Here is a 72,089-nt window from a genome sequence, read left to right as displayed (position 1 = left end):
TATATATATAGTTATAGCCCTTGCGTTTCTACTGGCAACAGCATGTTTGGAGGAGGATGCCAGAGGCTGGCAAATTTCATTTCTGTTGCAAATGAAGTCCTGATACAAATTCTCAGGCAGCAAGAATTATGACTGTTGGATTCAGAGGGCATAGACCAACAGTTGAGAAACTGTGTATTAATGTTGCAGAGCATAAATACAGTGAGGGGCACAACAAAACCTTGATACAGTATTGATGGTATCTATAGCACATAATTAGTTGGGAAAAGAGTAAGGCCTGTGAGATACAGGTAGAGTGGAATACTACAGGGGGGAAACCTTCCTATACAAGCCCAAATAACAGAAATGGAGCATTACATGCTATCCCTATCTGGAGGGAAGGCACCCCATCTGATCACTGAAGGAGACCTAGATGTCAATGCTAGGTTGTCCAGTCCTCTGTGTTTCTATGGGTGGTGTAGCACATTTGTATTATGTTCCATATCTTTGGTTATATTGTTTTTAGGAATATTGTGTATAGGGTACTCTGGTTGACACAATGCACATTTATCTTCATAAGCATCTGAGATACAACAACATGCAGCAGAAACTAAATGCAACCTCTAGCAAGGCCTCTATGTAGCATAAATACTCTTGGTCTGTACTCCATCAAGGCGTCCTATGATACAGTATTGAGTTCAACATTGTGTCATGTATCATCTGCACCCACAAGTGGTATTACTGAGTGCATTGCCTTTAGGTGCTGGAAGCAGGTCACAAGGCTGGTGTTGGCACCAGGGGGTGTCCAACAAGGATACCAACAAAGATTGTAATTACAATCTTGGGACAGAGTGCCACTGCCTGTATCAATCTTGGGTGGTGATGCCCCTCTGCATGGGGTGGGGATAAGGGCAGCACTATAGAGGATACATGTGCCAAATAGTGAGAGCACATGGCATCCCAGAGGGTGACTGACCTCATGTGGATGAGACCCATGTGTTGAGTCCTCCTAATTTTTGAAGAAGTATTTTTCTTCAAGTGTGTGTACTGCCTTTCATGTGGGTATATCCATACAGTCCAGACACACAAGGCTGCACAAATGTATGCCATCTCCAATGTGGACCCTGAGCTGCAGGCAGTACTGGAGATTAACCAACAAATATACAGGAATGTCATACAGGCAGTCTGCTGCCTCACAATCCATGCTGGAGTTTGCAAGTATGGTGTGTTATTTTAGAGGATGCCACGTGGTACTATCATGAACTCTGCACAGACATGGAGTACAGGCATCAGGAGATGACTTAGCTGAGCTGTCTGATGGCACAGCCCATTGCAATAAGCTGTTCTCTGTGAAGGATTGTACCTGCTGTTAAGGCTGACTATACCAACAGTCACCATACCAAGTGTTATGCACATACACAAGGTAAACAGCTATGAATCCCTACAATAATAGTAAAAGAAAATTCTCATATGTAAATGCTACTTTTATTCAGTTGGTATATAGTGCTAAGAATATAAATATGTTTCAGACTTTTATTGTGTTAAACGTTTGGCTGTTTAAGCAAGCAAGTTATTGCTGTCAAAAAGTCCAAGAATTATGATTAGCACTTTCATCCTTGATTGTCAAGATTTCTTCAGATTAATTTATCTACCAAAAATGTTATCCATTACTAATTTATAACTGACATTTGCAACAAGATCAAGTAAATCATCCCTCAAATGGAAGTTTTGCATTGAGTTGTTGAGCAATTCCGTGCAACGTCAGTCATAAAACCAGTGCATTAACAGAAAGTCAATGGGAACAGGTGAAAATGTTACCTAATTAGCACACAGCTTGACAAGTCATATGATCATCTGATTGGTTGAAATCAGTGCAGAATCTGATTGGTTAGGGTGGCTTGGGTTCCCAGCTAATAGTAGAGAATGTTTTGAGAGATCAATGTGATGCCAAGGAGATGCACCTAATTTGCACATCTCTCTCCCTCTCCAGCAGTCCTGGCTGGAATGGGGGGGGGGGTTGTGGAGTGAGTCAAACCATGGTGCTGTGAAGTCTGTTGTAGGCCCCAAAACTCATTTTCATGACAACAAAGTGGATAGGTGCACTGGGGACATCTCTGTCCTGAAAAAAAAAACTATGTTGGTTTTCCTTTTGGGATACCATTATTTAGGGTAGTTAAATACCAGAAGAAACAAGCACAGCAAAACAATATTAAAAAACACATTCATCCTCCTTTAGGGGCTTCATCAGAAGAATCCTTAATTCTGCTCCAGGAAGTCCAAAGCTCTGTGACTGTCTTCTCATTACTAGGGTGACAATCTCAGTTCAAGCCTTCCCATTTCTATCTGTATACCTGGGATATGCCATACATGGGTGTCTTTCTATATTGCTAATTCCCCTGCTTGCACAGATGTTCTATTAGTGTGGATTCTTATGAGATATTCCTGATGTGCCATTTCAAATGCGGGCATGTAACCCTGTAAAAAACTTACAGAATGGAGCAGTGCACTATTACTCTAAAATGGAATTGATTGTCATATAATCGTTAGTAAAGCGATGTAGCTAAAAACTTACACACATATATACCTGCAAAAGCCTGCTATAATATATAGGTTCATAGCCTAGTACTAGGCTAACTACCCTTTTGAGTCATTTTAAGCCTAGCCAATTACCCATGTGAGAATCAAACCCTGCACCTTGTGTCTGTAAGGTAGACACCTTAACCATTATGCCAACTTCCAATCTAAATACTTTAACCTACAAGCACAAACACACACACATACACACTGTTGCCAATACTGAGATTAGATCTCCTGATTTTTATTAACATAGCTATAATTTTCTTGGTTGGCGAAAGCCAGGGTACCTTTTTGGCTAGGCTTATATAAGCCCTAGGGCCAATAGCCTAGTACCTACCTATGAACCTATGAATCTAAGTACCAGTAAATTAAAATATAATTAATTACCATAAACCCATGGGAATGCCTGTGTAGCAAAAATCTTTTCACATTTGTATAAAATAAAAAACAGAACATGACCTGAGTTAGACATTTTTAATCTAATTCCCATTTGATTAAGTGACACATTTTTCTTATTCTGCCTTAACAATGGGTATGGGGTAGTCCTTAGAGTATTTCCTCTACATGTTGCATCAAATCTTTCAAGTGTAAGTAGTCTTCATCTGTTCCCAACCCTACTGTGTACCTTCTCCATATAATAGCTGAGTATCACATCCCTGTTTTTTTTTCCTTCTTAGGTGCCTAGAAAAGAACAAAACATATAGAATTCTGGGAAATAATGGGAAGAAAAGGAAGCACAGAGGGGATTTGTAGCAGCAACCTCTGTGATAAATTCAAACTATACAAATTTGTCTGTTGTATTCATGATACTGAAACCTATAGATGCAATCAGCAATTGGAGTCCTCACTGTGCAAACCCTCCAAAGTGCAAAACACTGGAAACATGCAAACAAAACATGCTAATGTAAAATAAATTATCTACTAGTAAAAGTAGATGTATATACTCCGCTGCAAAAAAATAAATAAATAAATAAATAAAAACTTAGTTTGTAAAATATAGAAACATGGCTGAGTTCTATATGCAAACAAAACACAGCGTTTGTGGCCATATACCAAAAGTGTGAAGTACATCTTGGTCATGGCCCTGTGCTGTTTGCTGACCTGAAACACAACTTCCAGGGATGTAGAATATCTCACCACTGTAGAAACGTAGAAGATAAAGTGAGACTGTTCTATCAATGTCTTGAGAAATGTGATCAGGAGGTCAGTGATTTGCTTGGAGTAACAGTCATAGTCAGCTTCAGGCACCAGCAAACCCTGCAGTTGCTGGGGGCCCCCAATCACAGCAAGTTATCTTATCCTGATTTTTTGTAACACATCTGTAAAAACAATGAGAGTTGGTACAGCAATCTTATATACTTAGTAAACCAGGTGGGTTCTTATTTATATCTCCTTTAAAATTCAAACATATTCTGGTTATAGTAACAGTGTTTTATGAAGTAATAAACATCACAATTCCATTAAATATTTTACCACTGACATAGTGTTCCTGGCTTAGTTAAACCCTGCTGCTGGACATCTTCTCCACTAAAACTAACTACATAGCCAACTTTAGGCCCCTGCAATGTCCATGGCTGCAGGGACCCCCCCTTAATCGTCCTTGACTGTGTGGGGTCCCGACAAAGGCTACTGCTGGTTGGGAAAAAAATCAAGAAAAATTGTATTAATTTCGGGATTATTGTTCTTTAACCTGAACAGGGCTGTGATATGGCCCTGTTGGGATTAAGCTGATAATGAACATTAGCAAGCTAAGCACTGGAGAGATCAGCAGCCCAGAGTAACATATCTCAGTGCAGACTTTGGATTTTACGAAAAGCTGATATTTCCGATCATCAAGGATGGTTTTCTGTTTCAGGGAGTTTTATAAATAGTGGCAGAACACTAGTTACTACAACTCTCGACTTCTTTACTTAAGAATTCAGTGCAATATCAAAAATAATAGCAGATTAAATGCTCAGAATCAGGAACACATTTTAAATATTACTCTAATTCACTTAAAAAGTTAATAGAATAACATCTTTTGCATCAACATGTATTTTTGGATAATAAGCATAAAACTCCAGTGATTCGATTTATTGACTCTTTGTGATCCTGAATGATTTACCAGCAAATCAAACTTTTTATGAAGGACAAAGCAAATGTATGTGCAAAATCAGTGAAGGTCTTTGAAATCAGTGACAGTGAGAGGTATGCATTATTCTTCAATGATGTAAATAAAAGTGACTTACTCCTGTTGTTCGACAACTGCTAAACAGCAGTCACTGATCTGGTGTGGCAGTACCAGAGTTGCACAACATATTGCTATTTGCTGAAATAAGTACAAAACTACTACTGCTAAGGCTTATGCTTGTGTTTGTGTGTGTGTGCATGTGTTTAAAAAATATTATTGATTTTGATCTGTGCATACACCCAGTAGTGCCAGAACACATTATTCTTCTGGATATCAGTAAAACATATACCTAACAAGTAATTATATTTCAAAAGTAAGGCATAAAAACATTGAGACACTTATAGCTTCTTAGAATCTGGTAACCCCCACTTATCAGACTGTATAAATGGATACAGGAGGCTCCCCAATGTTCTTGACTCTGTGGGGGCCTCCACAAAAGCTGTTGCTGGTTGAGGTGTACAACGAATGTTAATATATCTTGTGTAGGAGTGTTGTACTGTCTAGGAGCAACACATTAGAATATATTAGTATAATCATTATTTGTTTTGAAAAATAGAAAATGTTTTTGTGATGTTTGATAAATTCACAATAGTTACTTAACTTGCTTAACTGTTTATTTCTGTTACACTAGTGTATAAACCCTGAAATTTGTAGTACTAAGTATTCACAATTACTTTAACTGGCTTATGACAATTTGTAAATACTATTGTAATCTTCCTTGGAGCTTTTCTCCCCGGGTCTTCACTGAAAACAGGCTTCTAGCCCAGCTGGACACTACCCAGTTAACAAATGAAATAAATAAATAAATAAATAAATAAATAAAATTGTTTCAGTTTCCTCACAATCACACATCAGGCGCATATACAGGTGGCTGCCTTTGAGGGTTGGGGTGAGGAATGAGGAGGCATACTATGTATAGGTATATCAGCTGTCACTTCAAATATATGACAAAGGCAATTTGAGCCTCTGCTTTTATCCCAGTCTAACACCAGAGGGATGCATGGGCAGCGAATGTCTTTTGTAAGGGATTAGGGAGGCAGGCAGTATTCCCAGATAAGACCTATGTATTCCCACAGCAACTGGCTTGTTAGTTTATTGTGAGCTACTATTTTGTCAGCATTGAATATTAAGCTTTGGGTGCCACAACTCATGTTGTTCTTGAAAGAAAAAAAGGACTGAAATTATTTTCTTTATCTCTTAAGTCCAGACCTGTACATAGAGTTGTTGTAATGTGTCATTGTTGCAACTAAATGCTAATAACTCTTAAGTGTCCCTTTGTGAGATAGGCCAACATAGTGCCTGTTGTAATGTAAGAGCATTCTTGCTACAGGGCTGTCTGTGCATACTACTCCTAAAAGTTTGCAGCATGAACGTAAAGGTTATTTAGGAGGGGTGGCAATGATAGGGTGATACTTAGACTGGAAGTGTCTAGGGGGCCCCCAAATTCCCATTTGTCTGGGGCCCCAAAATGCTAAGACTGGTCCTGGTGACAGTGCTGCTGTGTTCAGTAAAAGTGTTTGTGATTTGTATCTCAGTTGCAAAATTCTGTTAATGAATGTGACCCCATTGAGTGTAAAGTTGTTACAGGCATTTAACCCAATTTGTTACTGCAGCTGTTTTCTTTTTCAGAACCATGTCTAAGTTTCCTTCTAGTGGCAGCAGGGGGAACATCTTCAAGGACATGAAAAATAAATCTCTGAAAGTCCTTGCATGCAGTATGTTTCCAAATGCATTTTGTATGTTTCCTTTAAAGATGTTTAGAAATTCTGAATTTAAAAGTGCACATGGTCTTTGTAATATCGAAACTCTTGCACATCAAGCATCTGGCTACATACACCAGGAAGTTAACATTACAAATATGTAGAGTGTTGGCCAATGCATTTCTTTCTAGACATACATTGAGTAAAATTGATTGTGTTGATTAGAAATGGGCAGAGGTGTCACAACTTCATGTCCTTGTTGCTTCATTCATGTCAGTCTTGGGGAATGTGGTGGGATACAAAACCCATTTCCTGATGTTATTAGCCTACCTATAGATAAAATTGGGACCAGGTCCTAACATATTGCTGATGGTACTGTTAGTTTTGATAATTCTCCATTTTTCTCTTACGATCTACTTTATTCCCCAAGTAGCAGAATTGAATATGAAAACTGTGCTCCTTTTGTATTGTTCTAAATGACATTCAAAAGCAGTAATTTATAGTTCTGTTTCTGGTGGGAGGAATTCTCAATCGTCCCTACAAATGTAATACACATGTACTAGAGCCTTTCAGGGTGGACACATGGTACCTTTGGCAAAAGATCTCAGAAGAACTGTCAGCCCTCACCATAGGTGTTGAGGATCTGCATCCCAGTCCAGTTTCCATAGTGCTACCATATCTCTTTCAGAGGAGGACACATGCCCTTTCTCCCCTTGCCAGCCTACAGGATCTGTATCCAAATACAGGACACCCATCCCTTTCTGTCACTAGAGGTTACTATCCTTGTAACATGAGATGACTCGACTCACCACATGTATGCTGCTGACACAGTGCAGACCTCTCCCCATGAATTCAGCATGCTGGAAGTAATGTGTCCTGTGTCATGCCTAGTCTTGTGTTATTGCCTCACTCTTCATATGTGAAAAAGAAGATGACTGTGGCTCACTATACCATCCATCCGGTGTTGCTCTGAGCTGATGTTAGATGCATAGTGTGAACAGACCATGCATTAGCCAGTATAACATGACTCATATCAGTGAGGGAGGGATGACACTCACATGGCATACATTGCATTTATTCTGTGTGATATTGTCACTTTACAATTCAGGGTCTATAGTTGTCAACAAGATATTGCCACTTCACCAGTGTCACTATATACCATGGCCACAGCAGCTGTGTGATTGTGTGTGGAGAAGGGAGACTATTCTTTCTTCATGTTCCACAGAACCATAGCTGTCTTGAATGGTGTCATTTACAGATCTCCAAACTGGTGGCCCCTCACTTCAGATTAGAAATGAAAAAAGGTCTTTTCAAATTTGAAAATAAGTCTTCTCTGCTCTTGTATCTCCAGTAAATATTACAGTCAGCCTGTTAAAGCTGTAACAAGCAGCTTGCTACATTTGTTACACACTTACCTCACACGCTAAGTGCTTCAGTGCTTCAGCCAAGACTGCAAAAGCAGTATCATATTCATTTACAAAGTCACAGGTTTATGCTTTATACGCTGCTGTTCATTAATTTCACATTTGTTTGTTTGTGGGTTGTTCTTTACCTTATTTTTTTCTTGTTTTACCCCCATACATTCCTTTTCATGCTCCCTAGTTGTTATATTGGCAATTATTATAGCAATAACCCATGCCTAGGTGTGGGTAATGCTGGATTTACCCATGGTTGGTGTGTTTGGTCACGAGGGCGAAGCCTGAGTGGCCAAACAAAGACAACCGTGGGTAAATCCAGCATTCCCACACCCAGAAGTGGGTTATTGCTATTATACAATGACATTATTTAAGAAAAAAATTACTTTTCTTAAATAATGGCATTGTATAATGCCTCCTTGCTGCCCTTCCGTAGCTGTCTGGTATTCTGTGCCAGTTCTGATGTACTGCGCATGTCTATGCTTACGCAGTACATCAGAGCTGTGGACAAAAGCAACGGAGAAAGCAAGATCTCCATTGCTTTTTATGAACTGTCTGGCTATGTTAAAGGAGTTTAACATAGCCAGACAGCTTTAAAAAAAGCAACGGAGAATCTCCGTTGCTTTTTTTAAAGCTGTCTGGCTATGTTAAACCCATTTAACATAGCCAGACAGTTTTGAAAAAAGCAATGGAGAAAGCAAGATCTCCATTGCTTTTTACAAAGTGTCTCGCTATATTAAATGAGTTTAACATAACGAGATAGCTTTAAATAAAGCAACAGATAATCTCCGTTGCTTTTTTTAAAGCTATCTCACTATGTTAAACCCATTTAACATAGCGAGACACCTTTAAAAAAAGCAATGGAGATAGGAAGATCTCCGTTACTTTTTTTAAAGCTGTCTCGCTACATTAAACTTGTTTAACGTAGTGAGACAGTGTGTAAAAAGCAACTGAGATCTTGCGTTCTCTGTTGCTGTAAAAAAAGAGTTATACTAATGGAAAAAGTCTGGGCGACCAGACCTTTTTCCATTACTATAACTGATTTACAATGTGCACGCTGACCAATCAGCGTGCACGTTTTGGAATATTAATGGGGGGGGTCATTGTATAATACTTATTTTTTCCTAAGGCTTGGATATTAAACATTTGTTTAAACAGTTTAATATACATTATGATTACATTACCCATCACTGCTCTGGGAAATTATTCAGTTCGTCTCAGTTTTAATGAATTCTCTGGAGAGCATTTCACAAGGTAAGGATCTGTTTCATTTAATGCATCCTTCCTGCCCTGTTCACAGTCACCTGCCTTTCAGTATCCATTCCTTCCACTTAATTATTGCTTCTCTCTTTCTGTGGTCACATTCAGTTCTTCCAAGTCTTGCTTTATTTATTTACTATTTAGCAATCAGATGGTCCTAAGACCAATCACAACTCAAAGTGCAGAAGCAAATGACAGATATATTCATAAACGTACAAATGTTAGAACAACAGAAAAACATATGAGTGACACAGAATCATAAAGTCAAATGTAAAGAACATACAGAACAAGATACACGGTCGCAAAATATTTACACTATATATAGGGTATACAACAAGGTACCCACTTAGAAGAAAATATATTATTTACATGATGTAGAATTTAGGATGTCAAGCGGGGATTGACTAGCTTACTGGAAGTAGATTCATGTTGGGAGGTAGCAAATGGTGACATCTTCTACCTCTTTGACTCTGCCATCCATCACAAATGTTTCTTTGCAGCTTGTTTAGCACCTTGTTTGTCCAGGAGGTCACTTCTGAGTCATTCAAAACATGCAATACACTATCCTCCCATCCAGAGCGTTCAAATATCCCTGTTTTGGAGGAATGTTCCTATTTCAGGCCTGATTTATGATCTCCCTATTTTTTGGAAGTATGTCCTTATTTTCAGACACACAATTGTCTGATTCTCCCCCACCACATATGTTTTTTGAAGCGGTTTAATACACAGAAAACCACACTACATGACCAACATACTTGTGACCATAATTTAAAGAAAGAGGACACACATCTTTATAACTCCCTTTTTCTTAAGCAAAAAAGATACTTTATATGTTAGAATTTTTCATACAGTTCATTAATGCCTACAGATTTTACACTGTCCCTTTGATACTGAGCTTATGTTTTTTTTATCATTTTAGTTCTGAAACATGTTTCTGGGTAGTATCTCATATTCCTACTGGAAACAGGAAGAATTATTTCCTATTTGGTATTCAAATGTTATGCTAATTAGACGTCCAGATTTTTAGCTGGATGTTCCTATTTTTTAAGAGCCTTTGTTTCCATTTTCAGTGTTTGCAGGTTGAGAGATATGCTCCCATCTCCTTAGAGCTCTCCCTTGTATATCTCTGCTTCTGTGACTTTTCACACTTTTAATTCTTCTTTCTACTTTGTCTTATATTCCAAGTATCCTGATGTTATTCCATCTTGAGCAATTATTAAGATCATCCATCCTTTTTACTGTACTTTTTTATGCCTATTCTGTATGCTGAAAATGTGTTTCTGCAGCTCAGCTTTAATTGATGAATTGTCTTCTGTAGACCAGCGCTGTCCAACCTATTTGTCTCAGGGGCCACTTACCATACTTGACAAGGTTTGGGTGGCCATATTACCATCTCCAGCATGGCTCTGTCCATTCAAAACAGTTTGTTGCAGGACATACTGAGGGCTGGATAAAATACTTTGGAGGGCCAGATTATGGGCCTACTCCTGCTCCAAATCTTCCTTGTAGCCTTTCCACATGTTAGTTGTTCTGTTGTTTGTTTCAAGAAGCTCACATCCTGGTCTACTGTAATTACCTTTTCAACAAAATGGACAATTTCTGCTCTTTATTTGCAGCTTTAAAAGCAGCCATATCTTCATCCTCTTGCTCCTGCTCACTTGTCTTTCATTTTTTTGTTCTCCATGGGAACACTATTTTATTCAAATTTCTACATTTCCTGTCCAGACCATTGGGCTTAGGCAACCACCTTAATAGTGTTCTCCAGCCTCCTCCTCCTCCTCTGCATGCAATGAATATTGCTCATTTCAGGCCTTAGCACTATTACACAACTGTTTATGAATTGCTTATGCTGCTTGTGCAACCATCACTCATACTATTCAACTTATTTATAAATCACAGTCTTTTTTAGAGCTAAAGCATTTCTATAGCAGTGGAGCTCTGTTATCCTGCATGCATTTGGCAACTGCCTACGACTAAGAAATGAATGTATTTACAGGAATTTGATAGGTGGAAAATAATTACTTTTTTGACACTTTGCCCCTGTTACTTGCCAGACATTAGCCACCTGCTGGCCAATCCTCCTCGTCATAGGTGCATGTGTCAATCTGGAGGAACCATCATTAAAGCAGCCATCAGGGGTGGTTTGGGTTTTTGTCCTTTAAACCCTATTCCCTGCAGTCACCTAATGACAACCTGTGGGCGGAACATACAGTGAGAATCAGTGCTGGATTGCCTCTCACTTTCACAAGGGGTTGACATCAGCAGAATGTTCTGCCACCCACAGGATGCACCAGGATGCACCATGTAGGGGATTTCTCTGGTCTCCACCAGGAAAATCAGATCAACATTCATGTAATCCTGGGCATGTACACTTTCTCCTCCTAGGATAGATATTCCAATCCTCCCCTATCTGCACCATCAAGGGCACAAGATGCTAATCAAACTTGGGTCACCTAGGCTGTAGTCAAGGCTCTATTCCTCTACAGGACCAGCAGAAGCTAACTAGTTACTCATATTTTACAACTGGAGGAGGGTAAATGTGAAATGGTTAGCAGTAGGTGGGTGAGAGTTCATCAGATGTAATGGATGTAGGATGGTTATGTGGCTGAATGATCAGTGGGAGATGTAAATTATGCATTTTAAAAAGTGATACACATTGGAAAGTTGACAAAATAAAGATGTACTGCAGTAGATATGTAGTAGCACATTTTGGCTTAAAAGAATGACACAATGTAAATATTAACATTTAGCACTAAGGAAATGTTGACTATTAAGAGGATGGACTTTGAGAGGGGCGTGGCCAAAATGCCAAGGCGTTAGCTGCACTTTCTTGATGCTCTGCCTGAAATTATTTTTTTCTGACAGGATTTTTATATTTTAACTCAAAAAAATATTGAAGAATGTTTCCACAACTACTCATCTTGATATTGTGAACAACTTTACCAGAAGAAATCTTAATTTTTCAATTATTTATCAGCATATTCCCTGTCAGAAGTTCTGTCACCAGTTACAGACTGAAACAGCTATGAGTCACTCGAAGACATCTCTACAAGACAGCACTATGAAAAAGGAACTTCAAACAATAATTACTGGCATTCAAGATCTTTCTATAAAAGTGGATAATTTAGAGAAGATTATGGAAACTATGAAGAAAGAAAGTAAAAAACAAATTGATGACTTAAAGGAAATTATTACTACTCACTCTGATCAAATAGCAGCTATAGAAGAATCAGTAAATGAAATAGATGGCAGGCAAATGGAAAATGATAATCAGATAAACTTTTTACTAAAACAAAATAATCAGTTACTAGAAAAGGTGGAAGATCTAGAGTGTAGAGCCAGAAGAAACAACATTAGGATCTATGGATTCCCAGAGAAAATGGAAGGAAATAATATGATTCTCTTCCTAAATGATTAGCTTCTAAAAATACTAAACCTCCTGAAGCTTTATCTTTCAGAATCAAGAGAGCCCACAGGTCCCTGTCATATACATCTGCATCAAAAAACTCAACTGCTGTGAGATCCATCATTGTAAAATTCCTATCTACACAAGACAAAGACTTAATACTAAGAGCTGCATGGTCAGGAAATCCAGTCCAAGTTGATGGGAAAAATATAAGATTTGACAATTATTACACCTCCACTGTGATCACAAAGAGGAAAGTGTGTGTCCCACTTATTAAAGGTTTAAAAAAATCCAATATTAAAGTCCAGATTATGTTTCCAGACAGAATCAAAATTACCCTTTCGGATGGTCAAAAAATATTCAGTTCTCTTGAGGAAGCATCAGCCTTCATAAGGAAAAGCAACTTACTTGAGAAAGTAGATGAAATGGACCTTTCTTTGCCCAGTCTGTAAAGACAAGCTACTAATGGTAAAATAACTACAGCTGACAAATCTAGTAAGAAGCTTAAGGGGAAACAGTATAAAAAACATCATTTTCAAAACTTACTAACAAGCAATACATCTGAAAACACAGGATACAAATGGAATCATAAGGTACAAACTTTCTACTTATTTATTATATATATATATATATATATATATATATATATATATATATATATACACTTAAACTTAGTTTCTTCTATATTACTTTTCTCTATTTCTCAATACTGCTCTCCTTTTTCTTTTCCTTCCTTTGTTTTTCTTTTTTTTCCTTTTATTTTGCATAATAATATATACAGTTGTTAAGTACTTCAATGTAAACAAACTTGTTTAAATATCTACTTAAGAATAAACTGCAGTAATACAAACACCTTACAGCAAACATTTATTATGCAGACTATGCATTGCATCAATGGTAACATATCATTGCTAGCCTGTACTTTTTGATATTTTTCTTTTCTATCCATTCACACTGTTCTATTAATCACACAGACACAGTCAGTAATTGACAATAACCTTCAAATAACAGCTTTACACAGTATACAAATGATACACACTACTTCCATTTAAGCTTATTACTATTAACACACTATACCCATCATATAAAGTTATAATAAGATTTCTATACAAAGTATACATCTGTTGTGACCATACAAACATTCCACACAGACTTTTGGCTCTATAAATCAACATGAGATAGATAACAGAAATGTCTTTATTTAATATGTAAATAGTGCTAATTTTATATTAAAAATGTAGGTTAAAGTTGAGGGAAGTGGAAGGGGAAAGAGGGCTTTAAAATGTATAGATTTACTGTTCAAAAAGAAGTATTTTAAACATTTTACTGTATGATTTACTTAACTCGCTCTGCCTATTTTTTTACTATGCACGAGAGCCATACAACATTTTGAGCACAATTTACTTGTTTAAATTACCTTTATGCTGCATTTTGCTGCTGAAAATCCAAAAAGCTACAAAAGAATTCTTTCTTGAGCCTAGAACATTTCCTGCTTGTTTGTAAACTGATTACATCACTGTATCAGCGCGAATAGACATGCAGCATGACCTTTGACCTCTCAGCACGCTTATATGATGTTATCTGAGAAGAATAAGGAAGTTAATGCCACAGAATTGCCATGAATAAAAGGACTATTAAGAAATGAAAGGATTTGCTTTATGTAAGTGCTAAATGCTGCACATTGTTATAGAAAACGTTTTTCTTAAAGGTAAATGATATTTTGATTTTGTTTAAATGCATATTCAGTGTTTTAATCACTAGTAATAATGCAGATATTTAAATAAGCATTTAACTGAAGTTTACAGATAGGCTTTTATGTGTTCAGTTAATGAAAATATTTAACGTACAGAAATAATTTTTTATTTGCCTGTTTTTCTCCTTTTGTTTTTATGACAATTATTGTGCTTTCTTCAGTTTAACTGACTTAGCTATATCCCCAGTTTGATGAAAGTAAGATATGTATGCTTTTAAAAGACCAAGATTCTTATTTAACTACAATCTGTAAAAAAGTACCAGCTCTCATAAATTTACAGAGAGAGTTACTTACTAGTTTCTAGATACCTGTTTTATTTTCTAGCCTTAATAACTAGCCTTTTTGAACATAGCTTATTCTAAGATATATATGCACAGGTCAGTAATCATGAACTTCTGTATACATTTGTAGTTCATATGCATTGTTCTATCTTGGTATACATAGGTATGGCCCTATATGACTGGCACACAACCACCCTTATAATATGCACCCAGATATGTGCAGTCATTCCATTTTGTTGTGATCACCCTTACAAATGTATTGAGATATTCCTATTGCTGACAACAATTTTGCAACCTGTTACATTATGTTTGCATAACAGTATATATGGACCTGAGATATTCAAATTTACTTTACTTGTGTATCTATAGCATTTGCTGCTCAACTGTTGCATATAACCGTGTTGTTTGTGCCATTTATACACATACATGTTTATAGTTGTCTCTAATACAGTATGTACAGAAGTCAGGTATTAGTAATTTCTTCACTAGTTCTTGCCAGGACTTATACTACCTGTTCTCGTTAATTCACAGAGAGAGTTACTTACTAGTTTTTGGATAGCTATTGTGTTCTCTAGTTTAACAGGTGTACATTTATGCATTACTTAAAGAAGACAGGATGTTTACATTACAAAAGATTATAGTCCCCCTAGTTATATTTTTCAGACAAAGTAGGCTTTCATTCCATATGGTTGCATGATTTGTTTCAAACTCTCACATGAGATGCTCCCTTTGTAAAGTCTGTGCATCCTGCTTGTGCTAGCATGAGATTCTGTCAGATACTTTAGTAACTTCTCGCATCTCAAAACATTAGTAAATAATCTGCTGACTCCACAGACTGCTAATAGACATAATTTTAGAGATTTATTCTACTCAACATCACCCCACTTTTCTAATGAAAGAAAATAGTAACATCGCTGCAAGTTCCGCAGTGGTGCAGTGGTAGCATTGTTACCTCACAGCAAGAGGTTCTCTTGTTTGATTCTCAGCTGGAGTACAGGGAGTGCCTTCTGTCTGGAGTCTGCATGTCCTCTCCGTGGTTGGGTGGGCATTTGAAAGACATGCGTAAATGGGCGTGCCTTCGTTTTAGGTTGGACTACGAGTTGGCACCTCAGCATTGTGAAAATCTAGTGCCAATCATTAGCGGACCGGAGTTCCGCTGTGGTGACCCCTAACCGGGAAAAAGCCGAAAGACAAACAACATAAAGTGCAGGCTATTGAGCCAAGTACGGATTTAAGTAATTTCCCTAATTTTAATATTTATCTGAAATTTTAATAGCTTTTACTTAAAATTGTTGATAATTCCATGATTTGTATTAAATCTATCTGAAAATTTTTTAGACTCATAGCTAAACATAAGCTACCTAAAGGCATTACTGTTCTCCTACTCCTGTAATAATACACATAGGTCTTTTGTTTTAAGTTAAGTCTCTGATTTGGTTGTACAAAGATAATTACTTCTAATATACATAATTACCACAAATAATTTACTAACTTTAATTTCATACATTTTGATATTTTACTATTCAGCTCAGTAATAATTTTAAGGAGTAGGCCTTTATTTTTTTCTCACTTCTTATTACATTCTGTACAGTTATTGTAATGGCAGTAGCACAGAACAGAAGAAGATTACTGTTCTTAGGATGGATGAAGGTGGTTTAGATAAATTTCTCATCAAACCAGGAATTAAATATTCCATGTTTAGATTTGTAAATAGTTTTAAATGTTTTACAGTTATAGTCAGTGTTCATGTTATGTTCATAACAGAATCTTTACTATCTAAGACAATCTATAGGAATGTTTTCTGATAAATTTACATCCTTAAATGTAAATGGACTCAACAACCTTATAAAGAGTGGAAGCTTAACAAAATATTTGAAAACTAAGAAAGTAGATATTGCATTCTTGCAAGAAACTCATATAATAGAAGAAGATTTGAATAGGATGTCTTTCAATGGCTACTCTATACTTGCAGAATCTCATTTTCGGACCAAAAGAAGAGGCACCATGATATTAGGGAGGAAAACACTACCAATACCTAAAATAACTGACACATATTCAGACAAAAATGGCATGTTGTGCTTAATTTTCCTAGGAATAAATACAAAACTAATCACATTATCCAACACTTATTGGATACCCGGTATCGGTGCTGCAATAGTGAATAAATATCTTGATTTACTTGCAATCAAATCTAAAGGAGAAATAATATATGCAGGTGATTTTAACTGTATTCTTTCCAGAAGTGACACTACTAAACGTGACAAGTTTAAGATATCTGCACCTGCTAAAAGATTGAACAACTTCATCAATAATTCAAATATAAGAGATATTTATGAAAACATAGAACCCAAATCCCTAAAATACACACATTACTCATACAGATTCGGTACACAACCTACCATTGATAAGGTATTGGTTACAGATTATTTATTCTCAAAAATTCAGGAAGTTTTCATTAGCTCCTGTCCAATGTCTGACCACAATGCTATTTTCTTTAAAATCAACATGAAATCTAGTCATCTAGTATATTGGCAAAGAATACCAGCATACATTGTTAAGCTAACCGGATTTAAGGAATGGTTAGTGAAAGAAATTAAAATATTCCTAGACATAAATGATAATGATAGTACATCTAAAGTTATTGTCTGGGATACACTGAAATCTTACATTTTTGGTAAAATCAAAACCTGGTACCTAAACAAATGAAAGGAATGGGATAGTATGCTATCGAAAATACAATCAAAAATTAATTAACTAAAAAGAAATCTGAATAATAAAGGCATAAATGCAAATACAGAACTGAAACAATTAAACCTGATTACATGGAAATTCATAATCACAAAGTGGCAATAAATTTAGAAAGAATCAAAATATAGTCTTACTCTGTTAACCCAAAAAACATGCATAGATTAGCTGTGAAATAAAAAAAACTTAACCAATGTCAAACTTATAAGGGAAATTGTTGATGAAACTAAAAATAAAACTAAAATTGTAACAGATTTAGAAGAAATTCTTGAGACTTTCAGAAAGCATCATGAAATAATAAATAAAATAAATAAATCCAAATATTAACAACATCCTAAAAGATAACTTCTTAAATGAGAACATAGGCAATAAACTATCAATAGAACAGAATACCAAACTTCTCAAACCAATAACATTAAGTAAACTAAAAGAGAGGATTCAAAGTCTCAAGAATAATAAAGCTCCAGGATTAGATGGATTAATAGGAGAAATTTATAAAGTACTCACAGACAATGCATTAAAGATACTTTTAGAAGCTTTTGAGGAATTTAGAAAAAAGACAAACTCATTCCCTTCCTGGAAATATACCATGATTTCCCCTATCCTAAAACATGACAAAGACCCCAAAATAGTAACTTTGTATTGTCCCATTTCACTATTAAATGTGGACTATAACATTTTTACATCAATATTAACTAACAGATTAAATCAACTGATGCCCAGCATAATAGACGATGATCAAACAGGCTTCATCCTAAATAGAAGAGTACAAGACAATGTTATCAGGCTCCTTTCCTTAGTAGATCATGCTAACAGGAAAAAAGAAAAAAAAAAGAACCATCAATTATTAGCCTAGACTTAAACAAGGCTTTTGACTCTATAAATTGGTCCTATTTATTTAAAGTATTATAAGTATATAACTTCTCCCCTGACTTTATTGATATAATTAACAGACTATATGTTAACTCAATATCATACATCAAAATTGGTGTTTTTTTATCAGGTCCACTCAACATCCTAAAAGGTACTAAACAAGGTTGCCCACTCTCCCCCTTATTATTTGCCCTATCAGTAGAACCTCTAGCTAACTACATAAGAGCAAATTCTAATATAAGGGGATTTTATGTTAGTCCAAATTACAATTCTAAAATACAACTTTTTGCGGATGATATCATGTTAACATATGGAAATATAAATTCTTCTATAGATCATATAACACAATCCCTGCAAGTTTTTGAAGAGGTTTTAGGTCTAAGCTTTAATCACACCAAAACAGACACATTATTAATAAATAAAAAAGTAGAGACTATTAAGAAAACACAACAATTTTAATTGGGCAAATGACACCCTTAAATATTTAGGAATATACATAAAGTCAAGCTAGAATAATACTTTAAAAACAAACTATAAATACCTATTATCCACAGTTAAGGAACTTTTAAATAGATGGAATAAAATGTATGCCACGATAGAAGAAAGACTGTCATTAATAAAAATGATCATATTACCCAAAATTTTGTTTTATTTCCAAACTTTAATTGCCTCCCCATCCAAAAATTTAATGAAGCAACTAAACTTTATGTTAATAAATTTCCTATAGTTTCCTCAAAAGCCCAGAATTAGCCATGCTTGGCATTACAGAAGCTGGAAAGATGGGGGAATAGCATTCCCAAATTTAGAACTTTATGCGGAATTGACTATACTTAATGTGATGAGTCAATGGTTAAACTCCAAATATATTTCTAAATGGAAAAATCTCCATGTAAGTATCTTATTATCTGACATAGATAGAACTATTGACAATAATATGTTCTTAGAAAATAAAAAAAATCTTCCTTGTTGTCAAAGATCATTTCTACAATAGTAATAAGAATAAAAAAAACTCTTTTTTCATTAATTATATAGTAGATATTTTGAAAAGATAATAAACAAAAATCATATGATAAAAAGCTTAATATTTTAAATATTTCCCATAGCATACATGAGGACATGTCTTGACTCTTTCAACGTATCTAAAATAAAAGTAATGGAAGAAAATGGTTTCGTTTTCTGGCACCAGTTTCTATGTAATAATAATATCCACGAACCATGTTCTGTTATGGCCAGATATAACATAAAGCATAACAACTGGTTGAACATACAAATATTTAGAGAATACATAGTTAATGAATTTAAAATATGTCATATCACCAACACAACACCTATACCTAAAATACTTTCTCTTCTTTGTGAAATAAACACTTTGCATGTTAATAATATTCTCTCTTTGTCAAGTATATATAAATCTTTAAGAACCAATATGCAAATCCCAGAGGACTCCTTATGGAATTTCACAGAAAGAATAAACAAACCCATTTTTTCAGATAGTGATAAAGAATTAGTACTGAAATCAATTAACAACACAACGTCATCCCCTTCTTGGAAAATCTTCACTTGGAAATACAGCCATACGAGCTTTATTACCCAACATAAGATGGACTTGATATCAAAAAATAATCTTAATAAATGTTGGAGATGTGAGGAAATACTTTTCAGATTGGGTACACATGTTTCTTACATGTAAGATAGTAACTCCGTTTTGGATAGAGTTCAGAAATTTCATAAAAGCCTTGTGGTCGGACAAGTGTGAAGTATCTGACTCATTATTACTGTTCAATGCACCAATACCAACACATATCCCCAAAATACAGGTGTTCCTTCTTTGGTCCTTACATGCAATTGCAGTAAAAATCATTACGTCAAATTGGAAGTGTAAAAAAATCCTATCATTTACAGATTTTTTACTATTAGCTAAACTTGTATGCAATAGGGAGTTGCAAACTATTTCAGAAAGCACTACTAAGATAGCACATAAGAAATTAACTTGTTTAAAGCTTGAAAAATTACTAGATAAAATGTAATCACAACAATGACATTATATCTGTTATGGACATTGTACATAGTTATTGTTTCATGTTATGATGTTTTTAAAACATATATGGTGTATATTTATATATCATATTTCTTGTATTATTTTATTTCTTGAAAATTAATAAAAAATTAGTTAAAAAAAAAAGAGGGACTTTACTTTTCAGGATATTAGTAATATGAACAGTTATGTGGATGATATGAATATTGCTTTATCTAAAAAAAGGATAGCATTATAAATGAGTACTTGACTGTGAGTAAAGGTCGCAGAGTGGGAAAATATGTCTATAAGTCAGGTGAGTATAAGGTCATAGGACAAAGCTTGTGGTACACATAGAATATGAAATGGCACTATTAATGCCAAAAAGATGGCACAAAAAGATTTATGAATGAATGATGAATGATTGTATTAGGGATTTGAAGGTGATGAGCATTTTAGTCAGAGAATACAAAATGTGTATAAGGGAATTTGAGTTCTGTATATTGCAAGGATAACAGAGGTTATGGAAATAATGTAGAAGGAGAGGGAATGAAATAATGCAGTGAATGTTGCTGATAGTAGGAATGAGTGGATTCTGCATGAAGAAAATGCATATAGTAAATACAAAGGAATTGATAGTAGTTATGTAACAGAGAGGGAGAACTGTATGGATGAACAACTATTTTGGCAAAGACTAATTGTGTATCAGGGAAGAAGGTTACAAAGCTAATTGAAAAGCTAGTAGTTTGGTCACTAATGAAGACTTGTGATTTCTGGAGCTGGAAGAGGAGACTTGTTAATAAAGGATGATGGGTGATGGTAGGAGGAATGGATATGGGAGGAGGCAAGAACAAGTTGAGTGAGGGATGGTGGATCAGCTATGTAAAAGGAAAACAACCAACATATGACACAGTAAAATATTTCTTTGAATACTGTTTCCTCATACTGAAACTGTGCAGTTGCAAAACAAATGAAATAGTAAGTTTTATGTGGAGGTAAGCTCCACACTCCTGCTAAGTAATTTAATCAAAAGCTACAATTTGAAGGGGAAAATGATGTTGATGAAATGGAAGGGATGTAATTCAAGAAATAAGGAAAGAGTGGAATTTTGGATGCAGATCCTTAAGGAGAATAATAACAGTCATACAGCGTTTTATATCATAAAACAATAGAAAAGATAATAAGAACTAAGCCAACATGAAAATGGAGAAAGGAGATTCTGTTGATAGGGATGACTACAATAAGGGATACAGAGACTAGACAAGAGGGGGCTGAAATTTACTGGAGGAAGACTGAGAATAAATAATTAGCGAAGGAATGGTAAAAGAATGGGAAGAGGCCAAGAAGACATTTGGATAGCAGGCTAGTGATTGCCATCCCTGTCAGGGATTTATATCAGAATATAGACAAAGAGAAAGAAATGGGTGAATCATAAATGAAAGACCTGCACTGGTAGAGTTTTTAACTGAATCTAGAACAGGAGCTGCTGTTAACAAAGGGATAATTAGTAGAGCATATAAAATATTGCATGATAACTATAGGGATCAATCAGAAGAGGTCAGAAAAGATTGGAAAGAGAGATTAGATATGCAGTTCACAAAGAAAAAATGGGAGGACAATGTAGTACTCCCAAACAAGCAAAAAAGTCTAAAAGATTTAGGATTTTTGCCTGGAAGTTTCTGGTGGTTGCCAAAAAGCAGTTACTAAAAAACGGAAATCAAAATCTAAACCAGCTATACTTGAAGTAGTAACTGTTGCAACAGAGATAAAATAACATGAAGTTGGGATCTTTAGAAAAGGGTAGGAGTAAATTACATAGAAATATGGACATTGTGGGAACAATACATACAGAAAACTGTTTTTGATGAGGAATGAGGTTTAAGAGAAGGCACAAACTGAATAATTTAGGCAATGTTTCTAAGATTATATAAGATTATATATCACATATATTGCTATGGGTCTACTTTACTTACTTGAAAAACCACATCGCCAACATTCACTTCACAGAGACGAATACATAGACAAAGCAGAAGACCGACATCTGGAACACCGACATTCTGACCTGAGATAAGTGTTGGGAGGGTGGCCCAATGGTTAAGGTGTTTGCCTTACAAACACAAGGTACAGGGTTTGAATCTCACAAGGGATAATTGGCTAGGCTTAAAATGGCTTGCAAGGGCAGTTAGCCTAGTATGAACCTAATTAACCTAACCTAATGATTTCTTAGCCATCCTGTTGAACTTTGTCCCTTAACCCCATGGTAGTGCGATCTCATAGTTGGTATATTTAGTTAGGGGGTGTGGGGGATGAAGCCCCCACAAAGATCAGTGTGGGTGGGTTTAGTTTTGAGCTTTTTTTTTGTTTTTTTTTGGGACGGCCAAGCTGTTACTTACCTCAGGTTGGAATGTTGTTGTTCAGAATGTCGGTCTTCTGGTTTGTCGGTGTATTCATCTCAGTGAAGTGAATGTCAGCGATGTGTTTTTTCGGGTAAGTGAAGTAGATCCATTGCTATATATCCTATAATGTTTGTAAATGTGAACTTGTTAATATGGTTTGATTATTTTTATATAAATGTAAGTTTGCCTATGTCACAAGTGATAATTACAGATTAAGTGACAGGATAAAAGAGCATATCAGAGCAGTTAGAATTACAGATAGTAAAAATGCTTTAGCTAAACGTAGTCTAGAGTGCTCCCATTTTTTTTTAATTTTAAGTTTGCAGTTTTGGTCAAAGGGATAGTTCCCTTTGGCAATGTCAGCCCTCTCCTGGAGGTCAGGGAAGTACAATGTCAAGTAAGACTTCAAGCTGACACACCCTAGGGCTCAATGGAACTTTAAAACATTAAATGTTTATTAAGATGGTTAAGATAACTGATGACACCACCTAGTGGCTGGGGTTCTATTTATATTTTTTCAAATTTAGAACTGTTACTGTAGTTTTACACTTTCACATGTTGTTTGCACTGTCTAGAGTGCACATTTAAATGACATTTCTGATGAAGTTCGTGTTTTAAAATAGTAAATGAATGAAAGCACTTCATTTTTAGTCTACACTCTGATTTCTTCAGATTGAAGTTGTGATAACCATGCACTGTTCCAGTAATCAAGGAGCCTCAGTCATCTCCACTAACCCAGCGAGGGATGTGCACATTGGGAGGATGATAAGTACACACACAGTAAAGTACAATTTCCCTGAAGAGCACACAGAGATCACAGTTAGTCTGGGGCTGGTTTCTCCCTCTCTCTCCAGATCCTCAGTAAGAATCCCCATTGGCACAGCTATACTATTAAGATGTAAGCCGAGTGGTCAAGTCAAAATCTCCAGCACCCTCTCTGTCCAACCAGTGCTTCATGTCCCTGCCCAAGTAGCTGACACACACACACACACTTTGAGATTTGATTTATATCCAAACACACAGACACTCCTGGGGAAGTCTGGCATAGGTTCACTAGCTATGTTCCCTTCTTCCCAGACTATAAGGTAATAAACACTGCCATCGACCAGCTCTTTATCAGCTACTATAAAGGCCCTTACCAAAGGGTGCCCAATCTTACTGTGTAATGTTACTATTATCCAAATAGTAAGTGTGACTAAGACTTGAAGGCTATTGGAGTGGCTTGTACAGTACCACCAAATACATATGCTAGTACTCTAAGAGCTTAAATATCTATAAGTAAACCAGCCACAATTAAAAGGTTTAAATATATTTAATAATAAATAATAAAAAGAACAAGACAATATTTAATAAATCAACACAGTGACAACAGAGTTCAAAATCACAGGAAATTAAAAAGAACATTTCAGGACAGTCTCACATAAATAGAGAAACATTAAACTAATCTTGCTGTATTTCTATCTATCTCTAAGAGAAATCACTGTACCTAAATAACTTACTTACACAGCAAGGCAAATACAGATGCTGGTGAGTGGAATGTTTTCAGATCCAAGAGAAGATACAAAGTGCACTGACTTTCTCTCTGAGATAGTTCTTAAATTAATCACAAACATTTCTGCTGGGTCATCTCATATTACATCATTCTTGTCAATTCTGCTTTTAGTTTCCAGGTCAACAGACACTTACAGAATTTAACAGTTCTCTGTCAAAAATACTTATCTTTCAGAAGTATAGCTGCTAGGAAGTCACAAAGCAATAAAAAACACTTTACATTTCAAACCTAGTAATTATCTCTGTTTCCAGATAATAGAAAAACCTCCTAGCTGCAGACCTTCTGTCTTCTAGCTGTGGAAAACACCATTGTAAAACTTTTTACTTATTTTCTCATAGTTTTCAAGTTAACTCTGAATGTCCCAACTTCTGCTATGAAAACATACATTTGCACAGGCATATAGTCCATATACATTTCTGCTCTTCTCCAGCAGAGTGCACTGTGGTTACATTTTTGAAGCTCATCTCACAACATATAGTTTAATCATAACATGCCATACTCTTACATTTGTAGACAAACCTATGGATCATATTAATATTTACAAATGATATAGGATTATTTACAAAATTCTAGCTAACTGGGCTGGCAGCATCTTGGTTTATCCCATCCACCCCACAAGAAATTAAGCTAGTTTTTCAAGTGACCCTTGAGAAATGTGGCTTGAGAGGGTTGAGCCTATCTGGAGATAGCTATCCCATTCCCTGTCTTGAGATTCCAGCTGCCTTGGCATTGCTGACCCCAGTACCATGCTACACTCTCCCATCATATGCCTGCAAACCTAGGCTCCACCTTAGCAACTTGGCATTTTGCTGGCTGGCTTGATGTAACCATGTTAGGGGATTGTGATCTGTAACTACAGTGAATTTTCTTCTGTAGAGATAAGGCTGAAGTTTCTGCAGTGCCCGTACTTATGGCTAGACATTCCTTTTCTACAACTGCATAGCATTTCTCCCTGGGGTGGAGCCTATGATGGAGATAAACCACTGAGTGCTCTTCTCCCTCTGGAGAAATCTGGCTAAGTACAGCCCACACCCCACGGTTTGAAGCATCCACCTGTACAACAAATTCATTGCTGTAATCTGGACTGGCTAACACAGGGGGTCCTCTCAAAACTCCTTTAAGCTTCTGGAATGCCCACTTACATGCTGGGGTCCACACTACCTTATCTGGCCTGTTTTTCCTTGTCAGGTCTGTGAGGGGAGCAGCTATGGTACTATAACTGGGGATAAACTTTCTGTAGTAGCCTGCTGTCCCAAAAAATGCCCTCACCTGCTTTTTGGTAACAGGTGCAGGCCATGCCTGGATGGATTCTACTTTGGCAGGCTCTGGCCTGATCTTACCAATCCCCACTCTATGTCCTAGGTAAGAGACCTCTGTCATATCCACCTGACATTTGCTGGGCTTAATGGTCAACCTTGCCCTCTGTATTCTGCTCAGCACCTCCCTGACATGCTGAAGGTGCTCTTGCCAGGAATGGTAAGCAAGGGCAAAATCTCCTGCTCCTGCTAGGATATGATCTACCAGCCACTAGAAAGTCGCTGGGAAATTTTTCATCCCAAAGGGCATCTTTGTGAACTCATACAAGCAAAAAGGAGTCACAAAGGCTGACTTCTCTCTAGCACTGTGAGTCAAGGGCAACTGACAATAGCCCTTGGTAAGTTCAGTAGTGGTAAGATACTTAGCCCCACCCATCTGGTCTAGGGCTTCCTCTGTTCTAGGCATGGGGTAAGCATCTGACTCTGTATGACAATTTAATTTCCTGTAGTCCACAGAGAACCTGGTGCTGTCATCCTTCTTTGGTACCAGCACCACTGTGGAGGCCCAGGGACTGCTGGACTCCTGAATTACCCCAGGTTCCAACATTTCCTGTATCTCCTTCCTCAGAGTCTGTTTGACTCTCTCAGGCACCCTATAAGGGGCCTGCCTAATAGGCCTTTGGGGTCCTGTATCCACATGGTGCACCAGGTGGGTGATACCTGGTGCCCAGTGAACATGTCCCCAAACTCCTGTAGCACTGCTCGGATTTCTCGAACCTGGGTAAGAGATAGCTGCTGGGACATTGCTACCCATTCCACAGATGTGTCAGTCCAAGTGTCACTGAGGATCTAAGTCACCAGATCTCCCTCAGACTCTTCCTGCAATCCACTGCAAATACTCAGCACAAAGGCCGCTGTATCATGATATGGTTTCATCATGTTAATGTGGTAAATTTTGTGCCTCTGCCTCCTGACTAGCAGTTCCACCATGTAGTTAACATCACTGACATTCCTTACCACCTTGTAGGGTCCCTCCCAAGCTGCCTGCAACTTGCGTTTGACAGGAATGATTACCATTACCTGCTGCCTTACAGCATACTCTCTAGCTCGAGCATTCCTGTCATACCAGACCTTTTTCTGCTGTTGGGCTTCTGCCACGTTTCCCTGGACCAAGCCCATGAGTTCCCTGAGCCTTGTCCCGAGGTTTAGGACACATGCCACAACAGACTCCTTGTGGGATTCACACTCACCCTCCCACTCATCTCAGATTAAATCTCAAGGTCTCCTCACCCTATGCCCATACAACTCAAAGGGTAAAAAAAATGGATTCTTAGGAAACCTCTCTGTAAGCAAGCAACAGATGGGAAAAATATTTGTCCCAGTCCCTCTTAAACTTGTCTGCAAATGCTCATAGCATGACCTGGATCCCCTTTGCTTGCTGATGTGCCACATAACTGTAGTATTGTCTGTAACCACTTAAAGAGATCTAGGGGACCAAAGATTATTCAGAGAGTTGATTGCCTTGATCAGGGCAATCATCTCTTTTATATTTAAGTGCTTGCATCAGTCCTTGGTGTCCCAACAGACCTTGCACTTTTATCCATCCTAAAACTGCTCATCAAGCAAAGTCCAGAGTGACTGTGGTGACTTACTGCTTTGGATCAAGGAAGAAGAAGGGGAGACCTGGGTTTAAAGATATCTGTTGTCTCCACAAGATGTCTGTTCTGACATACCCAGCACTGGGATTTGAAAAGATAAAGGGTGTTGATGCTGGGACTCTTGTGGGGTCTTGTCAGCAGTATCATGAGAAGCATAGATGCCATGAGATCCAAAATCCTGAGGTATTCCCTCACAATGACCTGAAGTCTGAGTGGAAAACCTTAGAAATAGATCTAAATTAGTATCTTATTTTTTTCTGTGGAAGAAAAGTCCTTTGAACTGAGGTGTCTAGTTGACATCTGTGGAACACAATCTTGTGTGAGGATGTCAAGAAAGACTTTTGAATGTTCTCTTGGAATCCCAGCTTGTGTAAAAGATCTATCACCTAAGATTGAGATTCTTGATACTTTAAAAAGACTCTGCAAAGTAAGTTGTCTAAAAATAGAAAATGTGGATATCCTGTACCTTTCAATGAACTATAACTGGAGCTAGATACTTTATGAACAGTCTTGGTGCAGTGGATAGTCCAAAGGCTACATCAGAGAACTGATAATTTGATGCAGAAACAAAAAACCTCAAAAAAAATCTGAAGTCTGGATGAATAGGGATGTGATGATAAACATCTTTTAAGTCCAGTGTTACCAGGAAACTTGAAAGAGGAATAAGGCTTAACAGGTTGTAAAGTGACATCATTTTGAATGTGGGCACTATCACAAACAGGTTTAGGAAAAAAAGATCCAGAACTAATGTCCAAGCATTTTTTCTTTAGCACTAGGAACATCCTTGAATAAAAACTCTTCCCCACCTAGGAAGGAGGAATAGATCTGTCACTCTTTGGGACAGCATGCGATGAAGAACAGGTGGGAAACAAAAGAGTCTGATTTGGAGATTGAGGAATGCCCCCCCCCCCAGAAATGAATTTCCTCCCACTGCCATCTGTAGCCTTGATGAATGATTTTCAAAACCCATTTGTCTGAAACAATCTGTTGCCAAAGAAAAAAATTGATGTTCAGACTATCTGGAAGAAAAAATGGGCCAGGGTGGGAGGGGGTCACAAGGCCTCTTGAATAGTCATTCAGACTGTTGGACTACCCTTGGTTTTGGGAGGTTCGAGACTTGTTCTGGGACTCCCCCCCCCCCGACATTTCATCTTAAATTTCTGTTTACCTGAATTTTGCTGAGACTACTTATTCTGTTTTTTGCCAAAACTGGATGAGGAAACAGAACATCCATTGGATAATTTGGAAAAGGAGGGCCAAAAAATCTTAGATTCCCTGGATCTAAGTGCTCCTTTCATCACACTTTTTGATCACCTCTGCAGCAGAGGGACCAAACACTAAATCTCTTTCCAAGGGAAAATTTAATAACATCATCTGGGAGGTTCTAAGAATGCAGCAATGCAAACCTCTTCAAAACAGTACCAGTGGCCATAGGCCTGGAAGAAGTATCAACAGAGTCATACACACCCTACAAAAAATGAGTAGCAAGCTGTGCAATAGAAGAAACTAGATTATTTAAAGCATATTTCCTCAGAAGAAGAAACTGCAGATAAAACATTCCTCAAACTTTCACAATTTGGCAGAACAGACTTTAGCATATGTGACTGAAAATTAAAATTTTTGAAAATCAAAGTTTTAGAAGTATGCACATTTTTCCCTTACCTATCAATAATTTTCCTATCCTTATCAGTGAAAAGAGGATTGAAATTAACTAAATGCTTAGCAGCAGTGAGATTAACTAAATCCATTGCTGCTGTGTCAGGCTTGGTAATATTATATAAAAAATTAAAAGTCTGAGGAGTTTCATATATCTTATCTGCTGGCTGACTATCGGGAGAAATGCAGGCAAGAACACACAGATCCTCTAAAGCAGACAATACAGAAAAATGGGTGTGGATTCAGAAACCTTGATGGTTTCCCACTGAAAACATTGGCACATTCCAGCAATAGTCTCACAGAAAAAGAAACCCCCACAGGGAGAATTAGAAACTGAAGTCTCCTGTGAGTCTGAAGCAGAAATCAGAAGAAAAAGCCTTGTATCCATCCCTGCATCTTCCTGTTTAGAATCTCGAATTTCTTCAGGAAAAGAGGAATCCATCTTTCTTTTACAATAAACTAGTTTACAAGAAGGATCAATAGCCTCAATTAAACCCTGAGCCAGATCAAGTAAACTACTCTTATCCAAAGAAATTTGAGGAGGAGCAGATTTATGCTAGGTTTTCTGTTTCTTTTTGACAGGAAAATGAGGCCAACCATGTTACTAATGATGCCAGCTTCTTCTTCAGGGATGAGCACAGCATTCTGACACAAGAGGGAAGTCTTCACTGTTACACCTCTCAGGAATAACAACAGTGGATCTCCCTTGCCCACTGTGGGGAACACAAAAGCTACAGAGAATGTGGCTAACCCCTGGTCCATAGTGGCTGTAGATGCTACACAAGAGGGATCCAGGGTAAAAGATGAGTGGTCTAACATATAACAAATCCACAGCAGAATCACCCACTTGTGGCTGAAGTAACCCCATCCCTTTCTAGTTGGCCCTACACCATTCCGGTGTCTCCTCTTTGATTTGAAGTACAAAAATAACTGGTATAACAAGATTTTTAACTGTCAAGAAATACCTCAATTCATAAAAAATTATTCTCCAGGAAAACATCATTCAGAGAAACATTGATTTTATTCTGTGGCATATTAACATAATTTCTGGATATTCTCTCAAAAACTTCTCATCATTCAATATAACAAACATCTTACCAGAGCAGTCTATAACATTCATGACTACCACCCAATGCCCTTTATTTGGCTTCATTATTCTAATATGTTTATCATTAGATAATTCAAATATTAATCTCCTTTGTTCCACATTGAGAAGGTAAAAAACTGTTTTTGTTAAATACAACATTTCTCAGGCCTCTCAAACAAAGCTACTGGGAGAATCAGGAATGTACTAAAAATGTTACGTCTACTCAATGAAGTGTCATCAGAATTATAAGCAGTACTTTTCATAATAACAGCTAAATTCATCTTCCTCAAAAAACAATTTCATCTCATTAAGGTTACTAACTAAATCATGTTTCTTAGATGGTACAAAAGTAAAGCCCCATTTCAAAATGTCCACTTAGGTCCATGTTAAAGTTTCATGTGCATAATTAGAAATGTAAAAAAGTTCACATTTAGAACAATGCCTTGAAGTGTCAATTGATCGACACTTATTAGTTCCTTCTCCTTACTCTTCGTTTCCCCCGCGATGTACTCTCTCTCTCCCTGATTGTAGATGGTAGTATGAGAATAATTTTGTTCGGTTTCACCTAAGTGATGTGTCTCTGTGGGAATATTCTTTTGCTGCAGGCAAAGTGATCTGTGTGGCTGGGGGGAGAGCGATGATATAACAAATGCAGCTAATCTTCTTCAGCATTGTCCAGTGGATTCTGTATTTCCTGAGGATCTCTATCATAGTTCTTCCTGGACTGTTAATTGCATAAATCTTCCTTCTGTTCCCTCCATTTTGATGGCAGTTTAGGATATACTGCCATTCTTTCATGGGCCAATTTATCCCTAAGGAACTTTTTTCTGTTTCTGTTTTCTAATAACATCACATTTAACATTGATGTTTTTATAAACAGTCTGGTACTGTAATTTGTATTCCTCAAAGGCAAGATCCAGCATAATCTTGTCTAAAGCACCTTAATTTTACATTCTAATTGATATACTTCTCTCTCATTATTTTTAAGAAGGAGCCTCATAAAATCTAGACCAGTTCTGTCCAATAGCTCCAATAATTTCTTGTGCAAGACTGACCCCTGTTTTAATCCAATGGGAAATTTCCAGATCTACAGTGACTGAGGTACTCTTCCAGCCAAAATAGAATCATGAATGAAAGCATTGCCAAGCTGTAGGCTTTTAAAATTTAACAGTAATTTATCAATTCATAATTTTCATAAAGACCATCAAGATGATCATCAGTCATGGTTGTATTAACTGTGTCATTGCCAAACAAAACTGTTTCTTAAATCCATTTAATAAAATCATGTCCTCCACTAAACTGTCCAATGGACTGCTTATTTTGTGATTATTATGATTGTTATTGTCAAATCCTGAAGGTAAATTATTAATAGGTAGCAATACTTGACAGTCACTGGTCAGCTCTTTCAAGAACAGCTGTCGGTGAATGGTGATCTATCTGTTACAGTATTTGCTGCACAAGGCTTTTCCAAACAAGGAGGATTATTAAAAACAAGTGAAGAATTTTGTCTTAAATTCTAAAAATAATCCATCCAGCACTGTAAGGTCATTTGAGAAAACATTAACAGTCAAGGCCGCACTTGGAAAGTTTTCTACAGGCTCACTGTTATCCTCAATAAGTTCTTGGGATGACATACTAACTGGAAAAGCAGTACAATTTTTTTAGTGCATTGTTTGACATTTAATCAAGTGTAAAAAAGAATAAGTAAAGACAGCTGCTCCATTTTAAGGAAAAATGTGTAAGGCACTGAACACATCTGAGCTTGCAGATCTGACACCCTAACAGCAAAAGTGGCAGCTAAAAGAAGCACAATTTTCCAAATCAAAAAATTTAGAGATGGAGGTTTTGTCTTCATTTCCATAGATGCATAGGACAACACCGGACTGTCAATCCAGAGGACCAGTAGTAGTCCAGCTACAATACCCCCAGACTGTAGGTAACAAATCAAACTGATTAACAGACAGAACCCAATCTTGCAATATATGCAGATTCATAACTACTGGCCAGAAATTTTCTATAGCAGGAACCACATATTGTATTAAGAAAAGGTTTAATTGTAATACTAAAATGGTGGTTTATTTGGCCCAGTGTTCTTGTTGCCCAGTTTACTATGTAGGGAAGACTGAGAGAAAATTTAAAGAATGTGTTTATGAACATCTGTATGCAATGAAGAAAAACAAAATAGAAAACACTTTAGCTAGACACACTACTAACTAGCCCTCACACAGATTCAATTTCAGGATTATAGATCAAGTCGTAGCTAAATTAAGGGGTGGTCCAAATAATTGGCTGTTAGAAAAATTAGAACTCTTGTGGCAATTTAGATTAAACTTATACCACTACCCAGGTCTGAATGACATTTGTTCGATTTCTTGACTTTTGAAATTAAGAAGTTTAAATAGATGATGACTATTTTTGGGGGGTACACCTTGTGTTGTATATGTGAATTCCCTTTGGTTTGTCTTCATTTGCCCTTGAGGTAGTAACTTGATACAGTAGCAACTTGTTTTAAATACAAGTATGAATTAATTCAGTTTTAAACATAAGTATGAACTAATCTTGTTTTTAGTGATTTTTAACAACTATTAAATAGCGAGATAAATATGCATTAATACTATAAATTATTAAACACATACAATTCATTTTTATGTATTGTCCATATAAATATATTTTTTAAGAAAGTATTTGAATTTTAGGCTTAATCGATTATTAAAACTTGTATAGTGTTAGATTTTTCTATAAATATGAATTTTATAGTATGAAATTTTTATACATGCTTGCCGTTTACAGACTCAGCACTGAGATATTTATATGTCCATTTTTAGGTTTTTACATCTTTAAGGCTGCTTTTTGTTATCTAGTACATAATAACGCCTAGTTGACAATTCTTAATTGAGTGATTGATTTAAGTGATTTGTTAACCACATGTTTTTAACTAAGTATAAAAGGACACTTATTGTTTCTGTAATTTGTCTGATGAAGTCCAGTCATTGTACTGGACGAAAAGTGCTTCATGTTATTAAAGCCTTTTGTTCACGTTCTCCAGTACCTTCGTTGCTTTTTGTAGTTTTTGTATTTGTCGTTCTTCACCAGTATATCTTATTGATATGATGGCTTCTCAATTCAAAACTGAGAAACCCACTGTAAGACTGAAATATAAGAAAAAGCCAGTGTTCATCTTTCAGATTCAGAGGGATTTTCTAAGTCTTATATTAGGGCACGTGTAACAAAGTTTTATTGAAGTCTATAAAGAAAGGAAGGTCACACATGTTAAATAAATATGTATGGAAAATAACCCCTTCGTGATATTTTTGCAGACAAAATTACACAAATTGACAGTTATGTCATCATCATCATCAACCCCCTTTTTCCCATTTTCTACATGAGGTCTGGGTGTCATATTAACTGTTGCCATCTCTCTTGATTCAATGCAACACTCCTGCCTTCTTCAACACTCATGCTTGACTGTTGTAGATCTTCTGTCATACAATCTATCCACCTTTTTGCTGGATACCCTTGTTTCCTCTTACCTTCTTCCCATCTGTCCTAAATTTTCTTCACCAGATGTCTTCTGCATTTCTGCATATGCTTAAACCGCAGTAATCTATTCTCTCTGATCTTTTTTTGCAATTGGAGCTACTTTGGCTTCTGCTCTAGGTCCTCATTTCTTTGTCTGTCCCACAATGTGCATCCTGCCACCTGTCTCAGGCACTTCATTTCCATCACCTCTAGCTTTCTCATCTGCTCTGTCTTTACTGCCCAGGTTTCTGTACTGGTCACACCACTGTTTTGTACACCTTCTTTTTCAGCTTCTTTGGCATTCTTCTGTCATACACTTCAATTGATATTCTACGCCAGTTAGCTGCATCCCCTCTTATAATAGCTTTGACATCTTCATTCAGACTTCCATTCTCTTCAGCTATCCCTCCCAGACACTTGAAGCTATTAACCTGTTCTACTAGCTTTCCTTCTATCTCAGTTCTCAGCTTCTTTAGATTTCCTCAATTTATTGCCATTGATACTGTCTTATCTATACTTTGTTTCATCCCATGTGTTCTCAATTTTGCTTTCCATTACCATATCCTTTGCTGAAGTTCTTGCTCAGAGTCTGCCGTAATGCCACCTTGTCTGCATACAGCAACTTTGCTGATCTGTCCCCTCTGACATGTTTGCTAATGTAGTCCATCACCAGTATGAATACCAGTGTGCCCAGAGCTGAACCCTGGTGCATATACACTCCCACTGGGAACCCCTCTGTGAGACGAAACACTGTTCATACTTGAGTCATTGGGTCATTGTACATAGCCTGCATTAATTCTATCAATGTCTCTGGGACTCTGAATCACCACAGTACATCCAAAATCAGCTTTCTTAGGACCTTGTCATATGCTTTCTCCAAGTCTAGGAATGTCCAGCTGGGCTCTTTCATCTTCAGCTTCTACTCAACTATCTGTCTCACTGCAAAGATCTGGTCAGTTATGCTGTATCCTGAATTGAATCCACACTGCTCATCTCCCATTGTACTTTGTACTACTCTGCATATCCATTTGTCAGTCACAGTCTCTAGAACTTTTATGCAATGTGACAGGAGTTTGATACCTCTGTACTACCCACAGTTGTGGATGTCCCCTTTCTTCTCATACATTGGCACGAGTATGCTTATTCTCCAGTTATCTAGGATACACCTTTCTCTCCATACTATTATAAGTACCCCCAGGAGCCATTTTCTCCCCTATCTCACCCAGCATCTTTATCATATCTGCTGTGACCTCAGCTGAGCCTGCTACTTTCCCTGACTTCAATTTCCTTAGTGCTATTCTTACTTCTTCTAGGGTGAGCCCCTATTCTTCCCTCATCTCAGGCTGTGTCTGAAGTAGTACAGCTTTTCTGGGGTTTTCTTCATTCAGAAGCTGTTGGAAGTACTCCTTCCATCTGCCTTTGATGTCCTGTGAACTGGTGAGCAGGTTGTGGCTGACATCCCTTATGAAGGGTGTCTGGTTACCTTCTTTATCTTTCTGTCTTTGCCTTGCAAACTAATATAATTTTCTTTGTGCCACCTACTGAGTCACTTTCCAGAAGCTGGCAGAGTGCTTTGAATGTCCTGTTCTTTGCTTTTGCAGCTCCTTTCTTAGCTTCTTTGTTAGCCAACCAGTATTCCCTCCTAGCCTGAGTTTTTTTTTCTAACTCCCACTTTTCCTGCACTCCTTTCTTTTGATGACCTCCTTGACTTCTGCATTCTGACACCAGCTTTTCTTATGTACCTTATTTCCATACCTGGCTCAGCCACATCACTGTTCTATTGTCCTCACACATACTGTTTTGAGGCACTGCCATTCTTATTCAACTCCAACTATTTCCTCTTTTTCTTGAGATGCTAGAGGCCTGAGTAATTCCTTGAACTGTTGTATTTTTTCTCCAGTCAACTTCTAGGTCTTCAGCATGGTCTCTGTTGATCTTAAAGCCTTCTCTGACCACTGCTTGCAGCTGATTGTGGCAACCAGTGGTTTATGCTGTGGGCTGACTGTTTCTCTGGGGATGACTTTGCAATCACTGATTCTACCCCAGTGCCCTTTCCCTACTAGGAGGAAATCTACCGGTGTTGCATGCTGGCCACTCTTTTATATGATCTTGTGACTGTCTCTCTTTCTGAACCATGTGTTAGCTATGATCAAGCCATCTGCCAGACAGTAGTCTAGAATGGCCTCTTCTCCTTTATTCCTGTTGCCCCACTCATGTGGACCTAGGGAGTCTTCTCTGTCTCTCCCAGTATGTGCATTCAAGCCAGCCATTATCAACACCAATTCATGTTGTCCTGCGTTATCTAGTAGGTCCTGCAACTACTCTCACTATCACAACCCTGCAGTGGGGCCTAGGCTGAGAATATAAATACTGTCTGTCACTAATTCTGATGACATCCCTCACTGCCCTCAGAAACCTCTCTCTCACCACAATACTCATCCCATTTCTAGCACTTCTCTTCCATCCTGCCTCTTTGATACCTCCTCTGTACTATCATGTCATCCACTTCCAAGCTCCGTCCTGTCAGTGAACCTACACTAAGTGTAGAAATTCTTAGTTCATGTTTGGCAGGTTGATTGGTTTTACATCCAGCTTTTGCCAAACAGAGCTTTCCTAGATAACCCAAGCTGGGCAAGTGGGCAACTGGACACCTGATGTCCAGTAGCTTATTGACCCAGGGCTGCTGGGGTTTATGGTGGGCATCACTGGCCAATAGGGGCACATATACCCCTCCCATCATTAGCATGGGTCCCCAGGTCCCTGTCATAGGTCAGGCCAAGTCCTCAACCAAATTATCACTGGCAAATACCCATGCCCAAACTGGTGAAATTAGTCAACATGACTGAATTACCTACAGCCATATTTTACACCGTAGAGTGGCTAGCCCTGCCATGGTGCACAGTCTGTGATCTGTGTTCTCCTACCCTGAGGATACTGCACACCAAAGTAGATGCCCAAAGCAGTTGGTCAATACAACTCTTCATCCTATAGGAATAGGACCATGTAAAGTCTGTGCTGCTGCCTACAGCTCCATTAATTGGGTAGTTTGAGATGGAAACACTCAGCATGTTTTTCAGAGGTGGAGGAACCCCACAGAGACACAGAGAGAACATGCAAACACCTGAAAGGCACTGGCTAGAGGTAAGGATTGAGCCTTGTACCTTACATGCAAACACCTGAAAGGCACTGGCTAGAGGTAAGGAATGAGCCTTGTACCTTGTGCATGTGAGGTGAAGACCTTAACCATTATGGCAACTGGTCCGATGGATTTCAGTGCAACTTCAACAAAGACATCTGCTAAGCCTAAATAAAGCAAGACTATGAGAAAACCTTTCATGTTCTAAGAATCAATGTTCAACCAAAGTCCTTGATTTCAGATAGGCTTAGAAACAAGTTTACAGGCAGCACTGTCATACAAAAAAAATAGTCATAAAAATTCAGATTACCACATAAATAAAAAGCATACTCCTCTACTACCCAGAAGCACATTTTTTCTCTTTAAATATTCTTAAAAGTTCTAGTAGTTTTGGACTGACAAAATTCCATCTCTTTAAAAGTGATAAAGAGATCTGGTTAGCTCTTCCTTGAAGGCTAGGTTGTGTTCCCTTCAGCTGATTGAAGGTATTCCAAGTCTGTCACTCATGGAGTAGATCAATAACTCAGAAAAAATCTAAGATGGGGGCTACCCTAATAGAAGGGCTAAAACGTAAGGCTGAATTCATAAAGGTTACTACAAAATGTACTCTATGTGTACACTTTTTGAATTCAAGAACATCACTACCACAATGATTGTGCTGACTATTCATTCAGAAAGGTTACACTAAGTGCACAAACAGTATACACTTTGTAGTAACCTTTATGAATACGTCCTTAGTTATTTGTCTAAATTGAAAAATTAAGAATAATCAACTATTAAAACTGACTATCAAGAAAACTGAAGACACGCAAACAAATGATAGCTCATAATTTTACAGGAGAATGCTGTATTCCAGTCGCCCTTACTAGAATTTTTTATTATTAAAATTATCATAAGAACTTAAACTTCCCAGTACAGCTCAGTTGCAGGAACATGTGGTCTCCGAGTCTCGATCAGTAGAAATGTTCATTAATTTATTACTAGAAGAACTTAAAACTTCCAGGAGAGTTGGAGCACATTATTGGCTGAGGAAGAAACCTACAAATCCATCAGATCTCTCTTGGTCAGTGGTAATAAGAATATTGAGATATTAAGACTGTTTGACTGTTCTGAAATGATTTTCATCTATTCAGACAGCACAATCTAGCAACTCAAATTACAGGTAGATTAGGACTTCACTGATATGTTGCATAGCAAGTTCAGAAGGTTGAACGTAAGCTTACTGGCAGCCACAATGAAAGATAATAAAATGCAGCTTTTATACTCAATACAATTTTAGATAAAGCAGCAGTATGGCTCCAGGTTATTTGACGTGACAGATTAATCAGTGGATCATGTATCAAAGTGAGAGGTCAAAATCCAGACTAATGAGATAAATCACATCATTGCACTTTTAAAGAACATGGTGTGACAAAGGATAAATGTCCACAGAACTCTCATGTTGGCATCAGGAGCAGTCTTCAGCTCACATAAAACAGATGCACTCAATATTTAGGACTATAGCTCAGACAAGACTTAAAACACTTTCATCAAGCAGTATTGTATTCCATTGTTCCCTCATCATCAAAAGCATTATATCCAGGCCAAAAGGATGTGGACATCAGCCATGTCACATTTAGTATTCGTCATTCTTCTACTCATCGACTTGAATTCTCGTTAAAATAAGTATTTACTTTGTGAGGTAATTTTTTGTAGTGTTGGGGATAAGGATCAAACAGTGAAAATAATCATTGAATTATGAAAAAGTAAGGGTGTACTTCAGTCTTTTTGTGTTTTTCTGGTTCACTTGATGAAGGATTTCTTGTTACCCCTTCTCTTACTAATGGCCTTAATGTGTTCCTAAAGACATGCAATCATCTCCTTCCAGTTTGGTGCCATTATGCCTCTCCTTCCCCACTTTTAACATTCTTGTAACCAGTCCCTGGAACACTATGCCTCCTAAGAATTAAGGACCCTTTGCCCATCTCACTCTGTAGTTCTCGGTCCAACACTAGAATTCACCAAAGCAGATTTCTACCCAATTAGATCATTACATTCAGCTCTATTGGCTGGTGAACTAAAACAGAAAGACTTGTATGTTTCCCATTTATACAGTTTAAATTGGAATCTTTTTGTTCCTATTCACCAGCGGAATACCTCTGTACTCACTAATAGTGTTAATAGCTGCAGCAATAACTTATTTTATTAGGGACAACATAGAGGTTTTCCTCAGACTTGGAGTTCCATTAATCAGCCCTAATGCCCAAGTAATACCATACTTCATGCCTTTAATCTCACTACTTTAACTGTTTAACAGTACACAGATATTAGCTTCTTTATTCTCCCATGTATTATAGATATTAGGGGGATTCAATAAAGCCTACATCAACATTTTGACCATGTGAGTATTGCTGAGCAATGCACACATGGCTGTGAAAAGTTTTAGATTCAGTAAACCCGTGTAGCAGCGAGCACTCACACGCAAACATGGAAACTTCATGAAAATTACAGCATAAGTAGATGAATTGTATGCTAATGAAGCAAAACAACATGGTGGAGTGATTCAACAAGCTGTAAAGTAACAGCATAGACTCTGTGCTTGTGTTGGCCATGTATTCAAAAGTTTTCCAAATACAGCCACACACAGGAGTCTACACGGAAAGAAGAGCAAGAAAATGTCTGTTCATTTGTACACCACAGACCCTAACATGTAACCTCACACACATTGTGACATTATCAGACATGTTGGATGCTAGGAAATTATATTAACAATAGCAACAATTACATATTAAGTGCCATGACATAAATGCAGCTTTGCACCCCCCCCCTCCAAAAGAACAATATACTTGTAACTAATGTAGACATTTAAAAGTGTAAACCCCATGAAACATAGAATCCAAAACCTGCATTCCTCTGTACAGACACATACCTCAGTAATACTCTCCCTTGACTGAACAGTATTGGGCTCCCCTTCAGTTTCCCTGCCTACACAGTTACCAACCATGTGGATTCAGGGCTGTCAGCACAGTGAATATGCAAATGAGATAAAACTCATTAGAATTACTGAATCTCAAAACCATGTAACCATGTAGGGATGTTAACTTCATGTAGGCACTTCCACGGTGTTTGTGTTGAATACATGGCAACAGTGAATGATGACATCAGGGTGGTATAAGATTACACTTACAGACATGTACATGTAGATTTGTGATGTGTAAAAGTGCATGTAAGGAGTGCACAATTCACAAGTTCTGTGTCATCCTCTTTATTATTTGTTAAAATGTATCGTATCTGTCCACATTAAGTTAAAATTTATTTTTTAATTTTCATCAATCCTTATTTCCACGATGTGGCACTTAGCACAACCACGGGAAACAGAGCAATGAATTGCAGGTTTCTTGGTGCTTGTCATATAACTATTCCTGTGGCAGCATGCGTATGTGTAGGGACAGAGTATAGTAGGTCCTGAGTTCTACTATAGGGTCTGCAACCCTCCCTCTACTTTTTAGCTGTATGTTTGCATGATATCACAGGCATGGACAAAATTAATAAGATCCCCTACATTCACTTTATTTCAGCATTGATGTGCACAGCAGAGTGTAGGTGCACATCGTGCACTAATGGGCACCAACAGAGTTCATATATTCATTAAAGTGGCAGATGTTTATCATAGGTGCTAATTACAGCATAAGCAGGTGATTTTCAGTATGGTGGAGCTATTCAACAATCTATAAAGCGTCCATGTAGCCTACATTCTGTTTTTTCCTGCATATTTCAATACCATGAGAGTAGACACAAGGAAATTCTAGGCCTAAAATGAAACTGTCTCAGTTGCTGAATTTGCAAGGTAATTCCTGAACCTAGAATGTATTCTTTAATGACATTATAGCATATCCTTATATATCTTAACTTGGAGCAGTAATAAAGTAATTAGTGGTGGCTTTGGACAAAATGTACATTAACATGTGACAGCAGACACTTATTTTACTTATATGTGTCCATTACTAAGGTTTTCTTTCTTATTCCTCTAGTTTTTCATTGCACTTTTTGCGTGATGCACCGCATAGCACAAACAGTGGAAGCCGGTAATGGCTGTGTTTATCTGGTTTGTGTGAAGCTCGGTGGACCACCTACAAAGCAATGGCCAGAAACAGCAACCGGATGCATTCAATTAATGCCCTTAGCCATCATGAAAATCTGGCCTGGAGTACAGATGGTACTAGGTTCTAGTACAGAGTGTGCAGCCTTTCTTTTACTGCTGTGACATTGCAGTTTACAGCAATGAAGTGCAACATAGAGAACTGTTTCATCAAGATTCTTGTGGCAACAGGTGTAGGTGTAGGACTGCCATGCACATTGTGCTGGGTTTAAATACACTATATTCCTTATAGTATTATTTATACTGATGTTAGCAATGCGGCTCATGTTTGTTCACTACTTACCTTCACGCAAACAGGTGTAACTCATATGCATGTTCACTTTGTTAACTATTGCATAAATCCAGTGCTCACTACACTATGGAACTGTATATATGATGCTTTCTTACTGGTGTTTATTGTCCATTTCCTTTGTATGACATAAAACTGCATGTAGAAACATTGCAAATTCAGGGCACATTCTAAGTATACGTCATATATTAACAATACATACATGTGTTGCCCCCCCCCCTCAAGCAGTACAGCCCTTGGGGCTCAGTATTTTTTACACACATATATCAACCATGCTACAAAGTGTAATATATAATGTTGTGTGCCCCATCATGGACTGGTCCATTTGGTGGTGCTGACAACCTTGCTCTGCTAAACTCAAACATCCAACTCTGCCCAATAACAGTACTTGTGTTTTTACACATCTAGGCTTCTGCACACCTAGGACACACTCTACAATTAGGCTTCTGGCCTCATATGAATCTATATTCCTATGCAGGCCTTCTAAGCTGTTGTCCCACACATGGCCTGCAGATGTAATCTACTATAAGTTACCACCTGTAGCCATGTAAAGTCAGATTTGTGCCGTGGTGCTTGCATAAAATACTGAGTTCTGTAGTCTGTATACTTAGACAGGTAGGGGCTCTGTTCTCACTGCAGTCAACTATGTGTGTGTGTGTGTGTGTGTGTGTGTGTGTGTGTGTGTTTGACATTACAGAGAGCCTTTTTTACCAGCATGTGGGACACTGTTATCACGATATGCTCAACAGACAATTCTAATATAATCAGATATATCACATTATTGCATATGCAACCCTCCCACCAGTCCAGGATCAGACACCGGCCTGGAGCTCAGGAAGACATCACCTTAGGTTCATAGGAAGTTACAAGTCTATCCATGTTATACCATTGTTCCCTTATTGACCAAGTTGTATAGTCTGTATTTGCAGTGCAAATGTATGATCAGCACCGACTGCCCTTATCCAAGGGGGACATGAGTGACACACCCAGAGTAAATTTATGGTCTCCCATCCAGTTTTCTAAGTTACACTTAAACAGAGTCATTGAGGAGCTCTGCTTTACATGAATTGGGAGTTTGTTCCAGAGGAGTGGCAATCTATTGGAGACATATCTGTCACTCCAGTATGTCCTTTTAATGTCACAGGCTATATTAAGATCCCTATAGTGAGTGAATCTTGTCCCATGTGACTTGCAGATGTGCAACATTTCCATTAGGGCAAGATCTGAGACTGCTCTGTAAGCCAGGTACAAGTCACCTCTCAGCAGCCTATAAGATGCAGGGTACAGTGACAGGGCCTTCAGTCTGTCCATGAAGGTCTGTGTTGCAGGAGCTGAATTGTCTTGGTGAGAAACCGCTGAGGTCTCTCCAGCTGCTGCAGGTGTCTGGTGAGGTACATACAGAAGGGGGCATTGTACTTTATTAGTGGTCTGATGAGAGATGAATACAGGGGAGTTATAACAGCCTTAGCTCTGGATGTGATGCCCTTACTTATGAGATGTGCAACATAGAAGGCCTTCCTTACCAGTGTGAACACATGGTGATCAAAGTTATGGTCACTATCAACCTGTTTTCCCAAATCTCTTGCCACAGGGTTTCATCTAAGGGGGCTACTGTTAATATTGTAATGTGCAGGGACTTCCCCTTTGTTAAAAGAGATAACACATTATTTTGCATTTATTTTGACTCAGAGGCTTTGGCACAAATCATTTGTCTGTGTAAGCCCTTTCTGTTGTATGTCAACATCATTGGGGGACTCAATGACTGCACTCAGTTTGCAATCATAGGTGAACATAGTAAGCTACAGGCCATCTATTTTCCCCTGGAATTCTGAGAAATACATTCCAAACAGTAGGGGGCCTAGCACAGATCCTTGTGGTACACCAGTGGTAACTGGTCTGCTGCTAGAGGTGGAATCCCCAACTTTGACTGTATCTGTTCTGTCAGTGATCCAGTTAGCTACCCATCGAGTGACGTATGGGTTAATTCCCAGTTTAATTTCTTCAAGTCTTTTGGGTTTCTAATACCATGACAGGAATGAACCCCATTCCTAAGTCAAAGTATGATAAAAGTTCATGAAATTAGTATTGTTTCAATCTTTGATGTCAGCCAGACGTGCTCTTCGCAGCACCTGCAATGGACCCAGTAATGACTCCTTCTGTAATTTGTACAGGGTTACATGTATTGGTAACATATCTTAATACAACTGTAGAATCTTTTTCATAAGACCCGTTGCTCCTACTACTACTGGAACTGTCTGGATATCTTTCTTCCATGTTGCTCTCATTTCTGCCTGCAAATCCTGATACCTTATGACTTTGCGTCTCTCTGTACACAGGACACTGTAGTCACAAGTTGTGATGATTTCAGTGATCAGTGCTACTCTTGTTTTCTTTTCATGGACAACTATATCCAGATTTTTAGCATCTATCTTTTGAACTGTTGATAATGGGTGATCGCATATGATGTAGACTTCATCATTTTCTATGATGCTTTGTGGCTCATGTTTCCAGTGTTTTTCTGCCACTTCAATATCATAATGTTTGCACAATCCCCAATGCAACAGTCTTGCCATATTATTATGCCTTTCAGTATACAGTCCTTCTGCCATTTGTATGTCACAACCAGCAACGAGATGTGCAACTGTTTCCAATTCTGTTTTACGAAACCTACATTTGTCTGTTTCTCCCACATGTTCACTGGACTTTGTAAACCAACATGTAAGTAGCACACTATTTTGGGCAGCCAATATTAGCTTTCATCTCCTAATTTGAATTTGCCTCAACTTAACCATTCCTGCAATTGATCCTGATCAACATGAGGTTCTTCCAGAAGTTTTCTATGCTTGCAACTATATTTATGCATTTTACACATTTCTTGCCTTCTCATCTGGTCCTTCACCTTCTATTCTTTCTTTTGTTTTTTGGCACATTCAGTTGCTTTCCGATTTTTATCTTCTCCTGGTTTGATTTCCATTCCTACTTGACGCTGATCTGCTTCTGCTAGATTAAGCAGAGAAGTCATCTTAGATTTATTCTCCTCATGTTTCAAAACTTTCACTATGTTTAGGTCTTGTGAGGTCAGCAGATATGTGTGCAGTTTCACGATTGCAGATCTATACATGTAATCAATTTCAGGGAGGCCTATCCCTCCTTCAGTACGGGGAATATATAATCTTGGTATGCACTGATTTTTATAAATCATTTGATTAGCATGAAGCATCATTCTTGTTTTCCTGTCTAATCTATCCAACACATTTTGGGGCCAGGCAGTCACTCCAAAACTGTAAGTTAGGACAGTGAGAGCAAATTGGTTTATAGCTTGAATTCTGTTCCTGGATGTCACCACTGTTTTCAGGATTAATTTAAGTCTTCTAAAGTATTCCCTACTAAGGTTTATTTGCATTTGTTCATGTTTTATTGTTGATCCTTCATCAGTCCTCAAATATTTATACACTCCCTCTTGTTCACGTTCTTTTATATCACAGTCTTGTCCTAAACTGTTTTCTTGGTGCTACAGTTTTCCTGCTTTATAGGTTGCTTTTGCACATTTATCAAGACCAAATGACATTCTTATATCATCTGAGAAAGTTTTGATAACTCGCAGTTGCGCTTTCAGTTCCTCATCTGATGAGCTATACAGTTTTAAATCATCGACAAAGAGAAGATGAGAAGTCTTTACAGTGTTGTTTTCTAGGAGCCAAATTACAAAATTATAGTCATGGCCTAAACTGTTAAGTACACAGATTAATGGGTTAAGGGCAAGACAGAATAACAGTGGTGACAAAGAGTTACCCTGGAATATCCCCCTTTGAATTTCTATCTCAGGGAAAATAATATGTCCTTTATCATGGCTTAAATGAAAAGTGGTCTACTACTGTTTCATGGGCACTGTAATGAAGTCAATCAGTGTAGGGTGTATCTTATACATTTTTAAGCACTCTTTTATCCATGAATGTGGGATACTATCAAATGTTTTTTTTTTTTAGTCAATCCATGCCATACATAGATTCTTCTCCTTTTTATAGTTATTTGCTATGACTTTATTTTATAACAAATGATCCTTTGTTCCATATGACTTTCTTTTATTACCCATTTGCTCTATTGCCATAATTGAGTTTTCTTCTAAATGACTATAAACTCTGTCAGCATTAATTCCAGTGTATAGTTTAGACGTCATTGGAAGGCAAATTATTGGTCTATAATTTTTAGATAGCTTGCAGGTTCACTCTTAAGTAGGAACATTGTTTTTCCTCTTATTAGCCAAGTTGATATCTGTTCGGGGTGGGCATATAAATAGTTCTTACTCATGGCTAAATCTTCGTGCAAAGATGTTAATACTTTTAACCAGAAGTTAGACACTGCATCTGGGCCTGGGGTTTTCCAATTAGAGGCTTTTCTTAACTTTGTTTTAATCTCTCTGGCTATTATTTCATCCCATTTCATATCCTGTACCATTAAATTTCTTATTCTTTCTTTAACTTCTATCTAGTTAGCATCTTTTTTATGCTCCATGGGATCTTCATAAATACGTCTGCAAAATATATCTATTTTTCTTTTTTTTTTGATGGTCTTTCAATTCCTTTTACCTTGTTTCCCAATCCTCTATAAATTTTTTGGGTCATTAATAAATTGCTTATTTTGTACTTTTCCTTTATATTTATCTGCATATCCTCTAAGTTTTTCCACCTGTGCTGAGGTTTTTAGTTTATTTGCAATAGTGCAAGATAGATCTTGATCTGTTCTAATACTGTGCATTTCTTTTATCACGTCTATCTTTCTAAGTATTTTTGTTGATCTGTTCCCTCTTCAATACTCTTCTAACTCTGACACTTCTTGTCTTAATTACTTTATAGTTTTCTCTAGTCGATACTTCCATGATGGTATTCAATTTCTCCCCTTCCTTTCCCCTCACTACCCTGTGTTCTGGTGTTAGAAGTATATCAGTTATTAATTTAGCTACACAGTAATATATCCTGTTTACTTCTGTTATATTGCATGGATCTCTATGGACAGTCCTAATTACTGTGTTCATTTGTTTTATCAAACTTCTGATGTTTTGGATTTTATTGACCTTCTGCAGTCTATTTCTTTCATTGATCTTAATATGTCTATCTATCACTATTAAATCAAATAACTCTTCTCTTAACTCATTTTCTTATTAACTGAGGGCACATTTCTTGTTTTCCATTTCCTGCCGGCATGCTATAGAAAGTTCTATATGGGACTAATTTCCAGTTTTTTAATTTCTCAAGATCTTTTGGGTTTCTAATACTATGACAGGAATGGACTCCATTCCTAAGACAAAGTACGATTAAAGTTCATGAAATTAGTATTGTTTCAGTCTTTGATGTCAGCCAAAAGTACTCTTCGCAGCACTCACAATGTGCCCAGTAATGACGCCTTCTGCAATTCATACAGGGTTACATGGATTGGTAACATATCTAAATATGACTGTAGATTATTTTTTATAAGACCTATTGCTCCAACTACTATTGGAACTGTCTAGGTATCTTTCTTCCACATTGCTCTCATTTCGGCCTGCAGATCCTGATATTTTATGGCTTTGTGTCTCTCTGTATACAAGACACTGTAGTCACTGGGTGCAGCAATTTCAATGATCAATGATACTTTTGCCTTCTTTTCTTGGACCACTATATCTGGTTTTCTAGCATCTATCTTTTGAATTGTTAGTAATGGGTGATCCCATGTGATATAAACTTCAGCATTTTCTATGATGCTTTGTGGCTCATGTTTCCAGTGTTTTTCAACCACTTCAGTACCATAATGTTTGCACAATCCCCACTGTAACAGGCTTGCCACAATATTATGCCTTTCAGTATACAGTCCTTCAGCCATTAGCATGTCACAACCAGTAACAAGGTGTGCGACTGCTTCCAATTCAGTTTTACAAAACCTACATTTGACTGTTTCTCCCACATGTTCAATGGACTTTGTAAACCAACGTGTATGTAGCCCACTATCTTGGGCTGCCAATATTTACCTTTCATCTCTTGGTTTGAATTTGCCTCTCCTTAACCATTCCTGCTGTATTTGTTCCTGATCAACATGAGGTTCTTCCAGAAGTTTTCTATACTTGCTTTTTCCACATTTCTTGCCTTCACCTTATATTCTTTCTTTTGTTTTTTTGGCACATTTGCTGCCTGGTTTTTATCTACTTCTGGTTTGATTTCCATTCCTGCTTGATGCCAATATGTTTCTGCTAAATTAAGCAGAGAAGTCATCTTAAATTTATTCTCCTCATATTTCAAAACTTTCACTACATTTGGGTCTTGTGAGGTTATCAGATATGTGTGGAGTCTCACGAATGTAGATCTGTAGCTCTATACATGTAATCAGTTTCAAGGAGGCCCATCCCTCCTTCGGAATGGGGAATATATAATCTTGGTATACACTGATATTTATAATTCATTTAGTGAGCATGAAGCATCCTTCTTGTTTTCCTGTCTAATCTGTTTAACACATTTTGGGGCCAGTCAATCACTCCAAAACTGTAAGTTAGGACAGGAAGAGCAGACTGGTTTATAGCTTGGATTTTGTTCCTAGATGTCAACGCTGTTTTCAGAATTAATTTAAGTCTTCTAAAGTATTCCTTACTAAGTTTTATTTGCATTTGTTCCTGTTTTATTGCTGATCCTTCATCAATTCCCAAATATTTATACACTCCCTCTTGCTCAAGTTCTTTTATATCACATTCTTGTCCTAAACTGATGTTTTCCTGCTTTAAAGGTTGCTTTTGCACACTTATCAGGACGAAACAACATTCTTATATCATCTGAAAAAGTTTTGACAACCTGCAGCTGTGCTTTCAGCTCCTTATCTAATGAGCTATACAGTTTTAAATGATTGACAAACAGAAGATGAGAAGTCTTTATACTTTGTTGTTTTTAGGAGCCAAATTGTAGCCATGGCCTAAGTTGTTAAGTAAACAGCTATTAATTTAGCAGTTCAATAATATATCCTGTTTACTTCTGTTATATCACATGGATCTCTATGGACAGTCCTAATTACTGCATTCATTTGTTTTATCAAACTTCTGACTTTTTGGGTTTTATTGACCTTCTGCAGTCTATTTCTCTCATTGATCTTAATATATCTATCCATGTCTATTAAATCAAGCAACTCTTCTTTTAGCTCATTTTCTTCCAAACTGAGGGCACATCCCTTGTTTTCCATTTCCTGTGGGCATTCTATAGAAAATTCTATATAATCTTCCTGTGGCACATTCTCTTCAATTTCATCCTGTGTCATCTGTTGCTCTGTCATATAGGAACTCACTGGCCTATCACTCCTCAACACTGACTACATCAGAGTTTCCACAGTTTCCTGTCCCTTTCTTTGCTGTCTAACTTCAAGTGAATGTTTATACCGATTTCATGTGGAAGGCTCCAAAATATCTTGATATGGCACCTGACCAATTGCTTCCTGTTCCACTGGTTTCTCCTTAATTTAGATATCCATTGCTCTATCCTGTTGTGATGCTTTCTGCATTTGATTTTCTACACTGAATCCTTCACTTTGCAGGTGCTCCATAACCTCAGTTTCTATTTCTTTAACTTCTCCATTACTAATCTCCTTTTCTACTTTTTCTCTTTGTCTTCTTACTTTTTGTATTGAAAGTTTTCCATATCCGTATTCCTTTGCCTGTATTTTTCTTCAAATATCTTTGTGCTGCTCTTTTTGTATTAGTTAGTTTTGCTTTCTCCTTTGCATAAATATTACACCATATTAAATCTCTTTTCTTTCCATGTCCATATTTCTTCTTCAGATGTTTCCTGATCTTGCTGTTTCTCCTTACTTTGGGGACTCACTCCATTATGCTGTGATGTAACTGGTATTAGACCTTCTATACTAAATCTGTCACTTCGCAGGTACTCCATAACTTTAGTTTCTAGTTTTTTAACTTCTACTTTACTAATCTTCTTTTCTATGTTCCATCTTTGTGATGACATTTTTTATTGTAAAATTTGCCATATCCAGATGCCTTTGCCTGTATTTCTCTTCGAATATCTTTGGGGCTGCCTTCTTCATATTGATTAATTTGGCTTTCTCCTTTGCATAAATATTTCACCATATCAAATCTCTCTTTCTTTCCCATGTCCATATTTCTTTTTTATATTGTTCAAATATCTCTAGGTTTTGTTGTTTCTATTTTTGCACTTCCTCAGATGCTTCTTTTTCCAAACAGATCAAAGTTTCTTGATCTATATACTGTTTTTCACAAATCTGTTGTATTAATGAACACAGATTTTCATATGAAGCTTCTGACAGTTTTTCTTGTGGAAGTATTTTTTTCTCCTCTGATTTCTCTCTTAATCGGTTTGTATATCTTGTGTCTGGAAATTCTGGGTTTTTTGCATAATAGTAACAATACATAATTTGTTTCTTATCCTCAACAGTCCACTCTATCGTCCTTATGGCTCTTCTATGGCCTATCAGTTTTTGTGACTTTTGTGGACTGCTACTTCCTTCGACAACAGGGCAGCCATCCTCCCGCTGGGCCTTGCCTGACCCCATTGTCGGAATGTTTCCATATTTTGAGGATTCTCCACAGTCATTGTTTCCAGTCCTGGCACCAGTGCACCTATCAGGATTGGGCACTTTTTTATCCTGGGTCCTGTGCACCCAGCTATCGCTTTTAATTTTTGACCTACTTCTGTCTATGATATATGCCATATAGATATAGTCTATATATCAGTATCAACTTGGTGAGAATTGGGAAAAAAGGGTCCACCTCACAAAGGTACTCACCAAGACTTGAGAATAAAATTTCAGCACTACCCCTCTCCTTTGTTTGCTGACTTTTCATCTCTTCATTCAGACCCCTTCAGATCCCAGTTTTTTAGTTTCTCCAAGTCTTTTGGGTTTCTAATACCATGATGGGAATGGACCCCATTCGTAAGTCAAAGTATGATTAAAGTTCATGAAATTAGTATTGTTTCAATCTTTGATGTCAGCCAGCAATGCTCTTTGTAGCACCCACAATGTGCCCAGTAATGACTCCTTCTGCAGTTCATATGGAGTTGCGTGTACTGGTAACATATCTAAATACAATTATAAATTCCTTTTTATAAGACCCATTGCTCCTACTACTATTGGAACTGTCTGGGTATATTTCTTCCACATTGCTCGTTTCTGCCTGCAGATCCTGATATTTTAGTACTTTATGTCTCTCTGTACACAAGACACTGTAGTCACTGGGTGTGGCAGTTTCAATGATCAATGCTACTCTTGTCTTCTTTTCTTGGACCACTATATCTGGTCTTCTACCATCTATCTTTTGAACTGTCGGTAATGGATGATCCCATGTGATGTAGACTTCTTCATTTTCTATGATGCTTTGTGGCTCATGTTTCCAGTGTTTTTCAGCCACTTCAATACCATAATGTTTGCACAATCCCTGGTCCAACAGTCTCGCCACATTATTATGCCTTTCAGTATACAGTCCTGCCATTAGTATGTCGCAACCAGCAACAAGGTGTGCAACTGTTTCCAGTTCAGTTTTACAAAGCCTACATTTGTCTGCTTCTCCCACATGTTCAATGGACTTTATAAACCAGCTTGTATGCAGCTCACTATCTTGGGCCACCAATATTAACCTTTCATCTCTTGGTTTGAATTTACCTCTCCTTAACCATTCCTGTGTTCGTTCCTGATCAATATGAGGTTCTTCCAGAAGTTTTCTATACTTGCAACTATATATTTTTTTTTCCACATTTCTTCTCTTCTCATCTGATCCTTCACCTTATATTCTTTCTTTTGTTTTTTTGGCACATTCAGTTGTTGGCTGATATTTATCTACTTCTGCTTTGATATTCATTCCTTGACACCAATATACTTCTGCTAAACTAAACAAGAAAGTCATCTTAGATTTATTCCCTCATATTTCAAAACGTTCACTACATTTGGGTATTGTGAGGTCAGCAGATATGTGTGGGGTCCCACGAGTGCAAATCTATACATATAATCAATTTCAAGGAGGCCCATCCCTCTTTCTGAACATATAATCTTGGTATGCACTGATATTTATAAATCATTTGGTGAGCATGAAGCATCCTTCTTGTTTTCCTATCTAATCTATCCAACACATGTTGGGGCCAGTCAATCACTCCAAAACTGTAAGTTAGGACAGGAAGAGCAAATTGGTTTATAGCTTGGATTTTGTTCCTAGATGTCAATGCTGTTTTCAGGATTAATTTAAGTCTTCTGTATTCCTTACTAAGTTTTATTCGCATTTGTTCATGTTTTATTGTTGAGCCTTCATCTGTTTTGAAGTATTTATACACTCCTTCTTGCTCAAGTTCTTTTATATCACATTCTTGTCCCAAACTGATGTTTTTCCTGGCATTGCAGTTTTCCTGCTTTAAAGGTTGCTTTTGCACATTTATCAAGACCAAATGACATTATTATATCATCTGAAAATATTTTGACAACTTGTAGTTGTGTTTTCAGTTCCTCATCTGATGAGCTATACAGTTTTAAATCATCAACAAAGAGAAGGTGAAAAGTCTTTACACTTTGTTGTTTTCTAGGAACCAGATTATAGCCATGGCCTAAGCTGCTGAGTAAACAGCTTAATGGATTAAGGGCAAGGCAAAATAGAAACGGTGAAAGAGAGTCACCCTGGAATATCCCCCTTTGAATTTTTATCCCTGGGATAACAATTTGTCCTTTATCATGGCTTAATTGCAAAGTGGTCTGCCACTGTTTCATGGTCACTGTAATGCAACCGATCAATGTGGGGTGAATCTTACACATTTAAGCACTCTTTTATACATGAATGAGGGATACTATCAAATTTTTTTTATACTCAATTCATGCCATACCTACATTCTTCCCCTCTTTACGGTTCGCCACTATGACTTTATTTAACAGCAAATGATCCTTTGTTCCATATCACTTTCTTTTATTGCCCTTTTGTTCTACTGCCATAATTAAGTTTTCTTCTAAATAACTATAAACTCTGTCGGCATCAATTCCTATGTATAGTTTATACGTCGTTGGAAGGTAAGTTATCAGTCTATAATTTTTAGGATAGCTTGCAGGTTCACTATTAAGTAGGAGCATTGTTTTTCCTGTTGTTAGCCAGGTTGGTGTCTGTTCTGGGTGCGCATATAAATAGTTCTTACTCACAGGTAAATCTTTGTGCAATGATGTTAATACTTCTAACTAGAAGTTAGGTATTGCATCTGTGCCTGGGGTTTTCCAATTAGAGACTTTTCTTAACTTTGTTTCAGTCTCTCTAGCTGTTACTTCATCCCATTTCATATCCTGTACCTTTAAACTTCTTATTCTTTCTTTTACTTCTTTTATCCATTTAGCATCTTTGTTATGTTCCACAGGATCTTCATAAATACTTCTCCAAAATGTATCTATTTCTTCTTTTTTTGGTGTTTTTTCAATTTCTTTTATCTTATTTTCAAGTTCTCTATAAAACCTTTTTGGGTCCTCAATAAATTGCTTATTTTGCACTTTTCCTTTATATTTATCTTCCTTTCTTCTAAGTTTTTCTGCCTGTGCTGAAATTTTTAGTTTATTATTTGCGATAGTGCATGATAGATCCTGGTCTGCTCTAATATTGTGCATTGCTTTTTATCACATCTATCTTTCTTAGTATTTTAGTTGATTTGTTCCCTCTTTTATAGTCTTCTAATACTGACACTTCTTGTCTTAATTACTTTATAATTTTGTCTATCCGATATTTCCATGATGGTATTTGATTTCTCCCCTTCCTTTCCCTCACTACCCTGTGTTCCTATGGTAGAAATTTATCAGTTATTAATTTAGCTGTACAGTAATATATCCTGTTTACTTATCACATGGAACTCTATGAATAATCCTCATTACTGTGTTCATTTGTTTCATAAGACTTCTGACTTTTGGGGTTTTATTAACCTTCTGTAGTCTATTTCTTTCATTGATCTTGATATTCTGTCCATGTCTATTAAATCAAGCAATTCTTCTCTTAGCTCATTTTCTTCCAAACTGAGGGAACATCCCTAGTTTTCCAATTCCTGAGAGCATTCTATAGAAGGTTCTATAGCATCTTCCTGGTACACAGTCTCATCAATTTCATCCTGTACTGTCCATTGCTCTATCATATGGAAACTCCCTGGCCTATCACTCCTCATTGACTGCATCACAGTTTCCTGTTCCTTCCCTTGCTGTCTAGCTTCAAGTGAATGTTTATACTGGTTTCCTGTGGAAGGCTCCAAATTGTCTTCATATGGCAGCTGACCAATTGCTTCCTGTTCCACTGGTTTTCCCTTAATTTGGATATCCATTACTGTAGCCTGTTGTGGTGCTTTCTGAATTAGATTTTCTACACAAAATCCTTCACTTTGCAGGTACTCCATAACCTCAGTTTCTATTTCTTTAACTTCTCCATTACTAATCTCCTTTTCTACTTTTCCTCTGTCTTCTTATTTTTTTGTATTGTAAAGTTTTCCATATCCAGATTCCTGTGTCTGTATTTCTCTTCAAATATCTTTGGTCCTGTTCTTTTTGTATTGATTAGTTTTTCTTTCTCCTTTCCATAAATATTACACCATATTAAATCTCTTTTTCTTTCCCATGTCCATATTTCTTTTTCAGATGTTTCCTGATCTTCCTGTTTCTCCCTGCTTTGGGGACTCACTCCATTCTGCTGTGATGTAACCTGCATTAGACTTTCTACACCAAATCCTTCACTTCGCAGGCATTCCACAACTTCAACTTCTATTTTTTTAACTTCTACTTTACTGATCTTTTTTTCTACATTCCATCTTTGTGATATTATTTTTTATTGTGAAATGTTCCATATCTGGATGCCTTTGCCTGTATTTCTCTTCGAATATCTTTGGGGCTGCCTTCTTTGTATTGATTAATTTGGCTTTCTCCTTTGTATAAATATTGCACCATATCAAATCTCTCTTTCTTTCCCATGTCCATATTTCTTTTTTATACTTTTCAAATATCTCTTGGGTTTGTTGTTTATATTTTCACACTTCCTCAGATGGTTCTTTTTCCAAGCAGATCAAGATTTCTTGATCTATATACTGTTTCTCACAAATCTGTTGTATTAATGAACACAAATTTTCATTTGAAGCTTCTGACAGTTTTTCTTACTGAAGTATTTTTCTTTCCTCTAATTTCTCTCTTAATCATCTTGTATATCGTATGTCTGGAAATTCTGGGCTTTTTGCATAGTAGTAACAATACAACATTTCTTTCTTATCCTCAATAGTCCACTTTATCGTCTTTATGGCTCTTCTTTGGCCTATCAGTTTTTGTGATTTTTGTGGACTGCTACTTCCTTCTACAACAGGAGGCCATCCTCCCCCTGGGCCTGGCCTGGCAACATTGCAGGAATGTTTCCGTATTTTGAGGATTCCACACTGTCATCTTTTCTAGTCCTGGCACCAGTGCGCCTACCAGGATTGGGCACTTTTTGTTATCCTAGGCCTTGTGCACCCAGCTATCTTTTTTAGTTTTTGACCTACTTCTGTCCATGATATATGCTATATAAATGCAGTCTATATATCAGTGTCGCCTTGGTGAGATTTTGTGAAAACAGGGTACACCTCATGAAGATACTCACCAAGACTTGAGGATGAATTCAGTTTCAGCACTACTACTCTCCTTTGCTTGCTGACTTTTCAGCTCTCCATCTGGATCCCAGCTGTGTGAGTTTCTCAATGAAGCCTGAGTGGAGGGTTGTGTTAAAAGCCTTGGCTAAGTCAAGATAGGCTGTATGTTGTGGTTTGCCTTCATCCAGGGCTTTGGTGACATTCTCCAAGAAGTCCACCAGATTTAATAAGCATGATCTACCCTTAATGAAGCCAAATTGTGTTAGGTCAAGAGTTTCAATGTCACCTACGTCTTTGTTGATTAGGTCCAAGATTATTCTCTCCATGGCCTCACAGATAAGGCTGGTTAGGCTTATGAGAATATAGTTCCCAGGGTCGGTTGATGGACCTCTTTTGTGCAAGGGGATTATTGTTGCTGTGTTCCACTCTGCTGGGACACATCCAGTGCTTACACTGTTGTTGAAGAGAGTGCCAGCTGGTTTATAGGTGCGTACTAGGCTAATGACCCTGGAGCCTTTACAAGCTTAGCCCATAGAAGTGCCCTGGCATTGTGTCGCCTGACGTTAGTTCCCAGTAACTCTATCAAGTAGAGCCACTGCAGTGATACCCGGGGTGAAATATCTATTTCCCATCCACTCATTAAGATTTCTCTTGAAGAGGGCCAGTGAGGTGTTCTGCTTGACATGTATGGGAAGTCTATTCCAGAGCATGGGCAGTCTCTGGGTTATGAACCTGTCCTTCCAGCATGTTCTGTTGATTGTGGTAATAAGGTTGAGGTCTCTGGAGTGTGTGGTGTGGAGGAACTGAGATTTCTTTAGATGAAGCACTTCTAACAGAGCTGGGTCAGACATGGCTTTGCAAGTCAAACAGAGATTGCCTCTTAGTAGATGATATGAGACAGAGAATAGCTGGAGTTTTTTGAGTCTGTCCATTTAGGACATGTGTTTAAGGCCTAGGATCCTCTTCATGAGGTACTTTTGTGGCCTTTCCAGCTGTTGCATGTGTCTAGTGAGGTACATGCCAAATGGGGCATTACACTCAATGATTGGCCTAATGAGGGAAAAGTAGAGAGAGATAATGACCTCTTTCTTCATGGATGCAAAACCCTTGGTAATGAAATGTTCCACATAGAAGTATTTCTGACCACACTGGCAATGTGGTGGTCGAAGGAGTAGTTGCTGTCAACCTGTGTCCCCAGATCTCTTATAATGCCTTCAGTGTTCAGTGGGCTTCCATCAATGTGGTAATTAGTTGGAATTGAGTTTTTCCCAAAGGGGATGACAATGCATTTTTTGGCATTAAGCTTAAGGCCATGGTTTTGACACCAGTCATTGGTCTCAGTGAGGCCTTTCTGTAGGATGTCTACATCACTTGAGGAGTTAATAATGGCTCCAAGCTTGTAGTCGTCTGCAAACTTGGTCAGCCAGAGTCCCTCTGTGTTGGCCTGTACTTCTGAGAAGTAGATGCCAAACAGGAGAGAACCCACGACTGATCCCTGTGTGACTCCACTCATGACTGGTCGGCAGTCTGACTTGGAGTAGGCTACTTTCACACTGTGGGTTCTATCTGTGAGCCAATTTGCAACCCACCTAGTGATATAGGGGTTAATGCCTAGTTTGGTGAGTTTATCAATAATTGCAGAGTGGGGAATGGTATCAAATGCCTTGTCCAGATCAAGGTAGGCTGTATGAACTGCCTTGCCCTCATCCAGAGCTCTGGTAACTGACTCAAAGAAGTCAACCAGGTTGAGCAGGCACGATCTACCTTTCACAAAACCAAATTGCATGGGATCTAGAGTTTGGGGATTTCGTATATCCTTGTTAATGAGGTCCATGATGATGCTCTAGCCTTACATATCAGACTTGTCAGGTTAATGGGGCAATAATTCCCAGAGTCTATAGTCGCTCCCCCTTTAGGGAGAGAGATGACTGTAGCAGTGCACCATTCAGTAGGGACAAAGCCTGAGTTGAGGCTGTGATTGAACAAGGCACAGAGATGTGGTGCCAGTTCACTTTGTAGTTCATGTAGAACACATCCAGGGATATTGTTGGGTCCCATGGAAGCTGTATCTTTGGCCTTAGACAATGCAGCGTTAACCTGTGCTGCAGTAATGTTGGGTGCCTGGTATTCCTCCAATATTGTGATTGGTCCTTTAGGGGGAAGAGAGGGATAAAGTTGGCACTGAATCTGTCAGCCAGTATGTTGGCAATATCTGTTGGCTCAGTATAGGAGGTACCATTGTGCAGTAACTCAGAGCAAACCTGGCTCCAGTAGGTCCTGTTTCAAACCATTTAATAGGCAGCCTGGGATGATATCCTGTCCTATAGAGGCTGTGTTTTTGGCCATGGAGAGTGTGATTATGAACTGATCTTTGGAGATACTAGGTAGAGGACTGGTGACAGGTAGGCTTTGGGGTATGTTTGGTGGGAACGGGGGGATGAAGTTTGCCCCAAATCTGTCTGCTAGCAAGTTGGCAATTTCTTCAGGGTCAGTATGAGTGGCACTGTCCATGACTAATTCAATACAAAGCTGGTCCTTCCCTTTTAAATTTCTGATGTAGCTAAATAAACCCTCCTGATTATATTTAGCTAGGGATGCTATTTTAGCTTCATACTTAGCTACAGAGGACTTTACAAGATAGCTATTTTTTTTGTTCATGCTGTGGAGGGTGTCTTTCCTCTGCTGAGTCAGTTCCTTCTTGTTTTTAGACATTACTTTCTTTCACTTGTTGTACAACCTATTTATGCTTGATGTCCACCAGGGTGGCTTGTTTTTCTGTGAGGATCTTGTTTTGATCTGTTCAGGTTCAGCCAACTCTATACATTTGTATAGGTGTTTATACAGGCCATTTGTGTACAACTCTGTATAGCAGTCATTGTTGACAGTGGTAACAGGGGGTTTGCAACTATTTATGTCATCACTTAGATGGCTATAGTTTGCTTTGGAGAAATGTTTAATCTTTTTTTTTGCTCTTGAGGGGGTGTCAGGTATGATCAATTAATTTGAACAAGACTGAATTCTGAGCACATTCAAGCCCCTTGTGGGGGTGCAGACTATCTGTTGCAGAGCATTTGTATTAACAAAGTCCAGGAACCTTTGTGTGAGCGTGTTTTTGCTCATATATGACTCCCAATCGATGGAAGGATAGTTGAAATCACACATGACCAAGGTGTTTGGCTGTATAGTGAGTAACTCAAGTAGATCCAAGTAGGCAGAGTGGTTCTCATGGTTCATGGTGGGGGAACCTATAGCTAACAATGATATGGAAGGGGGTTTTACCTACAGTTAGTTGGACTTGGAGTAGTGCTATGGAGTCATACTGTCTTGATGTGTATTTGTCTTTAATGAAGATGTATACACCTCCACGTTTGGTTCTTTCACACTCATTTTGATGGTTGGACATGTGGAAGGCATTATAGGCTTGCATGGCTAGGGAGCTCTTTGTGGCCTTGAACCATATCTCTGTGACTGCATGGACATGGGCATCTTCCAAGGTAAGGAGTGCTTCCAGTGAGTGCAGTTTCTGCTTTACACTCCTTGCATTAAGCAACATAACATTCAGTTCGCCTCTAGTGAATTTTTTGACACTGGAAATTTAGTTGGTCTGACATTGCCTAAAAGGCCACTATGGGGGAGGCAAGTACCTTTGCCAGTAACTGAAAACCAAGAGGCAACAGGTGAACACCATCTCTGGCAAAGCAGCATGGTCTATCAACCATATCTTCCCAGGCTGACAGATACTGGATCCCCCTGGATTGACAACATAAGCTAAGACAATTGTTGAAGTCAATCATGCTTTGTTTATATTGAGGCATCATCCTGGGTGAAGGTGGAATGCTGCTTATGGCTAGGGGCATACCTGCCTGGGACAGATAATCTGATAGTTCAGTCATGTCTCTCTTCATATAGCACAGTGAGGTACATCTCCAGTCATTCACTGCAACATGGACTATGACAGAGTTGTAACAGTAACTGTTGTTGAGATACTTGAGTGCATGCATGATCTGATGGACCCTGACACCTGACAGGCAGCTGACTTTCTCCTTGTCCAGCCTGGTGAGGGGGACATCTGTGTGTCTTACTATGGAGTCATTTATGACCAAGACATTTAATTTTGAGATGTTTTTCCTTAGGGGCTTATTGGTTGAGGCACTGTTGTGTGTATTATTATGTGTAGTGGATTTTGTTGGGTCTGCAATGTGTACAGTAGGTTTGCATTTTGGGAGGTCTCTGAACTTTAGGTAGGTTTCTAGTGAGTAGTACCTCTGTGTATGTGGGTTTATGTGTTGTGAGCTTATGTGCAAGAGGTGAAGTGTGTGTGCTGACAACGTTTGATATTTGGTTTGTTGTTATTTGAGAGCACTGATTCCAAATTCATAGCATAGAAACAGCTCTCACATGTTGTATTAGTTTGTTTTAGCAGTAACTGGTTGTCAGTATACATGAGGCAATTGCTACATCGGCTTAGGATGCACATGTTAATCAGGCTGCCTGGAGAAATAATGAAAAACTGTCCATCCATTAGGAAGGTATATACTGTAGTAACTAGTTGGGAGTGGGCTAGATGGACCAGGTTTTGCTGTAAGACTAACAAGTGTTTATTCTATGGAGGGCTAGAGGTAGAAAAATGTGTGAATGCTTCACAATGCACAACTGAGTTCTCACAGGGCAGCAGTCCAAGCTCTGAGCAGCTCTGGTAAACTGAGTGCAAACCTGGCCAAATACAACACTGGAATACAAGTAAAGTTAAACAATTTAAAAAAGTAAACAAAGGGAAAGGCCAAGACTGAGCCTTATTCCAGCAATCCCCAACTCAGATGGGTCATTGGCTGCACACTTCTGCCACAAGGGTGCAGGGGGGGACTTCTTAATGTAAGAAGGCTAATTTTAGTGCTCAAATGATACAAAACAGTCTAGATTCAGCTAGCTTGAATCTAGCCTATGCTGTAAAATGCAGAAGTACTATAAATTCAAAGTGCAGAAAATCGCAATCACAACAGCAGAAAAAAAAGTTTTAAATAATGCAGCAATTCAGTAGAATTCTCCAGCAAGAGTGTAGACAACAAACTTTCCTGGTGTAAAATAAGTGGTCTGGAACCTAAGTGCTTAAACCAGAACTAAGACACTTTCAAAATAACAGACACAATAAGCCTTCAACTAGCAATTCCCAGCTTAGAGGGGTATAGGCTATCCTCTCCTGCCACAAGAGTCTAAACCAGAAACCTTCCTAATGTAAAATAACTTGTTTGGAGGCCAAGTGCTTAAACTATAACAAAGACACTTAGGACAACAGGCAGAATAAGCATTCAAACAGCAATTCCCAGCTCAGAAGGGCAGAGGCCACCATCTCTTCCCACAAGAGTGTAGACTACAAACCGTTTTAATATAAAACAACTGACCTGATGCCCCAGTGCTTAAACCAAAAGTAAGAGGCTTAGAATAACAGTTACAATTTAATGCGGTACCAGATAGATGACAGTGACATGTCTTTTAATCTAGCCACTTAAAGCATGTCATGGTTAGTAGGCCCTGTGTTACCATGCTGACAAAGCTCTGCAGTCTGTCCAGCTGCTGCATGTGTTTGGTAAAGTTCCTGCAAAAGAGAGTATTATACTGTATCATTATTCTGATAATTTGACTGCAGTGCTGTCATACAATAATGAGATCTGAATGTGATGGCGTGTCTTATGATGTACACCATATGTACATACTGAAAACATTAAAGAGAAAAGTTATAACATAATGAGAAACATTGCAGTTCCTGACTGCCCAACTCTAACAAGAGAATACACTAGAAAGTATTGACATGATAATGCTATCCACTGTATAATTTGGGAAGGCAAATATAAGCGACAGGTACAATTATCAGTTCAACAGTACAAAAGCAGATATACTAGGCACTAATGTAGCTATGAACCTGTGCAACAGACACAAAGCTTTTGTATTCCTAAATCCAAAAGAGGAAAACAGGGATATGGCATAGTTATCATCACTTGCATAGTTATCATCACTTGCACAGGGTGCTGTTGGGGGGGGGACCTAGGCTGTCACAAAAGTTCAGTGAGTGTGTGTGAGGAAGAAAGGGAATCAGGCAGGCCATGTGTGCGTGTGTCTGTAGGAGTCCTTCATGGGAAAGTGGTGTGTGAGAGTCTGCGTGAACACAGCCAAGCTCAGTGCTAGCTCTGCATCTTGGCATGTTGGACATGTCTGAGCCATGCAAGGTAGATGTGGCAGTTCATTGTTGTTGCCCCAGACCATGAGAACTGGCTCAGCTAGGAGTTGCACTGACACCTCCACACCCAAGGTCAGATGCAGTGCTGCTACCAGAGCATGACTGATGTCTACTGGACAGGCTTCCTTCATGGGAATGCCCAGGACCATGACCACATGGCCTGCCACATCTAGGTGTGGACAGCACACTCACTGATGAAACAGTGGAAGTACTGCCACTATGGGAGCATGATCGGGCATGGCCATGTTGGCTATCAGCAGATGTTGTGGCTTACCTATGCCCACAAGGATGCCGTTCCCCTCCCAGCAGACATTTCATCACAGACACTGCTCTTTCCTTGACAGACACCCCTCAGTCCATCACAGACACCCCTCATTCCAATGTGTCATTCAACAGAGCCAATGAATTAGTGACACGGTGGAGGCAGTCACACATGTTAAACTGTGTCACATCCACAACCTTCAGCGTTTGTCTGGAACACCTTTTTGAACATGCCTGTGCCTCCATGATGGCCCTAAACATATATATTGAGTGACACAGGAAGAGACACCTGCACCAGGTGGAGGGTGGACAACAGGCCTCCTCCAAGCACCTCTCTCAATCCTCTTGCATGGCACCTCACCAACACTTTGGCTACAGCCAGACTCAACAGGTACTGAAGACACAGTAGCCACAGTTCCCTGCTCAATGTCCTCGCCCTCCACCTGTCCTATATCCATGGGCTCAGTGGACTGAGTAGGTGTAGGCCTACTACCTGTGTCCAGTGAAAATGATGGGGCTGGCTGGATATCAACCTCTGTGTCAGATTCAAACTCTGCACCCCATGACTGTGCCTCAGTTTCGCCACCATCATCATCAGTGTCTGATGAGACACTGACATCAAGTGGCACAGGGCCCACACTCCCACTGTCATGGTCACCTGTGATAAAAAGGGAGAAACACAGGCATACATTAATACTTGCACTACTACAGTGCAATATATGCTAAACAACTAACAATGCTTCCACTGTTACAGACAGTACAGCAATACACACAATAGGCCTAAAATGACACATAATGATATTTCTTTAAATTGATCTGCAGAACTGAAATAAATATATTTGGCTTACTATCTGCTGGAGGCATACATTGCTGGATTCCTGATGGTCCTGAAATAAGTTAAGTAAGAGGTAGGGACAACATCATCATATTTAACAGTAAGATAGGGGGTACTACATGTACTCCTCTATATCTGCATTAGGTGTACGTTCAATAAGAGTATGGCTGACAGCTCCAAAACGAGCTTATCGCTGTACCAATCTTCAGTCAACCCACACCCAGAAAAAGACATGTGACACAGAGCTAACTTTTATTTCAATTGCTTTACTATGCAACAGTATTCAACTTTGTCAAATAACAAAGCCTACCTGGAAGCTCTTTCCTGGGACTGAGAAGGAGTGGCTCACATGTCAATGACATGTTATGGTCCACTCTGCTGTGAGTTGTTCTGGTGCAGAAAATTTGCCAGGAATTACTTATTGGGGGTGAGAGTTGGTTCTACAGCAGGCCCATTCCTGGTTACCCTCTGGTCTTGGGCAACAGCAGCTGCATGCCTCCATGCAGAGGTGATCATGTCGTTGGCCCTGTGGTGCACCTGCTCATAAGTGCAGCTGTGGCCACCCACAGAATTTATGTTGGCAACAATCTGCTGGCATATTCTCAGCTTCTGTGGCATATTGGGAAGCCCTCCCCAGAAGAAAAGCCCCATGTTGATGAAGCGCATCAACAATTGTAGTATTCTCTGCTTCACTGAAGGGGGGATCTCCGCCTCAATGACATTTTCTGCTCTAAAAGACAACAGAATGATAATACATATAAGTATCACATAACTACAAAGTAACTGTTAAGGTAGGCAGTCAGTAGTACCCATGGGAAAAACATAAAACATTCTACAGATGTGAAATACTAACAACAGGCAGGATTCAAAACAAGGACAGTAGCAAGAGTAACATATCCTTGTTTATGCCATAGCAGTAACTCAACTGTGCTCCCCCCCAAAATAACAGGACATTCTAGTTTGTGACATAACAGTAACTTTTCTTTGCTCCCCCTACCCACAAACGTACAGGCACATGAACCACTTTGCTAATAAAACACATTTGAAATGCTAGACATGCATTCAAAGGACCTATCCCTGAAACATTTGTACATATGCATTACATGACGTATCATTTTCATGTATTGTCAATCACGTGTACCTCGGAATGCAAAAGCAGTGTCTTTGGTAACTCGGTTGTTGGTGATCGCTGGCGTGTCACCCAAAATATTGTGGCATGTCACCTATGACATGTGTCATAGGTTCACCTTCACTGGACTAAGGCATGCATATTTCTTTTACAGTTGAGATATGCATACTTAATTTGATACAATTGTATTAAATACCAAGCATGCGGTTCTTAAATTTTAATGCTACTAAATTACTATACAAATTATTATTATTATTGGAATACTATTTAGACAGTACTGTTTTGATGCATACATACCACATGCTTCTTGCATCCTAACAAATGTGCAGCATGGGACCTGACATTTGAGGCTCGCTCTGTAGCAGCTGTGGAAAAAAAAACAGAACACCGTTATGAATACCAGTCTTGACTATATTCAGTTTTTAACTCTTAAAATTACTCACTGAAATTGATACATATCTGTGGTGTGTCCCCTGTACTAAATTCCATGATCCAATAGTCAAGGACATCCTGCTTCCTCCTCAGAAGGTCATCAAAATGATGTCTGCACTGCTTACTAGTGCAGGGGATAACTATACCACTGGTTAAAGCCCTGGGAATACTATTCCAGGCTTCAGACCTGCATTCTGAGCCTGAATATTCCCACTGCAGCAACCAGGGGCTCATGTTCCTTAACTATGAGTACAACAAAAACTTTGGACTCCTGGGCACCCCACCTCTGTGCCCAAAAGCACACACCCTTACCAGCAACTCCTGACATGCCTGCCATAGCTCAAGCTCAGTATATAATGAACATTTTCAGCCAATTGCATTTTATATGCTGATGTTTTTCCACCTGTAGTATGTCTCTTACTTACTGAGAGTGTGCAGATTTGGGTTTTTCAACATTTGAAAACATTGCGCATCACTTACCATCACGCAAACATGGATGGCAAGGTGCATACTGGCAGGCACCATGTTTGTGTGATGTTAAAACAGTTGTGTATGTTGTACTTCATTGCTATAACCTGCAATCTCACAACAGTAAAACAAAATCTGCACACCTTGTACTAGAACCCTGGACCACCTGCACTTCACACCTACACTTAACACCTGCTGCCATGGGATTAGTGACATTATATCCCTTATCTTAGTAGTTATTATAAAGTTCTCACTGTTAATTGTAGCACAATGCCACTTACTGTGTTTGTCCTATAGCCAATATTATTAATTGAATGCATCCACTTTCAGTTTGTGGCTGGGTGGTCCATTCCTCCAGTTTGTGCACTGCTGCTCTTTGCACAAACCAGGTGAGCACAGCTAAACACATTTGTGCCAAGCAGTGCATCTCGCAAACACTGCACTCAATAAAAAAATACAAAATAAATAAATAAATACATAAATAAGTAAAAAGGAAACTGTCCAGATATTTGCAGAATATCCAGATGTTTGCATCATATTTTTGGGTTGTTCATTGTAAAACGTGTGGTTTATTGGAAAAGCACTGAAAATTGAAGTCGGTACATAATGACATACATTTCAGTTTCATACTTCATATCCTTCAGCATATGCATGCTAACACAAATCTTATTATTCTACCTACCATCTACGGTTATCAGAACAATATAGTAACTCTATCCCTATTTTTGCCCCTTTGTCCCCCTGTTAGTTTAGTATTTGTCCAGATTTCTTGCACTAAAATGTTGGGTGATATGATCCACATTCAGTCGACAGGTTTTGTGGCCAGCAACACTGGTGTGAGCTGAAAAACCTTCCTTACATGTGTCGTGCATCATTAATATTCATGCCACATGATGCCCAGTATCACATATGTGAAAACACTCCATGCAGGCTCTACACAGAACCTACACAGAGTTTATTGAATCCCGCTGATTAACTACCTTAACGCAGTAAGTAACAACCTTCCTTAGTAATCCCTTTTACCTTTTCTGACCTACTTGAAATCAGTATCCCCTACCTGCTACACTATAACCTACCTTTATATCAATTAAGCATATGCTTAGCACTAAAACTCATAGTTTGTTTGTGTCTTTCAGCTTTTCCCGGTTAGGGGTCGCCACAGCAGAACTCCAGTCCGCTAATGATTGGCAGTAGATTTTTACGTACTGGCTTGCCGGGTCTAATGCACAACCTTCACAGAAGGAACACCCGTTCACGCATGTCGCCACACAGAAGACGCTCTAACTGAGAATCGAACGGGCAATGTCTAACTGTGAGGTGACAATGCTACCACAGCACCACCACTGCAGTACCACTAAAACTCATAGTATAACACTTTAATTCACAGCACTCTGCATATCAGCATTCCACACCTCTGTAATAAGTTCTACAAATTTATGTATTGCCTGAACTATCTTACTGATAGTTTTTCTCCAATTGCAGTTATCACAGGTCAGCTGCTGCCCACTCCCTTTACCCTTGCTATGCTCAGGTTCACTCCACTTCCCTACTCTACCCGCAATTCTCACCCACCCCCACTACACCTAAACTTAAACCACATAACTCCTCCCACCTCTCCAGACAGACCAAGCTCAGCCAAGGCAATTACTTCCATGTCCAACCTCTCCTATTCTGCTTTCCTTTAGACTTAGACTTCCTTATCTATCTCCCGCCTCACAGCCAACACTCTACTTCACTTCCCATTGTCCAGCACCAACTCAATCAGCACTCTTTTCAAAAGTAAACCTCCCCAAAGTACTAGCTTACCATGTACCTCACTTCTTCCAACTATACTTGCCTATCTTTTATTCATTCATCCTCTCCTTCTTAAAGCCTCCTCACCAATTGCATATCCCAGTCTTATTCAACATCACTTCCCTGTTTTTAATCACATTCCCCTACCTCTCCTGCTATACCCCTCTGCACTCTAACCTCTATTTCTCAATATCTGTCAGCTTATTTCTCACTCCAGTCACTTTTTATCATCTCCCCAAAATGTCTGGAACCAACATACATTTATTATGTCTGTCTCATTTCACCCTGTTACTCTTTCTACTGCTAAATCTCACAGCATTCAACTCTATCCCACTTCCCCATCAGAGACCTACTCAGATGTATCTCCTACCCTCTTTCAAATAAATCCACTGCTTTTCCCCCAAATGTAAAATTCTTCCTGTTAAGGCACAACATCCTCTACCATCAGAATTACCCCAACAGATCAAAAAGAAACCAAGTAACATCCTTTTACTCTCCCAGATTTTCTAGCATACCACTATGCGGTGATATCTACCCTAATCCAGGACCTACTTCCACTAACCTATCTGCTCTATATAACAACTATAATTCCAGTAAATCTTTAAACATTGTAACTCTAAACTTCTTAAAGTATTTGTAATGAAATTTCTGACCTTCATGCTTGGATAGCACTCAGTCAAGCTGACATCATTGCTGCCACTGAGACCTGGCTCAAACCTAATATAAAAGAGTCAGAACTCCTCCCTCCAGGCCTCAACACCATGAGGTCTGATAGGCTTCACAAGAAGGGAGGTGGAATAGCCCTCCTTTTCCCTAACACCTACAACATAGCCACATACATTAATACTATTCCACAGTTCTCTAATGCTGAAATTCTCATCTTTCCTAAAAATAAATAAATCCAAAAGTTTATGTATCATTGTACTGTATATACCGACCCCCCCCCCAGCAATAATATACCTATTCTGGAAGATATCCTTGCCTGGATCACTAAAAATGAAACTAGCATTCTGGGCAATGTTAATATTAATTGGCTAAACTTCTGCTCTGAATTCCCTTCCTCAAACATTAACTTATTTAAGATAACTCACCTTATCACCACTCCAGCTAGATTCAATAGATGCAATATTGAAGGTTCCATCCTAAACTGGATACTGCTTACTGATCCAAGTAAAATCTCCTCAGCTGGTACTCTTCCAAATGTGCTTAGTGTTCATCTCCCTGCTTTTGTTATTAAAACAACTCCCCTCTTCCAAAAGGAACATTAATATAAACGAATACATAATCTGACCAACTTCAATCCTCAGACTTTCACCAATCTACTGAAAAACATGAACTGGAGTATCCTATAAACACTACCTCTAGATGATGCAGTGAATTACTTTAATGCAATATTTCTAGAAACCTTGAACAGCCTTGCACCCCCTTGAGTAAAAAGGATCAAAACTAACCATGCCCTGTGGATAACTAAATCAACAAACAAACTAATGCTAAATAGTGACAAAACCTGGAAACAATGGCTAAAAAACAAAGATGCTTCAGATCTCTTGAAATTCAAGCAGCTTCACAACCAAGTAAAAAAGACAAGTGATCAAAGATAAAAAGACTATTATTCAATACTCCAAACCAATCATAAGTGGAACTCCCAAAAATTCTGGTCATCCATATCTCTCCTAAATCACTGCAATAATAGCAACCCATGTCCGCATTCAGATAAAACTCCACCACAAATAGTCAATCTCTTTAACTCTCACTTTATTAATACAATATCAAACATCACTGCCAACTTTCCTCAACCTCACTGTGACACAATCCCAAATAATTCTAATTCTACTACTTCAAGACCATCCCCTCCCACTCATTTTTTTCCTCTTCCTTCTCACTCAATTCTCATGAAATAGCATCCCAACTGACACCCTCATTTACATGTAAACCCATTCCAACTACTACTATAAAAAGACTCCTCCTTAAACTCAAACCTAGCTACAATGCAGCTGATAACCTACCCACCAATTATTTAAAACTCACCAGCCCTATCAGTATGCTAGTCAACAGATCCATCCTTGAATCCTACGTTCCAAAAGTTTGGAAAAAGACATTTATTCTACTCCTCATAAAGGCAACAATTCTGCTTACATTTCCAACTACCGTCCTATAGCCATTCTCTCCCCCATCTCCAAGCTCCTTGAGAAATGCATTCATATTCAACTTCTAAACTTTCTCCTTAGTAACCAGATTACATCTCCTACATAACATGGTTTTAGACCAGGTCATATCACTATGACTGTCTTGATATCTTTCATTGACATAGTCAACAAGCCCAAGACTCAGGCAATTTTGTTTATTCCCTATTTATAGACTTATTAAAGGTTTTTGTTTTGATACAGTCTCACACCCATTACTTCTAAATCAGCTCTCAGAAATTGGTATCTCCCCTCCCTCTCTTAATTGGTTCACAAGTTATCTATCAGACAGACAACAGGCAGTTAAATGAAAGAACTCCCCGTCTTCATACGGTAACAATCCTACTGGTTCCCCTCAAGGCTTTGTAGCAGAAGCCCTCCTCTTCAGCATCTTTATTAATAGTCTCCAGTCTTCATTCAGCCATTGATAATACAATATGCTGATGACCCTGCTATTATCTGCTCTGCTCATTCCATGTCTGACCTGCAACATACCACTCAACTGGCCTTTACCACCACAGAGACCTGGCGCAGTGGCAATCATCACCAAAAGACCAAGACAAACTGTAGAAAAACAGATAACGAAGTAGGCAGCCAACAATACCACAGATCCGGATAAAAGGAAAACTCTTCTTTATACAATTAAGTGCTTTCGTCAGACTCCACTGACTTCATCAGAATACAAATACAAAGTGCAAAACACTACTTAAATAACCCATCCCACCCTACAAATTAGTTACATCATTTCCCCCCGGAAATTAACAATGAATGATATGACAGGGTAAAACACATTTTAAAGGAACCACAACACAAAACCATTCATTGTTAGTTAGTAATCACTCATAAAAAATACAAAGACTTCAGTTTCAGAGCCATGATACTGACCCTGTCTTTAAGCCCAGGTTTTTTACTGGCATTAAATTTAATTTGCCATTTTAATTCAAGAGGTTCCAAAAACTCTTTCAACGGTCCACCCCTTGAACCCAGGTCAGCACAATCAATGGCACAAAACTTAAACTTGTGCAAAGGGAACATCTCTATATGCTTGTACTTTGCACTTTTGTTGTTTTTCTGTCTAATTTCATAGCCATGTTCATAAACCCGTTGCTTGAGGTCCCTCTTAGTTTTACCCACATAAAATCCATCACATGAGTCACACAAAGCAACATACACTACCCCTTTTGAAAAACAGTAATACCTTTTCTTTGGGTAAATAAACCCGTAGTTCTTAATAAAGATCTCCCCTCTGTCCACAATAGATGGGCAGTGAGCACATCTACCATATTTAAAGCAACCACCATTTTTTAAAAACCTCGAGTTCTTTTCCAAAAGACCCTTAAAGCAGGTGTCTTTTTTATAAACTACAACTGGTTTATCACCAAGGACCCCAATACTCTCCTCATCCATAACAAAAATTTCCCATAATTTCTCAATTATTTTCCTGATGTCATAGAAATCAAGTGTATAAGGTATAGTCAAGGCCCTAGAGTACCTATCATGGTCAAATGAGGGGTCCCAACAGACTCGGTGTTGCCACATAGCAATTTAACAATGTACCCAGTGTGCCTTTTATGTTTAACTTCATTCTCAATAATATTAACAAAACAGGGGGGTACCCTCTTTTTACTAACACGCCCTTTAGTGTCTCGCATTCTTTTTGGAAATCATCGTCCTCTGAGACCATCCTGGCAACCCTGACATACTCGTCTTTATCCAGGGCCTTTTTCTGGTGTTCAGGGTGCCAGCTTATAAAGTGCAATATTGCATTAGAATACGTAGGTTTCCTATATAACAGAGAAGTAAACATATTTTTGGTATAGTCCTTTTTGATAGTAATGTCTAAAAAGTTCAGGCTGTCTTTATCCATAGTCATAGTAAATTTAAGGAAATCAATGGTTGCATTGATATAAACAACAAACTCTTCCAGTTTAGCCTCACTACCCTTCCACAAGATTACTATATCATCGAGGTAGCACCCATACAAGTCCCAGTACCTTTTATACTCTGAATTCCTAAGGAATTCATCTTCCCAGTAGGCCAATATTATATTTGCAAATGCTGGGGCACAACAAGCACCCATAGCAACCCCCTGTCTTTGTTTGAAAATATGACCATGAAAACTAAGGTAGTTGTTATCCAAAATCAATTGCATACATATCCTCAGGGTCAATATTGTCCCATGATCCCAGTCAGTATTGAAACATAAATAGTCATAAAACCATTCAAGACCTTCTTCGTGAGGTATCACAGAAAAAAGGTCCTTGATGTCTAAAGTGACCATAATAAGCCCATCACCATACATATCTGGTTTGATTTTTGCAAGGAAGTCCCAAGGCAATCATCTGTGACTTAATCCAAATAAAACCAAGCTACTTCTGTTTACCCCAAGAAAAAAAAAAATCTCATAAACAAGACCCAGTTTGCCATTCCCTCTCAAAGCAAAGCAATAATTAAAGTTGTAACTTATACTAAACTACTGAGAGTAATTATAGATGAACAGCTAAAATGTGACCTTCACATACAGCATAATGTCAACAAACACACCAAAAGCTAGGCATTCTTTATAGGCACTAACACTTTATTAGCCCCCTCCACTAAACAGACCCTTGCTACCACTTATCCACTTCCCTGTGTCATTTATAGTGCAAAAACACAAAACAGCCAGCACAAAAGGAGGAATCCAACCTTTATTAGAACACAAGGCAGACCGGTTTCGGCCCAAAAGACCTGTATCAATGCAGAAAACAAATCCATGTAGTGGAGCACCCCTTTTATATAAAATCCTCAATTGTTCCCCCAATGAGAACAAAGAGATAATTAGGTAGTTTCAATACAAAGAACACACCTACAGCAATGTATACACTAAACACAACTGCATAAAGTGAAACACAAAACAGAAATACATATACATATTTAATAAGGTATGGAATGTTAACCTAGAAAATGAGTAAAATAAGAAAACAGACATTGTTGAAAAAAAAATAAAGCCCTGTAAAATAAAAATATACCTTACAGGGACCTATATTTAAACCTATTAAGTTGAATATTGATGTTATTTTTAGCATATAACACTAAAGATGTTCATTTAATCCAGGAGGGAACAAACCCCCCAGACAAATGATCCATGACCTTTCCTTTTTGTTTAAAAGTTCATGCCATTTATTTTTAGAGAACTTGGAACCTACAACCTTGTCAATGATAGTAAAATGAAACTTTGCCATTTTATGAACCAGGGTATGTTTATATAAAGTATTGGTAATAACCTTGTTTCTGATATTGCTCAAATGTTCTGAAATACGTAATTTGAAGGACCTAGATGTTTGACCTATATAAAATGCAGAGCAGTGGCACTCCAACTGCTACTGCAATTCATAAGGGTCCGGATTTCAAAAACACTTGTATTTTTAGTTGAAAACTCTTTGGTTTTGAGTACATATCTACAGAAAGCACAATGTTCACAAGGAAAACAGCCAAACACTTTGGTACCATCTAAGGTGCATTGAATTTTAGCTTGGGAAGATAAATGTCTTTTGTAGAAACTTAAATGTCCCCCTAGGGTTACCCTTCTTCGATAGGAAAAGGCACATCTTTTGTCCAATATATTAGCTAGATATTCGTCAGAAAGTAAAATATCCCAGTGTTTTGTATTAACTGAGTAAGATGTTTGGTATTCCTACCAAAAGTGGTAGTAAACCTGATTTCAGATCCTTGATGTAATTTGGAACCTTGATATGTGAGTAATTCCTCCCTAGGCATCTTGCCAACAGTAGAACTAGCATGTATCAAGTGTTTGACAGAATAACCCTGTTCCATAAATCTATGGGTTAAATCCTTATTAAAATATGCAAGATCTGTCTCTCCTGAGCATATCCGTTTTATTCTCATATATTGAGATTTCGGAATATTCCTCGTAATTTGACCTGGATGACAGCTGAATGCATGCAGTAATGAGTTGGAATGAAAGGGCTTCCTATAAACTGTGCTGGTTAAAGTACCATCATGTTGTCTATTAACCAAAACATCCAAAAATGGAATCGACCTCTTATTAGAGTTAACAGTAAATTGGATGCCCCATTTATTATCATTAAGATAACAAACAAACTCTTATAAATAAACTGCATCAGATTTCCAAATCATCCAGCAGTCATCCAGGTACCTACTCCAGATGTCCATTTCATCAATAAAGATGTTATGGCTCCTATCGTAAATCATATGATGTTTCAGATAGACCATGAAAAGATCCACGTAAATGGGAGCGAAAGCTGCCCCCATAGCAGTACCTTGCAACTGTAAATAGCATTTTCCATTG

Source organism: Protopterus annectens, chromosome 11.part0, assembly GCF_019279795.1.
Source record: "Protopterus annectens isolate FY-2018-M chromosome 11.part0, PAN1.0, whole genome shotgun sequence".
Taxonomy (NCBI): Eukaryota; Metazoa; Chordata; order Ceratodontiformes; family Protopteridae; genus Protopterus; species Protopterus annectens.
The sequence above is the reverse complement of the archived record's forward strand: the minus strand, read 5'-3'. Positions refer to the sequence as shown.